The 71,123-nt window shown below is 43.7% G+C and overlaps 4 protein-coding genes and 1 long non-coding RNA gene across 10 annotated transcripts in view; 4 read left to right on the forward strand and 1 right to left on the reverse strand.

Annotated features, from left to right (window-relative positions):
* Positions 1-3,817: 3,817 nt before the first annotated feature.
* On the forward strand, positions 3,818-9,962 carry LOC139558743 (zinc finger protein 706-like). 3 transcript variants are annotated; one of them, XM_071374139.1, is made up of 4 exons: positions 3,818-3,970; positions 5,677-5,818; positions 8,634-8,761; positions 8,899-9,962. In XM_071374139.1, exons 2-3 carry the CDS (start codon positions 5,684-5,686, stop codon positions 8,727-8,729), a joined length of 231 nt encoding a protein of 76 aa, XP_071230240.1. In that variant the 5' UTR covers positions 3,818-3,970; positions 5,677-5,683; the 3' UTR covers positions 8,730-8,761; positions 8,899-9,962. The 3 variants fall into 3 exon arrangements, 2 of the variants coding, with proteins under 2 accessions (XP_071230240.1, XP_071230241.1); XR_011671633.1 differs by having other exon boundaries at positions 3,880-3,970; positions 8,634-8,799; XM_071374140.1 differs by having other exon boundaries at positions 3,958-4,025.
* A 3,597-nt stretch (positions 9,963-13,559) lies between these two features.
* Positions 13,560-25,301, reverse strand: LOC139559371 (uncharacterized). The gene is made up of 2 exons (XR_011671749.1): positions 25,195-25,301; positions 13,560-13,998 (listed from the first exon to the last, which is right to left on the reverse strand). It is a non-coding gene; the product is annotated as an uncharacterized lncRNA (long non-coding RNA).
* A 6,821-nt stretch (positions 25,302-32,122) lies between these two features.
* On the forward strand, positions 32,123-39,518 carry LOC139558744 (adenylate kinase 2, mitochondrial-like). 4 transcript variants are annotated; one of them, XM_071374142.1, is made up of 9 exons: positions 32,219-32,275; positions 33,053-33,231; positions 35,926-36,051; positions 36,244-36,354; positions 36,632-36,726; positions 37,085-37,157; positions 37,839-38,043; positions 38,790-38,873; positions 39,309-39,518. In XM_071374142.1, exons 2-9 carry the CDS (start codon positions 33,133-33,135, stop codon positions 39,314-39,316), a joined length of 801 nt encoding a protein of 266 aa, XP_071230243.1. In that variant the 5' UTR covers positions 32,219-32,275; positions 33,053-33,132; the 3' UTR covers positions 39,317-39,518. The 4 variants fall into 4 exon arrangements, with proteins under 4 accessions (XP_071230246.1, XP_071230243.1, XP_071230245.1 ...); XM_071374145.1 differs by lacking the exon at positions 38,790-38,873 and having other exon boundaries at positions 32,123-32,275; XM_071374144.1 differs by lacking the exons at positions 32,219-32,275; positions 38,790-38,873 and having other exon boundaries at positions 32,926-33,231.
* An 11,343-nt stretch (positions 39,519-50,861) lies between these two features.
* Positions 50,862-62,816, forward strand: LOC139558745 (E3 ubiquitin-protein ligase RNF19B-like). The gene is made up of 8 exons (XM_071374146.1): positions 50,862-52,196; positions 56,915-57,114; positions 57,518-57,662; positions 58,506-58,668; positions 59,412-59,667; positions 59,858-60,047; positions 60,311-60,445; positions 60,800-62,816. Exons 1-8 carry the CDS (start codon positions 51,502-51,504, stop codon positions 61,227-61,229), a joined length of 2,214 nt encoding a protein of 737 aa, XP_071230247.1. The 5' UTR covers positions 50,862-51,501; the 3' UTR covers positions 61,230-62,816.
* Positions 62,817-69,156: 6,340 nt separating this feature from the next.
* The window catches only part of LOC139559024 (NADH dehydrogenase [ubiquinone] iron-sulfur protein 5-like), a 7,376-nt gene continuing 5,409 nt past the window's right edge, over positions 69,157-71,123 (forward strand). The window contains exon 1 of the mRNA XM_071374651.1: positions 69,157-69,287. The gene's annotated coding sequence lies outside the window, so the exon portion shown is untranslated. The remainder of the gene's footprint in view (positions 69,288-71,123) is intronic.

A 71,123-nucleotide genomic window follows, 5' to 3' on the forward strand; every position in this document is an offset into this window, starting at 1 on the left:
GAAGATGGTAACTCTTTAAACAACCTCTTCCGTGGTGCCTCAAATTCCTGATGAGTTAGTTGTTACATGATTCATTTAATCGGGTAACAATTAAACATAGTTAGTGAATTGATTTGCAATTTACGGCTGCGTGGTCCCATGGTGTTTATACTTGCATACTACTGTTTGTACAGATGAACATGGTACCTTCAGGCACTTGGAAATTGCTCCCAATGATGAACCAGATTTGTGGAGGTCCACAATTTATTTCTGAGGTCTTGGCTGATTTCTTTGGATTTTCCCATGATGTCAAGCAAAGATGTACTGAGTTTGAAGGTAGGCCTTGAAATACATCCACAGGTACACCTCCAATTGACTCAAATGATGTCAATTCGCCTATCAGAAGCTTCTAAAGCCATGACATCATTTTCTGGAATTTTCCAAGCTGTTTAAAGGCACAGTCAACTTAGTTTATGTAAACCTCTGACCCACTGGAATTGTGATACAGTGAATTATAAGTGAAATAATCTGTCTGTAATCAATTGTTGGAAAAATGACTTGTGTCATGGACAAAGTAGATGTCCTAACCGACTTGCCAAAACTATAGTTTGTTAACAAGAAATTTGTGGAGTGGTTGAAAAACTAGTTTTAATGACTCCAACCTAAGTGTATGTAAACTTCCAACTTCAACTGTATATCTATTACATCGATTAACAGTCATCTTATTAATCATAACCTCTTATCATATCATCATTCTGAACAGGTGAGCTCCCAAGTGGCGCAGCGGTCTAACGCACTGCATCTCAGTGCAAGAGGCGTCACTACAGTACCTTATTCAAATCCAGGCTGCATCACATCCGGCCGTGATTGGGAGTCCCATAGGGTGGCGCCCAATTGACCCAGCATCCTCTGGGTTTGGCCGGGGTAGGCTGTCATTGTAAATCGGAATTTTGTCTTAACTGACTTGCCTAGTTAAATAAAAGGTTGTAACCTACTTGGATCTGCAAAAACCCCAGCCTTACTCATGATTCAGTACTACACAAATTGGTTTAATTATTTATTTACTAGCTAACTAAATAATCACAAGATAACATACACACTTAATACATGAGACAAAGGTCCCTAGCAGACTTTAAAATATGGTGGCTTTCTACACCACGACATGGAAAAGGAGCGAGAGAAAAAAACACTTATCGTCAATACATTTCAGAACTATTCTCACATTAATCATATAGTTTGCACACGAACCGCCGCCCATTTGGAATAAGAAATCGTGAATGTATTTACGTATGGGTGCCTTTGTTCGTTGTGTAGTCCTGAACAGAACTACAGAGTTCACTCTGTTCCATTCTTATTTGAAGATAAGCCAGCCAGCCGTGCCGATGGTTCCAGTGGGATGATGAGAGTATTGTACTACGGTGATTTGAAAAGAGTAGTAGGATGGTTTGAAGAGTTTGAGATATTCGATTCAGGACAGCTAATCAGCTGTAACAGTGATTGTCTGAGAGATGAATTCCTCGCCTACACCTCGTGTTGATTATTAAGGGTTCAGGATTTAGACCACTTTACACGCACAGCTGCAACCTGGCAATGTTTTGGTCTGAAATGTTAATTCTTAGCCAGTCCTTTTAAGCACTCTGGTCAAAAAGGACGGGTCCTTTAGGCTGACACGCTCTTCTGACCTCACTCAGGGCATGGCTACTTAATGTGCAAAGGATATGATTGGAAGTTATCTCTTATGACTCCTAAAATCACATTCCTATCTTAACAAAAATAATGTCATATTTGTTCATATCATATGCACAATGTATTGGATGGAAACTTGACACATAAAGGGGATATACTTTCCAAGTTACAGTATTTCGTCCATACAGTTTTTAATGAGATCACAAAATTAAAAACAATATGACATTTGTTTTCCATAGCTCCCCACTGACCATTCCCTACATTCTTATGTTAGAAATATTGTTCCAGTATTCACTTTTTTGAACGTGTTAGAGTTTCGACAGGAAACAAAGTACATTCCTTTCACCAAAGCTGGAGGGGATATGAGAGAGTCTTCTTCTACCTTAATTTACGATAGGGTGTGGAGGTGTCAAAACCCCCACACCAGTTCCCTCCTCCCCTCTGCGGGTGAGAGGAGGTCTGGTTATTGTCAACCATTGCCAAGCTGACCAATTGTGAGCCTCACAGGACAGTCATGGACAGTCAGGACAGTCATGACATGATCAATGATGTTTACTCTCGTGTACGGCCGGATATTGGAAGGTCGTTATTTGCAGATGATGGGGACTTATGGAAGAGGGGAGGAAATGTGCCATACATAGTCAGGAAGGTACAGGAAGCAATTGACGAGGTAGAGCGGTGGGCATTAATGTGGGGATTCAGGTTCTCTGTAGAGAAAACTCAGACAGTGTTCTTTACCAGGAGGAAGGTGGTAGATGAGGTATGCTTGAGGGTATATGGGAGAAACTTGGAGAGGGTGAGGGCCTTCAGGTTGCTTGGGGTATACTTTGACACTAGACTGACCTGGGCAGAACACATTGAGAGAGTGGTGGGAAAGTGTTAGAAGGTGCTAAATGTGATGCGCTGTCTGACAAGGAAGGAGTGGGGGGCTGGGCGTTCCTCATTGAGGACCATGTATGTTGCATTGATCCGATCTGAAGTAGACTATGGCAGCATAGCGTATGGTTCGGCAGCCCTGGCCTCATTGGAAAGGCTAGATGTCATACAGGGGCAAAAATATGTAGTGGGCCGTTTCGGAACTCCCCAGTGGCTGCACTACAGGTGGAGATGGGGGATAGGCCATTGCAGATAAGGAGACAGCAGCTGGCAATGAATTAATGGGTTAACCTACAGGGAAATGTGGTGTCTCATCCTGCGAAAGGGATTTTACAGGCATGCTGGGAACATGAGTGAAGACAGAACACAAGCTTTGGGTGGTTGGGTAATTCCCAGGCGAAGGAGATGGGACTGTATGGGAGGGAGTTTAGTCCAAAGGTAGCTATCCCTGTGAATCCACCATGGCTACTCCCACCTCCAGTAGTTGATCTAGAAGTGTTGGAGAGACTACAGAAACGTATTACAGATCATATGGATGTGTACACGGCGGAGCTGACGGCAATGCTGTTGGCTTGCAGTTGGTGGAGAAAGTCAAGCCAGACATAGTAGTTATTTGCTCTGATTCATGTGCGGTGTTGATGAGTATCCAGTCCTTTAGCTCACAGAGCAGAGAAGACATGCTTAATGAGGTGCTACAAACCCATGGCAGGATTAGACAAATGGGTATACAGATAAGATGTACTTGTGTCCCAGCCTATGTGGGGGTGGAGGGGAACAAGGCAGTTGATGTACTGGCTAAACAAGCACTTAGTAGTGGAGATGTTGATGTGGTAGTTTTAATGCGCAAGGCAGAGGCAAAAATACTGATTTGGACAGTGATGGTGCAGAGATGACAGGAGCAGTGGAATAGAGATACTAAGGGAAGGCATTTCTTTCAAGTACAGAGGAAATTCGGCGAGGGGAGATTGGCAGGAAAGGACAGAAGAAAGGAGGCTATTTTTACAGGATTAGAGTGTGACATAGCGGATTGAATAATACCTTAAATGTAATCGGAAAGCATACAACAGGAAAGTGTGATTATTGCCAGGAAACAGAGACCGTGGAGCATGTATTGCTACAGTGTGGGCTTTATCAGAGGGAAAGAGAGAGGCTGAGATCTAGTATGAGGGAGAAGGGGGTATAGGAAATGTGTTTAAAGAGTATATTGACAAGAACGTCATTAGAAATAGTCTCAAATAGTTTGTTAGATTTTTAAAAGCAACGGGGCTGGCAGGTAGGATTTAGTTTCTCCCTGTCTCTGGTCCGCACTCCAGTACAGTAGGTGGCGGTAATGCACCATAACGTTGGATGCCAACCAGCGATAAACCTCACCGAAGAAGAAGAACAAGAAGAAGAAGAAGAAGAAGAAGAAGGGCGAAGCAACGCGAAGGTATTTTTTTCAAAAATTAACATTTTGTTTATTAGATTGAAGAGCACATATATCGGTTTGTACAACTAATAGCCAAATAAACACTTGGGTAACGTTTGTTTTGGTTTAGCTATTCAGTTCTGCAATGTCAGCTAAATAGCTAGCTGGCTATGCCACACGTGAAATAGTTGGCTAGCTAACTGATAGGTTAACGTTAGCCATTGTTGTTAGAACTGGCTAACCATGTTGTATTTTGTTTCAGTTCGCGCCGCAGACGTGTTGGTCTTAGCTATTATCATTAAACTACGCCAACTGTTACTAATTAATTGGCTAGCTTACTAGATAGATGCTGGCTTTGATTGCTAGTTAGCTAGCTCTCTGCCAACCGAACTAAAGTTGGCTAGCTAGCTACAATGCAAGAGCGAAGTATCAAGACGGGGTATAGTCATTAGTGTACACCGTAGCAAACAGTTGCAAAACGTTTCGCAACGTAAACGAGTTTTTATTGGACACAGGTCAGTTCTTCATATTGAATACATCCCAGCTAGCCACTGTACTGGAATGTTCTGTTGTGGTTCTTGTTTTATGCTCATCACATTCTTACCAGAATAGACGATAATAAACCTAGTTTAAAATCTCTTATAAAGTTGGATTTGTAGCATAAACTGGGAATTTTATGTTTTTGATTATGATTGTCTGTTTCATATGTGCAAAGTCGTTAAAACGATGTCAACTTTAACAACATATTTTAGCCATTAAATAGTATAGCATGCCTACATCTTAAATCAATAAATCAAATGTATTTATAAAGCCCTTCTTACATCAGCTGATGTCACAAAGTGCTGTACAGAAACCCAGCCTAAAACCACAAACAGCAAGCAATGCAGATGTAGAAGCACGGTGGCTAGGAAAAACTCCCTAGAAAGGCCAGAACCTAGGAGAAAACCTAGAGCGGAACCAGGGTATGAGGGGTGGCCAGTCCTCTTCTGGCTGTGCCGGGTGGAGATTATAACAGAACATGGCCAAGATGTTCAAATGTTCATAAATGACCAGCAGGGTCAAATAATAGTAATCACAGTGGTTGTAGAGGGTGCAACAGGTCAGCACCTCAGGAGTAAATGTCAGTCGGCTTTTCATAGCCGATCATTGAGAGTATCTTTACCGCTCCTGCTGTCTCTAGAGAGTTGAAAACAGCAGGTCTGGGACAAGGTAGCATATCCGGTGACCAGGTCAGGGCTCCATAGCCGCAGGCAGAACAGTTGAAACTGGAGCAGCAGGTGGACTGGGGACAGCAAGGAGTCATCAGGCCAGGTAGTCCTGAGGTATGGTCCTAGGGCTCAGGTTGTCCGAGAGAGAGAAAAGCATACTTAAATTCACACAGGACACCGGATAAGACAGGAGAAATACTCCAGATATAACAGACTGACCCTAGCCCCCAAACACATAAACTATTGCAGCATAAATACTGGAGGCTGAGACGGAATGGGTCAGGAGAGCTATACATCTTATAGCCAATCTGTTACATAAACTATTGTTTACCAAATACTAGCTAGCTATATAATCTAACAGAATCTCTTGTTTAGTTGTCAGCTGGCTAGTGTCTTGTGTAGCTGAATTCACTTGTACGTTCTCTAAATAGATGGCTAGACTTCTGACGGAGACTGAGATACTAGTATCAACAGATAAATACAAATGGGTAGCATTTTTTATACGTCTGTTTCTCTCAGGTAGGCCATGGCTCGCGGTCAACAGAAGATTCAATCCCAGCAAAAGAACGCCAAGGCGGCAGCTGCTAAGAAGAAGGGAGCGGCAGCAGACCAGAAGACTGCAGCCAAGGCAGCACTGGTCCACACCTGCCCCGTCTGTCGGGTGAGTGTTAGTGGTTGGTACTGTATGTGCCTTTAGAAGGCAGGCCAAACTCATTTTGGTGATTCCTGGTATATCATCAAAATAAACTGCAGCATGTTTTTGTAATCATTCAGCCGTTTTTACCTGATTAAGTACATAACCATTAGAAATTAATGTTGAACGTTCAATAAAATAGTCCTAAAACTTCAGTTGAAAATGATGGTGGTGCTGCTTTCTGTTGACAATGTGTCCAAATCAATAACCAATATGCAGAAACAGTTTGTTATATTGAAGACCTAAACATAAAATGTACTATCTGCTCATACATGTGCAACAATAATAATCATAGTACTTTTGTATTAACGGCACACACACCAAAAACCCTGTTTTGACAAGTGACAAATAACTGATATCAATTAGGGGGGAAATCAGGTTGTATGCGCTCTTGAAACCCACAATAAATTTTAAAAAACATGTTAAACTGGAGGTTTTTTACATCACTGGTTAGAGAACAACTTGCAGAAGACGGTCAGATAGGTTTTTGGAGTGATTCATTTTGCTTTGGGGTCGACCAAGACAGGAAGACAAATGCAACACTTATTTGTGAATCACTCATATCGATATCACATTGAAATCAATTGTGCGAGAGGGGGAGATGAGGTTGCACGTCCTGTTAAAACTAACGCAGCTCAAAAACCAAACGGAATCTGGGAATAATGTGTACATCACTGGTTAGAGGACAGTTTGTAGTGGACAGCTAGCTAGGCCTACGTTTAGAAGTGTTGCATTTTGATTCAAGTGCAACACTTTTTTTGTTAATCACTTCCATCAATGTCACGCTGAAATCAATAGAACGGGGGTGTAGCGCTGTTTGAAGTAACACTATTCACACTTGGAATAAACTATACACGGTTGGTTAGGTCAACTTGTAGCGGGTTTACATCTATATCTTGGAATGTCAGGTGTTGATTTCAGGAGGGAACAGACCACTTTTTTGTTAGTTATCTTTAACTTAAACGAATCACGACGCGACATAGGATGTCTACAGTGATAACGGTTAGCTGCTATTTAAGTGACAGTTTGACTGTCATATCCATGTATTGGTGTGTGGCCATCGACTTTTATAGAGAGACAGCGTTTAATTTTCTGTGCCAATTCATTAACTTTTGTGGCATTTCTAAGTCCTGCATAACCCAGCGCGTGTGACAAAATCATCGGTACAAAACCGAAGATATTGATCTGTTTTAAGCAATCAATCATATGTCATCTTGAAAATTATACACTTTTATACTAGCATCAACAATCTGAGGTGAAATGGATGTGTAATTACACCACATTTTCTGGGGGGAAAATGCAAGCTTGTGTAAGTAAATTATTAACACAAACTGACCACATTAGGGAAATTAGCAGAATATACCATTTACTATGGCAAAATATTTCAACATGTCCATTTAAGATGATAGTATACACTATATATACAAAAGTATGTGGACACCCCGTCAAATTAGTGGATTCGGCTATTTCAGCCACACCCGTTGCTGACAGGTGTATGAAATCGAGCACAGAGCCATGTAATCTCCATAGACAGACATTGGCTGAAGAATGGCCTTACTGAAGAGCTCAGTGACTTTCAACGTGGCACCACCTTTTCAACAAGTCAGTTAGTCAAATTTCTGCCCTGCTATAGCTGCCCCGGTCAACTATAAGTGCTGTTATTGTGAATTGTAAACGTTTATGAGCAACAGCGGCTCAGCCGTGAAGTGGTAGGCCACACAAGCTCACAGAACTGTTTATCGGGTGCTTTATGAAATGGGTTTGCATGGCCGAGTCGCCGCATACAAGCCTAAGATCACCATTCACAATTCCAAGTCTCGGCTGGAGGGGTGTGAAGCTCGTCGCCATGGTACTCTGGAGTAGTGGAAATGCGTTCTCTGGAGTGATGAATCACGCTTCAAAATCTGGCAGTCTGACGGACAAATCTGGTTTTGCCCGATGCCAGGAGAACTCTACCTGCCCCAATGCATAGCGCCAACTGTAAAGTTTGGTGGAGGAGGAATAATGGTCTGGGGCTGTTTCATGGTTCGGGCTAGGCCCCTTCATTTCAGTGAAGGGAAATCTTAACGCTACAGCATACAATGTGCGTCCAACTTTGTGGCAACAGTTTGAAGGCTTTTTCCTGTTTCAGCATGCACCCATGCGCAAAACGAGGTCCATACAGAAATGGTTTGTTGAGATCGGTGTGGAAGAACTTGACTGGCCTGCACAGAGCTCTGACCTCAACTACATCGAACACCTTTGGGATGAATTGGAACGCCGACTGCGAGCCTGGCCTATTGCTGAAATTCAGTCCCCGAACTCACTAATACTGAATGGAAGCAAGTCCCCACAGCAAGCCTTCCCAAAAGAGTGGAGGCTATTATAGCAGCTATTATAGCAGCAAAGGGGGAACCAACGCCATAGGCCCATGATTTTGGAATGAGATGTTTGACGAGCAGCTGTCCACATACTTTTGGTCATGTAGTTTGTTGCCCACTGGCAAACTATTGCAACAATGACATCTCTTTCTCACTCATTTAACTATTTAGAGTAAAATAATGCTCTCAACCACAATTTAACCGGGCGCTCTAGACTAGAGCCTCCATAGTCTGTACAGCAGCCTGAACGTTTGACATCTCTACCTTTTTTAGGTTTCTCTTTGTGTCTAGTCCATTGTACTGGCCTGTGTGATGTGTAGTACTTTGATGCATTTTATTGCTTTGTTTATTGTTTGTCACCTGAAAATTCGGTCTCAGCCAACAATTGTTGATGTCCTCCGTCCCTTACCTGACCCTTACAGACGCAGGTGCCGGACCCGAAGACGTTCAAGCAGCACTTTGAGAGCAAGCATCCCAAATCCCCAATGCCCCCAGAGCTGGATGATGTTGAGGCTTAAAAGACCAACACACACAATGGACCTACAGCTGGGTTAAGATGCTCTCATCATTCAGACTCCCAGTATACATGTTAGAAGCAAACTCTTGCCCTATGCTAAAGTTTTATTTTGTATGACTCAATATTGTGGATATGTTGTCACTCATCGCCTTTCATGTTGTGATTCACAGACACAGGATGACCACGATTGGAGCGCTGCAACTGGAACTAAATGGCGTCAAAGAGACAAAACACTGAGACCCCTGGACATGGGTGGGGGAATATGTGTGACAATGACCTAAAATGGGGGCAGAGGCACACCAGCACCCCATCTTATATGTCCAACCACCCCTCAACTTCAAGCACCCACCCATTGAAGCACCCATCTTAATTATATGAGCCCACTCTACCTACTTTCCTTTTCCCTATGCTGCTTCCTTCATTCATTCCTGATTCAATACACGTCTAAAAGTGTCATGGTGTTACTGTTTTTCCAACTTTTTCTCATTTGTGTACCGCTGTCTTACTTTTACCCCCAACTCTTTTCTATACCTCCTCTATACTCTTGTGCAAATCATTTCTGCTTTCTTTGAGAATGGTGTCATAGTGGAAAAGATGTGTTAATTGCCCAAGACTGAGCCTTGTTCTGCCTGTAAAAGGCCCTGGTCGACACAGTGCCAAAATCCCTTTTGATAGTCGCCGGGTCCACGTTGTAACAATTTTATTTTGCATTTGACCATTTCCAAGAACTGTAGCAATATATATGAAAGCATTCCTCTGCCTATTTGATCCATTCAGAAGGAAAGCAGTGAATATGTTTTGTGTGTGAGAGAATATGTATGCCTTGTAATGCTAGCAGAAAATGTGTTACTTCCAAATGCAAGTTAAACGCCATTCCGTCTATACTGATACCAGACTAATGCATACTTATAAGTATTTTCAAATGTATTTCCAATATACTGAAATGCTATGTAGCTGAACAGGAGTGACACTGTCAAGGATTGGAGTTTCTGGAGGTCTGTGTTCACTGGCATTTCCTCTCACTTCTGCATCAAATCAACCTCTACAATATATATTCTACTTATTTTATTACAAAAATAGCAGTACACAGTCCTCCATAAATATATTGACAATGACACATTCCTGTGTATTGGATCCTCTGTACATAGAAAAACTGCAAAAAAAATAGAATGACATTTGCCATTGCTACTAACTTGTACTGGTTAAAAGTATGATTAAAGAAATGCAAAGAAAATGTGTAGTAATTTTTGTCACGCACTTATAGTCCATATATTTAGTGTTTTAATTGAACCATGTGTAGTACATCTAAAAGAGACAATGAGAAATTCATGGTTCAACAAGACAACATAGCCATCAAAAGGGTAGAAATGTAGCATTGTACTTATGTCACAGTACTTTACAGCTTTGATTGGATACATAGAATATACACTGCTCAAAGAAATAAAGGGAACACTAAAATAACACATCCTAGATCTGAATGAATGAAATATTCTTATTAAATACTTTTTTCTTTATATAGTTGAATGTGCTGACAACAAAATCACACAAATTATCAATGGAAATCAAATGTATCAACCCATGGAGGTCTGGATTTGGAGTCACACTCAAAATTAAAGTGGAAAACCACACTACAGGCTGATCCAACTTTGATGTAATGTCCTTAAAACAAGTCAAAATGAGGCTCAGTAGTGTGTGTGGCCTCCACGTGCCTGTATGACCTCCCTACAACACCTGGGCATGCTCCTGATGAGGTGGCGGATGGTCTCCTGAGGGATCTCCTCCCAGACCTGGACTAAAGCATCCGCCAACTCCTGGACAGTCTGTGGTGCAACGTGGCATTGGTGGATGCAGCGAGACATGATGTCCCAGATGTGCTCAATTGGATTCAGGTCTGGGGAACGGGCGGGCCAGTCCATAGCATCAATGCCTTCCTCTTGCAGGAACTGCTGACACACTCCAGCCACATGAGGTCTAGCATTGTCTTGCATTAGGAGGAACCCAGGGCCAACCGCACCAGCATATGGTCTCACAAGGGGTCTGAGGATCTCATCTCGGTACCTAATGGCAGTCAGGCTACCTCTGGCGAGCACATGGAGGGCTGTGCGGCCCCCAAAAGAAATGCCACCCCACACCATGACTGACCCACCGCCAAACCGGTCATGCTGGAGGATGTTGCAGGCAGCAGAACGTTCTCCACGGCGTCTCCAGACTCTGTCAAATCTGTCACATGTGCTCATGTGCTCAGTGTGAACCTGCTTTCATCTGTGAAGAGCACAGGGCGCCAGTGGCGAATTTGCCAATCGTGGTGTTCTCTGGCAAATGCCAAACGTCCTGCACGGTGTTGGGCTGTAAGCACAACCCCCACCTGTGGACGTCGGGCCCTCATACCACCCTCTTGGAGTCTGTTTCTGACCGTTTGAGCAGACACATGCACATTTGTGGCCTGCTGGAGGTCATTTTGCAGGGCTCTGGCAGTGCTCCTCCCGCTCCTCCTTGCACAAAGGCGGAGGTAGCGGTCCTGCTGCTGGGTTGTTGCCCTCCTACGGCCTCCTCCACGTCTCCTGATGTACTGGCCTGTCTCCTGGTAGCGCCTCCATGCTCTGGACACTACGCTGACAGACACAGCAAACCTTCTTGGCACAGCTCGCATTGATGTGCCATCCTGGATGAGCTGCACTACCTGAGTCACTTGTGTGGGTTGTAGACTCCGTCTCATGCTACCACTAGAGTGAAAGCACCGCCAGCATTCAAAAGTGACCAAAACATCAGCCAGGAAGCATAGGAACTGAGAAGTGGTCTATGGTCACCACCTGCAGAACCACTCCTTTATTGGGGGTGTCTTGCTAATTGCCTATAATTTCCACCTGTTGTCTATTCCATTTGCACAACAGCATGTGAAATTTATTGTCAATCAGTGTTGCTTCCTAAGTGGACAGTTTGATTTCACAGAAGTGTGATTGACTTGGAGTTACATTGTGTTTAAGTGTTCCCTTTATTTTTTTGAGCAGTGTATGACAACGGGTGATGTAATTATCTGAATTACTGTAGATTTGAATAGTTTAATAGTGAAGTATGGTTATCCTTCTTTATGAAAGAGGCAATGGGTGTTATTCATATACCATTCTCATACTCAAAATCAATGTTTTATACTGAACAAATATATAAATATAACATGGAATGTGTTGGTCCCATGTTTCATGAGCTGACGTAAAATATTCCAGGAATGTTTCATAAGCACAAAAAGTTAATTTCTCAAATTTTGTGCATAATTCGTTTACATCCATGTTAGTGAGCATTTCTTCTTTGCCAAGATTATCCATCCACCTGACAGGTGTGGCATTTCAATAAACTGATTAAACAGCATGATCAGTAGACAAGTGCACCTTGTGCTGGGGACAATAACAGGCCACCTTAAAATGTGCAGTTTTGCCACACAACACACTCAGTTTTTTCTCAAATGTTGATGGAGCATGCTGACTGCTGGAATGTCCACCAGAGCTGTTGCTAGAGTATTAATTTCAGAGAATTTGGTAGTTTGTCCAACCGCAGACCAAGTTTAACCGACAGCCCAGGACCTCCACATCCGGCTTCTTCACATGCAGGATTGTCTGAGATCAGACACCCCGATAGCTGATGAAACTGGGATTGCACAACTGAAGAATTTGTAAGAAGAAACCGTCACAGGGAAGCCCATCTGCGTGCTCGTCGTACTCACCAGGGTCTTGACCTGACTTCAGTGGACAAATGCTCACCTTTGATTGCCACTGGCACGCTGAAGAAGTGTGCTCTTCACGGATGAATCCTGCGTCGCTGATGTCAACGTTGTGAACAGAGTACCCCATGGTGGCGGTGGGGTTATGGTATGGGGAAATAAACTACGGACAACGAACACAATTGCATTTTATCGATGGCAATTTGAATGCACAGAGATACCGCTATGAGATCCTGAGGCCCATTGCTGTGCAAGTAATCCACTGCCATCACCTCATATTTCAGGATGATAATGCGTGGTCCCAAGGATCTGTACACAATTCCTGGAAGCTGAAAATATCAACATTTTTCCATGTCCTGCATACTCACAAGCATGTTTGGGATGCTCTGGATCGACGTGCACGACAGCATGTTCCAGTTCCCGCCAAAATCCAGCAACTTTTTTAAAAAATCAAAAAGGAGTGGGACAACATTCCACAAGCGTCAATCAACAGCCTGATCAACTCTATGCTAAGGTGATGTGGGCTCCCGAGTGGTGCAGCAGTCGAAGGTACTGTATCTCTCATGCAAGAGGCATCACTGGTTCAAATTCAAGCCGCATTATTATTATTATTATTTGACCCTGCTGGTCATCTATGAACATTTGAACATCTTGGCCATGTTCTGTTATAATCTCCACCCGGTACAGCCAGAAGAGGACTGGTCACCCCTCATACCCTGGTTCCTCTCTAGGTTTCGGCCTTTCTAGAGTTTTTCCTAGCCACCGTGTTTCTACACCTGCATTGCTTGATGTTTGGGGTTTTAGGCTGGTTTCTGTACAGCACTTTGTGACATTAGCTGAAGTAAGAAGGGCTTTATAAATAAGTTTGATTGATTGCATCACATCCGGCCGTGATTGGGAGTCCCATAGGGCGGGGCATAATTGGCCCAGCGTCGTCCGGGTTTGGCCGGGGTAGGCCGTCATTGTAAATAAGAATTTGTTCTTAACTGACTTCCCTAGTTAAATAAAGGTTAAATTAAAATATATATATTAAATTAAATGTGTCCCACTGCATGAGGCAAATGGTGGTCACACCAGATACTGACTGGTTTTCTGATCCACGCTCCTATCTTCATTTAAAAAGGTATCTGTGACCAACAGATGCACATCTGTATTCCCAGTCATGTGAAATCCATAGATTAGGGCCTAAAGAACATATTTTAATTGACTGATTTCAGTAAAATCGTTGAAATTGTTGCATGTTGCGTTTATATTTTTGTTCAGTGTAAATACATACTATTTATCCGCATATTTCCAGATTATTGCTATCAACTGCTGGTTGCAAGGTATATCACCCTGTTTGTATCTTTTGGAACAATGGTAGTGAAGTTTATTAAAATGATGTAGAATAGATGGGCCACCACAGATGTCACAGGCATCCACAGGTCTTGACCACCATGTTGCGATGCTTCTTTAGGATCACATTGTTGTTGTCGTCGTAGAAGAGTACAGAGATGGGACTGAGCTTGGTGGGTGCGCAGCACGCTTTTGGAACCTCATCTGGCTTCAAAAGGTGAACCTGCCATGAAAAAAGGTCAGACTGACTTATTCGTACATACACTTTGATATAATCAATGATAATATCCTGTTTATAAAAGAGATATGGATTATTATTATGCAGATGCTTCAGTGCTCTCCTACCTCAGTGGGTTGTGGCTTCGCCCCCCTTGTCTGAATGTGGTCAATATGTTTTAACCCCGGGTTGTCTGTGCTCCACAAGACTTTATAGCACAATGAGGCAAAGCCTAGACTTTCAGAAGTTCAACAACAACAACAACTTCCATGAAAACAAGCTAAAACATTTCAATGGGCCATTGACCTAGCTAGTGACTTTAAAAAAACATTTGGTATTTTTGTTTAATATTATACACACACAACATAGGAAAGACTCTGGTGACAAAATAGGGTCAATAGAATTAGAATGATTACCAGGAATTGTATAGGATTCCAACGGTAACCATATAGTTCCAAACTCATTTCTATGGCAACACAGCTGTCAATTTTGTAAACAACAATTTTTAAATATATGTGTTGCCATGAGACATCTAACCGTTAGAACATATCGGCATTCTATTGAACGTTTTCTGTGCGAAAACAAGAACAACTTCAATTTGCTGTTCAACAACAACAAACTTGACTGATTTGTGAGACCTGAGATTGAAACAACTGGAAAACTGGAAAATGCCTGGGTGCTTTTCAAGATTGACGGAGAGAGTGCGAGGACGTCGGCAGCCTTCTGCGGTGACAGGTTGTTTAAATTCATTTGTGGGTTGTTTTTGTTGTCTTTTTCCGTTTTGCAGAGTTCGCGATCGTCGGGAGGTGGACAGCGACAGGGACTTGGAAGAGGGTATGTGGAGTTTTAAACTTCTTATTTTACCACATTCAACATTGACAATGTAATTTGTGAAATGTTGTGTATTTCTGTAATCCTGACTTGCAAGCTAACCTTAACTTTAGTAATTGTTGCTAAGCGATGCACTTTTGCTAGTAGTACTAGCTAGCGTGCTACGTTTTACGTCCTAATAATTGTTTGTTTGTATTCCTCTTCCTCATTTTAGAATCAACTGTACTGGATGAGGTCCAGTTGGATGTGCCACTGCTGCCAGTTATCCTTCATGTCCAGGATGCTGCCATCATCCTTGAGGATGTGCCGACTATCCTTGAGGTACACTTTTCAGAAAGTTTTTGGTTTTATGTTTGAAAAGTATCCCACATATTCATTCTTAAAATCTTTGTTGTCTGCTTTAGGAGGCCACTGGTAATTGGCAGCTGATACCGATTAGGTTCAGCCCCCTGTACTGTGGGCCTGTTGTGATCAGGGTAAGAGAAGCACACAGAGTCACATCACCGTTACAATGTTTGCTGTTTCTAACCTGAATGTATTGTAATGTCCCCCCCCTCTTGTGCAGAACAATGCCGGTCCGGTGGCTAAAGCTTGGAGAACTTTCCAGTTCATCAGCCCCATTATCACCTACATGCGTGGGGGATCCCAGGTATGTGTCTTTGTAACTACCTAGTCCTAATCTACATTGTCAGAGTCATGTGATCTTGATGGAAACGTGTTACAGCGATGGCTGATGTTGTTTTGTTGATGTTACTTGTTGTTTCTCTCCACAGCAGGTGGTGGTGAGGATGCACCATGTGAGTAGGGTTCGAGGCCTGGAGACTCAACTGGTGTGGGCCATCTCCAAGGAGACCGCCAGGCTTAGTCCAGAGGGCATCCCCTACTGTGTCACCAAGGTGCAGTCCGTCACTTGGATCCAGGTAAGATGTAAATACTACTGAAATAGTATTAGATTTTTCTTCACTTATTCCATTTGACCTTAACATGTCGTCTCTCTCTGTCAGTATGTGGCTGGCAGGGCGACCCAGTATGCATCTCACCTCCGCCACGAGACGTCTGTGGACGTGACGCTTGGCTGCTACCAGGTAAATAAAGGTTTTCCTATGTATATAGAATACCAATTACTGTGCATTTTTCCATTAGATATGCTCTGTTTTCTAATAAGGTGTGTGTGTGGTAAACAGGTGTGTTGTGTGTGTTTTTGGAGCAGCAGACTGATGTCTCGGTGGTGTACGCCACTCTCCACATGGGGCTGGACGGGCTGCTCTCCTCCTCGGCGTGGTCGGAGGCTGCCTCCGTCTCTACGCCCACCAATCAGCAGTTCACTGAGCCAGAGCCTGAGGGCCACAACTGCTATGAGGTCAGATGTTAGACACACAGCTACACATTCTATTGACTAGTAGCATTAAGATCCTTCCATTGACCCATTGTTTGTCATGTCATTGCATTGGTCACTGATGTTGAATGTTTGTTCTGTTGTTGTAGGGCTGGGAGGAGGACCTGCTGCCTGAGGAGAGGGAGGTTCCTCTGCTAAAGTGAGTTCCTCTAAATGTCTGTGTAGTCTGGGCTTGTCAGATGCTGAAGGATAGTGGTCACCAGGCTGTTATCCCCATTGACTCTAATGGTTGACATGCTCCATTCCCTCCCTCCCACAGCCTCTACCTTACCACCAAGAGAGTGGAGGACATCGCCCTGAGGCTCGTCTCCCTGCGCCAGGCCTTCACTGTGAGTGGACCCACTTTTTTCTTTTTTCTCTCTGTATCTTCTTGTTCTCTCTGTCTCTTAGAGGAAGATGGGTGTCTCACCCTAACTATTCCCTCTTCTTTAGACACTGCTTGGTTCCACCTTGAGCAGGAACTATCTGTTTGTGGCGGGAAAGGTCCTAATTTTTTATTTATTTTTTTATTTCACCTTTATTTAACCAGGTAGGCTAGTTGAGAACAAGTTCTCATTTGCAACTGCGACCTGGCCAAGATAAAGCATAGCAGTGTGAACAGACAACACAGAGTTACACATGGAGTAAACAATAAACAAGTCAATAACATGGTAGAAAAAAAGAGAATCTATATACAATGTGTGCAAAAGGCATGAGGTAGGCAATAAATCGAATAATTACAATTTAGCAGATTAACACTGGAGTGATAAATCATCAGATGATCATGTGCAAGAAGAGATACTGGTGTGCAAAAGAGCAGAAAAGTAAATAAATAAAAGCAGTATGGGGGGTGAGGTAGGTAAATTGGGTGGGTAGTTTACAGATGGACTATGTACAGCTGCAGCGATCGGTTAGCTGCTCGGATAGCAGATTTTTAAAGTTGTTGAGGGAGATAAAAGTCTCCAACTTCAGAGATTTTTGCAATTCGTTCCAGTCGCAGGCAGCAGAGAACTGGAAGGAAAGGCGTCCAAATGAGGTTTTAGCTTTAGGGATGATCAGTGAGATACACCTGCTGGAGCGCGTGCTGCGGGTGGGTGTAGCCATCGTGACCAGTGAACTGAGATAAGGCGGCACTTTACCTAGCATAGCCTTGTAGATGACCTGGAGCCAGTGGGTCTGACGACGAACATGTAGCGAGGGCCAGCCGACTAGGGCATACAGGTCGCAGTGGTGGGTCGTATAAGGTGCTTTAGTAACAAAACGAATGGCACTGTGATAAACTGCATCCAGTTTGCTGAGTAGAGTGTTGGAAGCTATTTTGTAGATGACATCGCCGAAGTCGAGGATCGGTAGGATAGTCAGTTTTACTAGGGTAAGTTTGGCGGCGTGAGTGAAGGAGGCTTTGTTGCGGAATAGAAAGCCGATTCTTGATTTGATTTTGGATTGGAGATGTTTGATATGAGTCTGGAAGGAGAGTTTGCAGTCTAGCCAGACACCTAGGTACTTATAGATGTCCACATATTCTAGGTCGGAACCGTCCAGGGTGGTGATGCTAGTCGGGCGTGCGGGTGCAGGCAGCGAACGGTTGAAAAGCATGCATTTGGTTTTACTAGCGTTTAAGAGCAGTTGGAGGCCACGGAAGGAGTGTTGTATGGCATTGAAGCTCGTTTGGAGGTTAGATAGCACAGTGTCCAAGGAAGGGCCGGAAGTATATAGAATGGTGTCGTCTGCGTAGAGGTGGATCAGGGAATCGCCCGCAGCAAGAGCAACATCATTGATGTATACAGAGAAAAGAGTCGGCCCGAGAATTGAACCCTGTGGTACCCCCATAGAGACTGCCAGAGGACCGGACAACATGCCCTCCGATTTGACACACTGAACTCTGTCTGCAAAGTAGTTGGTGAACCAGGCAAGGCAGTCATTAGAAAAACCGAGGCTACTGAGTCTGCCGATAAGAATATGGTGATTGACAGAGTCGAAAGCCTTGGCCAGGTCGATGAAGACGGCTGCACAGTAATGTCTTTTATCGATGGCGGTTATGATATCGTTTAGTACCTTGAGCGTGGCTGAGGTGCACCCGTGACCGGCTCGGAAACCGGATTGCACAGCGGAGAAGGTACGGTGGGATTCGAGATGGTCAGTGATCTGTTTGTTGACTTGGCTTTCGAAGACCTTAGATAGGCAGGGCAGGATGGATATAGGTCTGTAACAGTTTGGGTCCAGGGTGTCTCCCCCTTTGAAGAGGGGGATGACCGCGGCAGCTTTCCAATCCTTGGGGATCTCAGATGATACGAAGGAGAGGTTGAACAGGCTGGTAATAGGGGGTGCGACAATGGCGGCGGACAGTTTCAGAAATAGGGGGTCCAGATTGTCAAGCCCAGCTGATTTGTATGGGTCCAGGTTTTCCAGCTCTTTCAGAACATCTGCTATCTGGATTTGGGTAAAGGAGAAGCTGGGGAGGCTTGGGCGAGTAGCAGCGGGGGGGGGGCGGGGCTGTTGGCCAAGGTTGGAGTCGCCAGGAGGAAGGCATGGCCAGCCATTGAGAAATGCTTGTTGAAGTCTTCGATTATCACGGATTTATCGGTGGTGACCGTGTTACCTAGCCTCAGTGCAGTGGGCAGCTGGGAGGAGGTGCTCTTGTTCTCCATGGACTTTACAGTATCCCAGAACTTTTTGGAGTTAGAGCTACAGGATGCGAATTTCTGCTTTCCCGAAAAGCTGGCCTTTGCTTTCCTGACTGACTGCGTGTATTGGTTCCTGACTTCCCTGAACAGTTGCATATCGCGGGGGCTCTTCGATGCTATTGCAGTTCGCCACAGGATGTTTTTGTGCTGGTCGAGGGCAGTCAGGTCTGGAGTGAACCAAGGGCTATATCTGTTCTTGGTTCTGCATTTTTTGAACGGAGCATGCTTGTCTAATATGGTGAGGAAGTAACATTTAAAGAATGACCAGGCATCCTCAACTGACGGGATGAGGTCAATATCCTTCCAGGGTACCCGGGCCAGGTCGATTAGAAAGGCCTGCTCGCAGAAGTGTTTTAGGGAGCGTTTGACAGTGATGAGGGGTGGTCGTTTGACCGCGGACCCGTGGCGGATACAGGCAATGAGGCAGTGATCGCTGAGATCTTGATTGAAGACAGCAGAGGTGTATTTGGAGGGCAGGTTGGTCAGGATAATGTCTATTAGGGTGCCCATGTTTACGGATTTAGGGTTGTACCTGGTGGGTTCCTTGATGATTTGTGTGAGATTGAGGGCATCAAGCTTGGATTGTAGGACTGCCGGGGTGTTAAGCATATCCCAGTTTAGGTCACCTAACAGAACAAACTCTGAAGCTAGATGGGGAGCGATCAATTCACAGATGGTGTCCAGGGCACAGCTGGGAGCTGAGGGGGGTCGGTAGCAGGCGGCAACAGTGAGAGACTTATTTCTGGAGAGATACATTTTTAAAATTAGAAGTTCGAACTGTTTGGGCATAGACCTGGAAAGTATGACAGAACTTTGCAGGCTATCTCTGCAGTAGATTGCAACTCCTCCCCCTTTGGCAGTTCTATCTTGACGGAAAGTGTTATAGTTGGGTATGGAAATCTCAGAATTTTTGGTGGCCTTCCTAAGCCAGGATTCGGACACGGCAAGGACATCAGGATTGGCAGAGTGTGCTAAAGCGGTGAGTAAGGCAAACTTAGGGAGGAGGCTTCTGATGTTGACATGCATGAGGCCAAGGCTTTTTCGATCACAGAAGTCAACAAATGAGGGTGACTGGGGACATGCAGGGCCTGGGTTTACCTCCACATCACCCGAGGAACAGAGGAGTAGTAGGATGAGGGTGCGGCTAAAGGCTATCAAAACTGGTCGCCTAGAGCGTTGGGGACAAAGAATAAAAGGAGCAGATTTATGGGCGTGGTAGAATAGATTCTGGGCATAATGTGCAGACAGGGGTATTGTTACGTTCCCCAGTTTTCTGTGTTGTGGTATGTATTTGAGTGTGTGTTTCAGGAGATAGCTTCCTGAGTTCTTCATGGCTAATTGATAATTGGAGAGCTGACCACGCCCCCTCGTCAAGAAGCAGCTGACACTAATTACCTTTGCCACCTGAGGAATATAAAAGCCAGTGTTCTGTTCAGGAAAAGAGATCATAACTGGGAGATCATTGCTGAGAGAGGAGGCTGAGGGTGATATACTGTATTGGTTGTTCTCAGAGGGAGATGATTAGTGTGACCTGTATTGGTTGATTGGTTATGTCTTGTGTGTCAATAGGACGCAGTGTTTTGATTATTGAAATTGTTTGGATTGTTCTGTTTCATTTGTTCCCAGGGGGGAAGGAGAAGGCACTTTGGGAGTGCTTAGGCAAGAGGCCCGCGGGCATACATATACCCGTAGTATATTCATTGTCTAGGCACACTAGGTAAGACCTGGGTGGACCACCCCCTGTATTTTGGTTAGGGCACCAGGTGGTGCTAAGATAGGTAAGTAGTGGGTAGGCAGGTTAGATGGGGAAGTTTTGATATTTACTTTCTTTGCTTTGGTTCCGTCCAGCCCCTTTTCCCCATATTACCGTAAGGAAATAAATCCTAGTAACGGTAAAATCTGCCTTTGTCGTCCTTACTCACGCCTACAGTCCATACCTCTTACACTTCACAGGGAGTTGAGTTGCAGCAGGGAGTTGCGTTCCCTCTTCTCAGAGGCGTGCGTAACATAACCTTCCCCCCTGGGAACAAAGGCAGGGGACTGCGAAATTATGTTACGCACGCCTCTGAGAAGAGGGAACGCAACTCCCTGCTGCAACTCAACCCCCTGTGAAGTGTAAGAGGTATGGACTGTAGGCGTGAGTAAGGACGACAAAGGCAGATTTTACCGTTACTAGGATTTATTTCCTTACGGTAATATGGGGAAAAGGGGCTGGACGGAAGCAAAGAAAGTAAATATCAAAACTTCCCCCTTTCCTATCTAACCTGCCTACCCACTACTTACCTATCTTAGCACCACCTGGTGCCCTAACCAAAATACAGGGGGTGGTCCGCCCAGGTCTTACCTAGTGTGCCTAGACAATGAATATACTACGGGTATATGTATGCCCGCAGGCCTCTTGCCTAAGCACTCCCAAAGTGCCTTCTCCTTCCCCCCTGGGAACAAATGAAACAGAACAATCCAAACAATTTCAATAATCAAAACACTGCGTCCTATTGACACACAAAAGACATAACCAATCAACCAATACAGGTCACACTAATCATCTCCCTCTGAGAACAACCAATACAGTATATCACCCTCAGCCTCCTCTCTCAGCAATGATCTCCCAGTTATGATCTTTTTTCCTGAACAGAACACTGGCTTTTATATTCCTCAGGTGGCAAAGGTAATTAGTGTCAGCTGCTTCTTGACGAGGGGGCGTGGTCAGCTCTCCAATTATCAATTAGCCATGGAGAACTCAGGAAGCTATCTCCTGAAACACACACTCAAATACATACCACAACACAGAAAACTGGGGAACGTAACAGGTATGGAGGGGCGCGGGTACAGCGGAGGCAAGCCCAGGCACTGGGTGATGATAAGAGAGGTTGTATCTCTGGACATGCTGGTCTCAATGGGTGAGGTCACCGCATGTGTGGGGGGTGGGACAAAGGGGGTATCAGAGGTACGGAGAGTGGAACTACAGGGTCCATTGCAAACCAAAACAATGATAATGAAAACTAGCCTGAACAACAGTATGCAAGGCATATTGATATTTGAGAGAGACATACAATAAGGCATAAAGTGATTGCAGGTCTTGATTGGGAGAGCTAGCTAAAACAACAGGTAAGATAACAGCAGCAATAACAGGGTGCTAGTCTAACACAGCAACAACAGGTAAAAATGGCGACGCCTAGGCAGAGAGGGTCGGATTAACTACACACAGATCCTGAGTTAAAGCACAGAGCCGACAGATAAAACACAAATAAACAGAATGGAGTACCGTGAATTAATGGACAGTCAAGCATGCATCAGCTATGTAGCCAAGTGATCATAGTGTCCAGGGGGCAGCCGTAGATGGAGCAGGGAGGCCTCCACTAAGCTAGCACGCGGCGTTTAAAGTTAGTAGCCCGGGGGGTGGTCTGCTCAGACGGAGGGGGTCTGCTCAGACGTGGTCGTGTCGACAGAGAATCCAGAGAATCCAAGCCGAATGGCGAAAGAGAGGTTGTGAATTGTAGAATTGTGTTTGCTAACTGGTGCTAGCTTCGTGGCAGTGGCGCTAACTGCGCTAGCGGCAAGCTAGCTGTGAGGATCAGAAGTAGTGGCTCAGGGATTACGGCAGGAATCCGGCGTTGTTGTCGAGAGACAGTCCGATGCTGGTAAATTGGTGAGTAATATCCAGGCTAATAACAGGGCTGGTGTCTGTGCAGAAGGTAAAAGCTACTAGCAGCGGCAAAAAAATGGCTAAATTAGCTTGTAGCTGATTTAGACCAGTTGTGATGGATTGGCAGGGCTCTGTGTCGGCAAAAAAAAGGTCCAGTCCAATTGGCAAAAGAGGTATTGTAGCCCAAGAATTCGCTGGTAGACCTCTTCGGCTAGCCGGCAGATGGGCCTAGCTCGAGGCTAGCTCAAGGCTAACTGGTGCTTGCTTCGGGACAGAGGTGTTAGCCAGTAGTAGCCACTCGGTTGCAGCTAGCTAGCTGTGATAATACGGTGTAATTGTCCAGAGCTTGCGTCAGGAATCCGGTGATGTGGTAGAGAAAAAGCAGTCCTATATGCTCTGGGTTGATATCGCGCTTGCAGACTGGCAGGTATTGGCCCGGTATTGAAGCTGGCTGTGTCCGAGTTAAGGGCGAAGACCGCAGCAGTGGCTAACTGACTACTAGTTATCTGGCTAGCTTCTGATTGGGGTTACGGTTCTAAAGTATAAAAAAAAATAGCAGGTCCGTACCACATTGGGTGAGGCGGAATGTAGGAATGTATATTCAGTTCCTAGATGGAAAGTGAAATTAAAATATATACGAAATGTATACGAAAAATACGAATACTATTTACACGGGACAGACAGGACAAAGACACATCCGACTGCTACGCCATCTTGGGCGCACTGGTTCAGGCCCACCACATGGTAACTCACTAACTCATTATTCATTCAAGGGTAAGAGAGCGTCCTCAGTGGGAAATGTGTTCTGTTCACTAACATCAATGCTCTTTGCTTTGTGATAGGACGAGGCCGAATTCATCCGTGCCTATAAGGACTTTGTGGACTACCTGAGTGACCCCTCCAAGAAGATTGACATTGAGAGGGAGCTGGCTGAGGCAAAGGTGAGTTCATTAACTCTTTCATGTCTCACTTTGAGTTCTTCCACATGCATGTATTTCATACATCACAGTATCTGATCTTTTTGAAATCATTCCTGTTTTCTTGTCCTAGATCCATCATGTTAACCTGATAGATGTCCTCTTTGAACTGGTGATGTTTGGGATGATGACAGCTCAGAAGTCCCTGATGGTGGTAAGTAGCATCTCACTGGTAGATGTTTCGATGTCTCTCTCTTGGCAATTTCACTTCAATTTCTCTTCTCCTCCTCTGTTTCCTTTAGCACCCTGGTGGGTTCATGGAGCGTCTGTACGCTCTCCTGTACTCCTTCCTGCCTGCTGCTGCCAGCATTGAGCCAAAGGCTGAGAGATACCTGCTGCTGCTCAATGTAAGAGTCAAGAGTTTACTTCCTTATTCCTAGTTTACTTTTTCCTGATTAACAGGGTTTCAATGACGTTTTACAGGGAGTAACTCTCATTGTCTCTTTCCTCTTGATAAGCTAGTAACTCAGAGCCATTATCTATGTGTTGTGTGGTGTTCTCTTCAGGGTGGGCTGATGGCTCTGCTAGATGACATGTTTGGGCAGCAGCTGGCCTGGTACTTTAACCCAGTGTCTCTAGTCACTGAGCTCTCCAGACTCCTGGAGTACCACCTGGAGAACCTCATGGCCAGCATGTAGTCCTACTGCAGAGATCTGAAAGGCCACACTCTCTCTCTCTCTGTCTGTCCATCTTTCTCTCTCTCTCTCTCGCTCTCTCTCTCTCTCAGGATTTGAGGACTTGAAATGCTTCGTTGAACCGTGATTAGTTAACACCCATTAAATTAATGTATTCTCTTGTTTTCTCTCCCCACAGGATTCTTGTGACGCTTTGCCACCTAACAGCGATCTAGACACTAATGCACTACATTACTTTGCACTGAATTTTACATTTTTAAATAAAATAACTAGTAGTTCAAAAGCATTTGTCTCTGTCTTTTCATTTACTTGATTATTTAATCACTATTTCCTCTTCCTCGAGTTATGAGGCTAATATTACATGAACAATTATGCTTTATTCTTTGCATATGGAAATAAACAACAAAGTTTAGTTGATTTACAGGTACTACAGGCCCACACTTTATGGCATTGTATTGTGAAGTGTGATACTGTACTGACTCTACAAGCTGTTGAAAGTGTTCCACAGGGATGCTGGCCCATGTTGACTCCAATGCTTCCCACAGTTGTGTCAAATTCGTTCAATGTCCTTTTGGTGGTGGACCATTCTTGATACACCTACTACCATACCCTGTTCAAAGTCACTTAAATACCCTGTTCAAAGGCACTTAAATCTTTTGTCTTGCCCATTCACCCTCTGAATGGCACACATACACAATCCATGTCTCAATTGTCTCAATGCTTAAACATCATTCTTTAACCTGTCTCCTCCCCTTCATCTACACTAGTTGAAGTGGGTTTAATAAGTGACATCAATAAAGGATCATAGTTTTACCTGGTCAGTCTGTCATTTAAAGAGCAGGCATATAGTATAAAGTCGACCATTTCAGTCTTGAATGTAACTTCTCACTATCTGTACTCTACTTTAAGAGTCTGCCATTGTAGACTCAGTTAACTTGGGTATTTTACTTTCAATTTGCCATATTTCCCAATACTGTCTGAGCCAATTACCGTCTTTCCCACTGAAACCAATGTTATCGTTCATGTGAGAGAGGGTGTAGTAGTGCATACTGACCACTAGTTGGATCATAGCGTGGTTGGTGGCGTTCATGCAGGACCCCAGAGGGTATAGGCATTCTCCATCACAGTAGAAGGCAGAGTAACCCGTAGGAGCCAGGACCCAGTCCTAATGGAGAGAATACCATAGAAATAGAATGACTAGAACAGACTATATTTCTATCAGAAATACATACACCACATTGCACGTACTACACAAATGCCTTGCTTCCCTAAAAACACTAATTGTGTGTTACAGCAAATAAGGTGATACAATGTTAGCTCATGATATTATCTATTCAGTAGAATGAGTAGTTAAGGGAGACAGAAGCTTACCTTCCAGCCTAGGTCACTAAAGTTCACATATAATTCATGTCTCTTACAAGCCTGACGCCCACTGTTGACGTGGCTGTGATCTGAAAGGGACCAAACAATATGTTTTGAGACAGGACAGACTGTAAAGCACACTTTGGATGCATTGGATTTACAATAAAGACACAATTAAATGTAAACACAACTTAATTAATTTAGTAATTTGGATGAACTATGCCTTTAAACGTTGCATTAAACAAGCTTCACAACAAGACCTAAAACCAGTGTTGTCCACTGACCTTGTAGGACCTCACCATGTGTACTGGGCAGGGGCAGGTCATATTTGGGCTCCCTCTTGCGTGGGATGGATTTCAGGGCGCGTGGGGGGCGACAGGGGACCTGGCTGGCTCTGAAGAAGGGCAGTTTGCAGTGGGGGCCCCTTCGACCCACCAAGCCTACCCACCCAGCTAACAAGGACTGATAGAGAGAAAACAGTGTGTGTGTGTGTGTGTGTTTGAGATATAATTGTGAGGTTAACCAAAAATAACAAAACTCCATTTCTATGTATTTACTAAACAATTACATATACTATGACATTAGTGCTACTGCGCAGGTACTGGTGTTGTATTCTGAGTTAACTTGCCTCTTTATTCAAAGGCATAATAATCAAGACATTTTATAATAATAATCATTTTGTGGGAAATAACCTCCCCATCTGCAGAGCATTTCCTGACCCTGACCATAGTATTATCTCTATGAGGCTCACCCTCCTCTGTCTCCACATAGAGATGAATGCCCAGGTTGCTGCGGGGGTGCAGGACGTGACAAATAAACTTGAAACAGGGGAATGTTTATTGGTCGCTCTTGAAGTAAAGGGGAATTCAGATGTGAGGAATACATTTGACTAGTTGTAGAAAAAACTGGAGATCAATAAAAATAAGGTAAGGAGCAAGCGCTGCGTGGATATTAAGTGTGCCAAGCAGGTGCTGTATAGATTACAATATCATTTCTCTGACCTTTTGGAACAATGTAAACACTAAATACATTCTAAGCGTATCAGAATGCAATTTCCAAAATGGAAGGCTTATTTATTGTTGAAGCTAATTATTCAAGGCTAGCTTTATTTTCTTTTAAAAATAAAATGCTTGATTACATTTCAAATGATGAATGACTCATATGCTGTGTGATGACATGAACGAATGAAAGATTGATTGATACAGTAGCCTATATACAGTGGCAAGAAAAAGTATGGGAACCCTTTAGAATGACCTGGATTTCTGCATAAATGGTAAGACAATTTGATCTGATTTTCATCTAAGCCACAACAGTTGACAAACACAGTGTGCTTAAACTAATAACACACAAATTGTATTTTTCTTGTCTATATTGAATACATCATTTAAACATTCACAGTGTAGGTTGGAAAATGTGAACCCCAAGGCTAATGACTTCTCCAAAAGCTAATCGGAGTCAAGAGTCAGCTGACCTGGAGTCCAATCAATGAGACAAGATTGGAGATGCTGGTTAGAGCTGCCTTGCCCTATAAAAAAACACTCACAAAATTTGAGCTCGCTATTCACAAGAATCCTTGCCTGATGTGAACCATGCCTCGAACAAAAGAGATCTCAGAAGACCAATAAAAAAATGGTTGACTTGCATAAAGCTGGAAAGGGTTACAAAAGTATCTCTAAAAGCCTTGATGTTCATCAGTCCACGGGAAGACAAATGGAGAAAGTTCAGCACTGCTGCTACTCTCCATAGGAGTGGCCGTATGGGAAAGATGACTGCAAGAGCACAGCGCAGAATACTCAATGCGGTTATGAAGAATCCTAGAGTGTCAGCTAAAGACTTACAGAAATCTCTGGAACATGTTAACATCTCTGTTGACGACTCTACGATATGTAAAACACTAAACACGAATTTTGTTCATGGGAGGACACCACGGAAAAAGCCACTGCTGTCCAAAAAAAACATTGCTGCACATCTGAAGTTTGCAAAAGTGCACCTGGATGTTCCACAGCGCTACTGGCAAAATACTCTGGACAGATGAAACTACAGTTGAGTTGTTTGCAAAGAACACACAACACTATGTGTGGAGAAAAAAAGGCAAAGCACACCAACATCAAAAACCTATCCCAACTGTAAAGTATCATGGTTAGGGGCTGCTTTGCTGCATCAGGACCTAGACAGCTTGCTATCGCCGACGGAAAAACAAATTCCCAAGTTTAACAAGAGATTTTGCAGGAGAATGTTCGGCCAATCTGTCCACCAATTGAAGCTCAACAGAAGTTGCGTGATGCAACAGGACAACGACCCAAAACACAGAAGTAAATCAACAACAGAATGGCTTTAGAAGAAAATGCGCCTTCTGGAGTGGCCCAGACCTCAACCTGATTGAGATGCTGTGGCAGGACCTCAAGAGAGCGGTTCACACCAGACATCCCAACAATATTGCTGAACTGAAACAGTTTTGTAAAGAGGAATGGTCCAAAATTCTTCCTGACCGTTGTGCAGATCTGATCCGCAACTCAACTTGGTTGAGGTTATGGCTGCCAAAGCAGGGTCAACCAGTTATGAAATCCAAGGGTTCGCATACTTTTTCCACCCTGCAGTGTTAATGTTTACATGGTGTGTTCAATAAAGACATGAAAATGTATAATTATTTGTGTGTTATTAGTTAAAACAGATCCGATCAAATTTTATGACCAATTTATGCAGAAATACAGGAAATTCCAAAGTGTTCACATACTTTTTCTTGCCACTGTAGTTGATCACAAACTCAAGGAAGGCAAGAAGCCAGCAAATTCCTGTCCACTTTCCGAAGGTATTCACAATATTCTAATAATACAGGGGGTTAGGAAAGAAAACACTTGGCCTGGGGTCGTCCAGTGGTCTTGTGCTGTGGTGGAATGTCTCACCATTATGTTTGCACCAATCCAATGCTTTTAAATGCATGCAGTGAAATGATGCAGGGTATCAGAACATAGCTTATTTCTTTCCCCACTTTCCCCAAAATCAATTTGTCCCCTCAATCACTCTTGCCACTTGCTTGCTTTCGGCAAGGCTATTTTCTTGCCTGTCGAAATTCTCCCCCCTCCCCTCCTATGTTGGGACTGCAAGGCCTGGCACACTTCAGAATACCCATCCCTCAATCCCCCGTCCCATCGTGCTTTTCCCTCTAATGGCATTTCCTACTTTTTTTTTTTTTACACTTTTTCTGTTTTAGTTTTTTTAAATGTAGGTACAGTAGTAATAATAAAATAATAACAATAAATAAAAAATGTGTACTCCGGGCAAAAAAGAAAGTTCAAATACATAAGTCAACATGAGTGCATATCCATAATCACAGTAAACTGTTATAATAGAAAAAAAAGAAAAAAATTATAATAATATAATAGGCAAAACTATGACTGAATGTGCCTCTATGAAGAATCCCCTCCCCAATAGGTCCATTCGCCCTCAATAGGACACCCCCAGAACCACCATCCCCATCAACCTCCCCCCACCCCTCAACCACAAAACACAATAATCATAACAATAATAGAAATTAAAATAAATATATACATACACACATGTACAGTACATAAACATATTCACAGGAAACTCAACTTCTCTTATCTCTTTTCCTACATCAGATATGCAGGTGACATTTCCACATGGATGACAGCACATAATCAGCAAGACGGAGATGCTCTTCATCCGAGGGAATGCCTGCCCATTCTCAGATGTCAGATAATCCCAGATGATCATTCCAGCCCTTGTCAGCTCCAGATTTGACTACTTCAACTCACACCCTGCTGGAATCCCTGCATTCTCAGATTCCCCTCTGTTATTAATCTCTATATTGTAATCAATAGTGTTTCAAAATGCTGTACTTTTATTAACATATATGTTCAGATCATTCCTGAGAGAGAAGGGGGGTAATATCTCCAGACGGGTGTGTGGTGCCCTTCCGCACCCATGCCAACAAGATGTTACTTCTTGTGGGGTCTATGCCTTGAAAGTAAGTATGAGAGTTTCAGTAATGTACAATTAACCTACTAAAAGTATACTGACTAAAAGGAAAAACAGAACTGTCAAATTATATTATAGCTGTGTCGTTGTATACGTGCAAATTAGAATCTTAAGTTTAACAATTTTGTTGGTGAAAACTGAAATGTCCATCAAATTTTTCCCCCAGTTTGCTGAATGTGTTCTGAAAGTATAAGGGCACAAGGTGAGACCCAGATCCAGATGGTTTGAGTCCCAACAAAAACAGGTCAGAGTCCAGGAGGTACAGAGTGGCAGGCAGGCAGGCTCAAGGTCAGGCAGGCAGGTTCAGAGTCCAGACAGGCAAGGGTCACAACCGGAAGGACTAGCAAAAACCACCAGTCCTGTATGAAAATCCTCCAATGGTGGGATGGTTATGTCTGTGCTGCCTGTCAGTACTAGGTTAGGCTTGAGTTCCAGGCAACGGTATCACCTGAAACTTTCCATAAAAAGTGGACTAAATGTTCAGTCGAGCTGTTACAGCTTTCCAATATCTGTTTGTTATTGGTCTTTTTATATTTTATTTGTAATTATATCTTATGCAAAGATTGACATTTGTATTTCTTATTTAATTTTAAAGTTTGTGGTTTAATATTTATTTTCTAAAACATTTCAAAATGTTTCTAAAATAAAAGTTTGTTTCTTCATACTCTAATTTAGCTTTCTGTTGCAAACACTACTGGTCAACATAAGCTACCAAAATTATTCTGAAGTGTGCCAGGCCTATACTGTTCCCTGGCCTTGCAGTCCAAAGAACGAAGGGGGTGGGGGAGAATTTCGCAGGCAAGAAAATAGCCTTGCCGAAATCCCCACTTCTAATTTCCTTAATTTTGTGGCCAGAGTCAAGTACTTTCTGAGGCACACATCAGTCAAATACTTTCTATAGAACAAACCTTACGTCAGGATAGGCAGCCGAAATTAATCATTAATGTGTGTTGTGTTAGAGGGAGTAAAATGCAGGCAAACATTAAACATTTCAGAACAACTGCTAGTCTAATAAGACATTGGTGAGATGACGAATTTTGACAAAGATGGATTTATAAACTAATTCAAACCGAAAACTGCAGACATTACTATTGCCCCTAGTGCAGCCTAACGAGATCAGAACTCTAAACTAGCAAGCAAGTCGCAGCAATGAAGAATTGAATTGGCAGGGGGGAGCTGTTCGGTACAACACCGGAAGAGTAATCTTTTCTGGAATGGTCTACCTATCCATGTGAGAGACGCAGACTCGGTCTCGACCTTTAAGTCTTTATTGAAGTGTAATTGAGTGTCGTCTGGCCTGGCCGGTTCCCCTCTCTCCACTGGGATTCTCTGCCTCTAACCCTATTACGCCCATTTAAAATTAGATAGATATTGATGCAGATAGAATAAGCTTTTTGTTGAACATACTGAAGTATGTCTATAAAAATAAAATATTTTGTGACATTTTAGTTTAGAACATAGCACCATCTTTTCCTTCAGTACTTGGTTGCTTTTTTGAGCTTCACATCAGCGTAGACTACTCCTTCAGACATACTTTGTAAGCCATTGTAAGTCTTTCAGTGGGTCGCGATGGTTACTGATCCTAAAAACTCATACTAGACACTTGAGGGACAGAGTTCTGCAATGACAAAGACTTCTCTTTTCTCTGTTAGTGGCATTCATTCAACTAACAAATTAGCTATCACTATTTACCTTTATTTAACTAGGCAAGTCAGTTATGAACAAAAAAATCTTATTTTCAATGACAGCTTAGGAACAGTGGGTTAAACTGCCTTGTTCAGGGGCAGAACGACAGATTTGTACCTTGTCGGCTCAGGGATTCGATCTTGCAACCTTTCGGTTACTAGTGTAACAGTAAACCGTCCCCTCGACACGGGCGCGAACCAGGGACCCTCTGCACACATCAACAACGGCCGCCCACGAAGCATCGTTACCCATCGCTCCACAAAGGCCGCAGCCCTTGCAGAGCAAGGGGAAACCCTACTTCAAGTCTCAGAGCAAGTGACGTAACCGATTGAAACGCTATTAGCGCGTACCCGCTAACTAGCTAGCCATTTCACATCCGTTACACTAGTCCAACGCTCTAACCACTAGGCTACCTGCCACCCCATTAATTATTAAGCCTATTCGTATCGTTGGTCATCGTTTACATTCACACAGCTCTTTCTCTTATAGACATGTAGCTGAGGTATCTGATTAGTTTGATGAATAGTATGTTTCTCTTTTTTGCTTCTAAAAGCATCTTTAATTTAGAGAAAGACTGTGGTTTTGATAGAAGTTTGTTGGTTTTCTTGTTAGTTGGAAAATTATTATTTGAACAACCTTTAATCAGGGGTTTGCCTACAAAAACAACCATTTACAGTTGAAATCGGAAGTTTACATATACTTAGGTTGGAGTCATTAAAACTCGTTTTTCAACCACTCCACAAATTTCTTGTTAAAAAACTATAGTTTTGGCAAGTCTGTTAGGACATCTACTTTGTGCATGACACAAGTAATTTTTCCAACAATTGTTTACAGACAGATTATTTCACTTAATTCACTATCACAATTCCAGCGGGTCAGAAGTTTCATACACTAAATTGACTGTGCTTTAAACAGCTTGGAAAATTCCAGAAAATGATGTTATGGCTTTAGAAGCTTCTGATAGGCTAATTGACATCATTTGAGTCAAAAGATCAAAATCAAAAGAAACCAGCCAAGACCTCAGAAAAAAAAATGTAAACCTCGACAAGTCTGGTTCATCCTTGGGAGCAATTTCAAAACACCTGAAGGTACCACATTCATCTGTACAAACAATAGTACGCAGTATAAACACCATGGGACCACGAAATGTCAGGAATTGTGAAAAACTGAGTTGAAATGTATTTGGCTAAGGTGTATGTAAACTTCCGACTTCAACTGTATATCTAACAAATGCCTATATTTAGACACAAATAACAATGTTAATAATGATACTTATTATTATTTATTTAACTTGTATGGCGCTTTTCTTTACAAAAAAAACTATCTCAAAGCGTATAAAATCTAAACAAACTAACAACAAATGTAGATTGATTGGAGATTGAATGTCTCAATTAGGATTCGAATGAAAGGCTGGGAGTTGAGCTGTTTGGATTGAAAAGGCATTGTAGCTTCAGCAGGGGAGGCATCGATTGGTAGAGCCAAAAAAAAGCGACCACATCTTGGCAGTGGTTAAAGAACAGTCCCTGGGCCTCCTCTGCCACCTCTACACACAGCATGCAGTACTAGTTGTAATTATTCCCGACAGATGAAACAGTAATATTACTTATTAAATAATAATAAACAATTAATATTAATATTAATAATAGAGATGTATCTAACAGTCTAACTAATAACAATGTTCATTTACATTTCTATGGTCCCTCACCAAATAAAATCCGTAATTGCGTTTGCAAAACCCGGATGTTATAACAAGAAATGTGCTTACTATTTCAGCAAATCAGCGTGTAGGTCGCTTGAATGAACGATCTAATGACCAATGAGAGGGAAGTATTTTCTAATAAGGGGCGGGCTTTAATCCTAAACAGCAAGAAATAAGTCGCTGACACTTCCTTTCGTGATCGAGTTGGTAGATCACGAAAGTGTCACAAGGACGGTGAAAGTGAACATGGCCCCCAGCATGCAATTGAACGATGCAGTATCCGACGTAAAAAAGGGAATTCGGGCAATCCTTCTCGGACCCCCTGGTGCTGGGAAAGGAACACAGGTGAGTGAGTTATGCTAACTTAGTATGGAAGTGCAGGAATGGGACACCGCATGGCCGACACTGCCACCTAACTGTATAACGTTACACCTTGTCCTGAAGTTCATTCTGAATTGGCTTGCATAGATGGCTAGCTTTCCCAAGTTTCCTGTAATGAATTGGGTTTCTAGATCAGACGGATATGGAAGTATAATGCAAGTTGTAGCTAGCTAACTAGTTATGAACATTTGTTAAGTTGAATGTAGCCATTTCCCTTCGAACTAACGTTATCTGGTGCTGACCAGTTTGATTTGTGATCTTGCAACACTTTGGCACAAAGTCAATGTGGTACGCGTCTCTGGAGTCGCATGCCAATGTATTGTATGAAGGGCACTTTGAACTATGACTTTCAATGTCCCATTAGGTGACTGTATGCTAATCATACTCTCCAGCTGGCCAGAGCCAACTACTTTCATTTGATCTAACCAGGTTCAATGAACGTGTAGACTCTTGACTTCCCTGTCAATAAGCTCAGTGTAATTTTTATTTCGTTTCTGGGAGTCTCTGGTCCGGGAGAACAATAGGTTGTGCAGGGTTTTGTTTGAAATGTGTTTGGGCTGGAACAAAAGCTGGCACACCTGCAGCTTCCCAGGAGCGAAGTTGGGGACGTCTGTACTTCCTTGCTGTAGTGGCTGGATAGCTGCACAACATTGCCTTATAAAACACTCACATTTTGTTGCACAGGCTGGTAAAAGTACTGTAGGATTTTCAGACCCCTATTTTGTTGTTACAGCCTGAGTTTTTAAAAGTGATTAAATGGAGATTTTTTGGGGGTCACTGGCCTACGCACAACATCTTATGGCAGGGTTCCCCCAACTGGGGGTTGGCCTGTGGGTGGTTTTATTTGACATTCTTAAAAAATGATTAATTGAGAAGCTGGAATGTCTTGATTCTAAGTATTCAACCCCTTTGTTATGGCAAGCCTAAATAAGTTCAGGAGTAAAAATGTGCTTAATAAGTTGCATGGACTGTGTGCAATAATAGTGTTTAACATGCTTTCTAAATGCCTACCTCATCTCTGTACCCAACACATACAGTCGAGCAGTGAACTTCAAACACAGATTCAACCACAAAGACCAGGGAGGTTTTCCAATGCCTCGCAAAGAAGGGCACCAATTGATAGCTGGGTAACAATAAAATAAAAAATAAAAAAACAGACATTGAATATCCTGTTGAGCATGGTGAAGTTATTAATTACACTTTGGATGCACCCAGTCACTACAAAGATACAGGCGTCCTTCCTAACTCAGTTGCCGGAAAGGAAGGAAGTCGCTCAGGGATTTCACCATGAGACCAATGGTGACTTTAAAACAGAGTTTAATGGCTGTGATAGAAAACCGAGGATTGATCAACAGTGTAGTTACTCCACAATACTAACCTAATTGACAGTGAAAATAAAAATTCTGAAACAACATGGTGCTAAAGTAAAACTGCAAAAAATGTGGCAAAGCAATTCACTTTTAGTCCTGAATAGACAGTGTTATGTTTGGGTCAAATACAACACATTAGAGTACCACTCTCTATATTTTCAAGCATAGCGGTGGCTGCATCATGTTATGAGTATGCTTGTTATCATTAAGGCTTGGAGTTTTTCAGGATAAAGTTAAAGGAATGGAGCTAAGCACAGGGAGAATCCTAGAGGAAAACCAGGTTGTCTGCTTTCCAGCAGATACTGGGATATGAATGTTCATTTCCTAAAACGAGGCCAAATATACACTGGATTTGTTTACCAAGAAGACGGTGAATGTTGCTGAGTTACGGTTTTGTCTTAAATCTGCTTGAAAATCTATGGCAAGACTTGATAATGGTTGTCTAGCAATGATCAATAACCAACTTGAGAGCTTGAAGAATGTTGACCAGCATAATGAGCAAATATTGTACAATCCAGGTGTGCAAAGCTCTTAGACTTAACCAGAAAGACTCACAGCTGTAATTGCTGCCAAAGGGGATTCTAACATGTGTTGACTCAGTGGTATGAGTAGTTATGTCATTTAGATACTTCAGTTCCATAAATTTGCTAACATTTCTAAAAACATGTTGTCATTATGGGGTATTGTGTGTAGATGGGTGAGATTAAAAATATATATATTAATCCATTTTGAATTCAGGCTGTAACACAACAAAATGTGGAATAAGTCAACGGCTATGAATAATTTGACGGCACTGTACTTGTTGTCTGGCTTGGAAGATCTTAAGTATTTACTTTGTCCCTTGGGGGTTTGGTCTTTAGCTCTCAGTTGTGGCGCAACTTGAACATCACTCTGAAATGTAAAAACAAAATGGCCACATGATTGTGTCCTTGAAACAACTGTACTGCATGTGCTATGGCGTTTTAATTATTCAACCCACTTTTTAGTTTTTCCAGAAGTGTCCCATGCCCTCCCCACATACATCTAGACATTAGTCTCATGTCATGGGTGGAGGCTATGTTGCAGCTGGAGGGATGTTGCTATCAACTATTAAGATTCAGCACGACTTGAATGCCTTGACGGGCTCCCACCTGTTGTAATAGTTTGACATGTTGGAGGGTGGAAATGCGTTGCTGTACTTTTCTCTTCAGAGTTGTCAAGTTACACTTTTGAGACATGGCTACATAAATGCTACCCTTGTTGCCTTTGTAACATTAGGCCCAATGCCAATAATCCCCCTCCCTCCCAGGCACCTCGGTTGGCAGAGCAGTACTGCGTGTGTCATCTGGCCACGGGGGACATGCTGAGGGCCATGGTGGCGTCTGGCTCTGAGCTCGGCAAGAGGCTCAAGGAGACCATGGATGCCGGGAAACTGGTAAGATGCGCGTGTTCATATGTTAATTCTGAAAGTGTCTCTGTGCTCATTTTAATAGGAATGAATCTGTTTTGTTTCACTGGTTCTGTAGCTTAGTGGTAATCTGAGACCGGTTTACTTGGACCTCTGTCCCAATTGTGTGTTCGCGTGCCTTTTTTGTCTCACTGCTCATCACTGTCAACTTACTCATAGGTCAGTGACGAGATGGTGGTAGAACTCATAGAAAAGAACCTGGACACGCCTCCCTGTAAGAAGGGGTTCCTATTGGACGGATTCCCACGCACAGTGACACAAGCAGAGATGGTGAGGATTGGTTGGTGCCTGACTCCGTTTTTGCTGTCATTACCCAGAGCAAAAGTGTCTCTTGCTGTTAATCAAGCATATGAAGTGATGTAGTGGGTAAACCGATTGCCGGTCGCGGTGAAAAAAGGATTGCTTCCTACACTTTCAATGCATTTTTCTGCAAAAGGTGGGTTAAAATGAAAATGATGTGTAAACTGCGTTTACCCTCGACTACATCACTGAGCATATGAACCTGTTTCTTCCCTGCTCTTATGTTTCATGAGTCCCTCTCTCCTAGCTGGATGACTTGCTGGAGAAGCGCACCGAGAAGCTGGACTCTGTGATTGAGTTCTCCGTCGACGACTCCCTACTGGTGCGCAGGATCTGTGGCAGGTGGGACCAAATATTGTATAGCGGGAGAAGAGAGGGGGAGACGTGCTGCGGTGACCTGTGGTTTGATCCAGTTATTATAGACCATTTGTTGGCGGAATTGTTATGAAACAGAGCAATGCCTCCCTCATCCACAACAGTGATCTGTAATGAGGACACGGCTTCATACAGAGGAAATAATGTGCCAATAGTCCAATCCAAATGTTGCCATTCGCATGTCGAAAGGGGTTCTTTGTGAGGCCATTATGGGATGTGGTGTAAAATGTTGAAGTGGGCCAAAGGCAGTGTGGTTGGACTCGATGGAAGATGGAAGTGGTGTTCAACCACGTGGCCCACTAACCTTCTCTTCCCCCCCCCCAAGACTAATTCACCAGCCTAGCGGTCGCTCCTACCATGACGAGTTCAACCCACCCAAAGAGCCCATGAAGGATGACGTAAGTACCTTGACGAACATCCCCCTTTCTGAGTCTGGAAACCCTACTTCTATTGTAGAACCCAGAGGAAGCTGGTTTTATAATCCTCTAATCACAGGTTTTCAAATGTGTTTCTGGGTCAATTTGCGCTTCAAAAAGTGTGTGCGCCCTCAGTGTTTGTGCAAATATGCACTTTTAACAAGCGTGTTCTTATAGAAGTGTGTCTGTCATATGAAGAATGTAGTGGCTCATTTGCAAACACACTCTTTCACAAGTGTCGTGACACACAATCCCTTGGCTAGGAGTTGTTCCGTGCAGGTGGCTTTGAGCTCTTGTTTCAGATGCTCAGCACAGAAATGGCTTCCAACACACAAATCAAAAGGGTTGTAGTGTGTGTGTGGTACCCAGAGATGTAGATCGGTGCTACTGGCTTGGAAATCTATTTGACACCGCTCAAGGCTTCTGTGTTCAGCATAGATCCGAAAGGACTGGATAGGAAGTAATTAATATGGTAGAAGATGCACTTGACCATCTGGAGCGCTAGAGGGAGCCATCACCATATTTCTTAAACCTATCAAATTCGTATAGATCTGTGGACTCTGAAAGTGTAGGGAGGAAGGGAGAAATAAACAACGGGAGAGAAACCAAAATGGCACTTTTCAGTCATATGAACCCTAATGTCTTCTCTCTGTCCCCCATCAGGTGACAGGGCAGCCGTTGATGCGCCGCAGCGACGACAACGCGTCGACGCTGCGCTCGCGCCTGGAGGCCTACCACCGGGAGACGGTGCCCTTAGTCAAGTACTACAGCGCCCGCGGCCTGCACGAGGCCGTTGACGCCGCCCAGTCCCCCGACGTCGTCTTCGCCTCCATCCTCGCCGCCTTCTCCTCGGCTACAGCCGCCCCCTGTAAAGACCTGGTGCTCTTCGTCTAAGCTCCCTTCCACTTCAGTCGCTTCTTCACTCTCAGGACTCTGGTCCGTGCTCCTTTCGTCTAGCTTTCCAACTCTCCTCCTCGGGACTAATCTGTGCTCCGTTTTCTTCTCCCTCTTCGTCTCTCTACTTTCTGTTGGGCTGTACTTGTATTTGAATGCGCTCCTCTACTGGGACTCTCCCTGGAAACTACAGAGAATAGCTGATTTTTATAATGGCGTGTATAAAGATAAGTGTAACGTCCCCCTTGGGTCAGGTATACATATTGGTGAACATGTAGCTTCATTGTGATGGTCCCTGTACTTGGATTAAATTGAGCAAGGTGTCGGGAATATGGACGTGATTTACAAATGTATTCCAGTTAATGTAATGCATCTTAATGTAACGTGTCCTCATTAGTTTTAAAAATGAATGACAGGGATAGATGATGCGACTGTCAGTCTACTCAGAAATGAATGATCTACTGACTTTTGTACTTTGACACTTGGTGGGCATTGATCTTCTTTGCTTAGTGAAACTGAAAGAATGCCGTTCCCCCCCCCCTAGAGCATAGCCACAAACAAAAAGTACCTGTCATACCGATGTATATTTAGTTCCTGTTAACAAACACTATTTTTATGTTCCTATTGATACGATTTCCATCCTGCTCTATAAATAGGCTACCTGTTGACTCATTTGTCCTCTCCTTTCTAGAGATTTTTGTCCCTTGTCTCTCTCTGTAGTCAACTGTGATCTCTGCATTTGGTTGAAACATCTGCATGCCGATTGTGACTGGTCTTCTTTTGAATGTGAATGCATGTTTTCAGGTTAGTCAGAAAACAATAGTAGTTGTGTAAAGCTATATTGGCCAGTAGGCTTGCTGTGGGGATTTTCCTAGCTTGACTACTTAATATTAAGTATCAAACAATGACTATTGAAATCTGCTTTAGTTCCTGTAGTCAAGTTTGATACTGGCAAATGATTGTTAATGTGCTGCTAAGTCACGTTGTAGTGCAGTGTTAATTTAGACTCCTGTAAAGCCTAACGGCTGACTCTTTATGATAGTTAATTGCACTAGATGGACAGGATTGTTAAATTTTACACATACAAGGGCCTTTCTATGTCCAATGGAGCAACTTGTCTGTACATGTTCTTCCTCTTGCAGCTTTGAATGACCCAAGACTCAGTAATTTGTTAGAATTTCTGTGTGATTGTCTCAAATGTTTAAATTCACCCGATACTCTTATTTTTTTTTCTTTCAGCTGTTTGATCCCTGCTTCTCCAATCCTGGCAATGGAAACAAGCGGGAGGGGAAGGAGGAACTGTTGTACTGTAGCACTTAATTTTGAAATGTTTCTGGAGGATGAGTGAGCATAATGCAGTGCAATCTACCAGTAATAAGTGAAGCCATCTTGGAATTGACTTTGATTATGTTTCCCTTCTAATAAAAAGATGCTTTTCTACAACCATGACATGTTGTAGCCTCCCTTTGTGCTGCATACTACTAATATATTATTGCCTTACTTGGTACTAATATAACTCAACTGCCTGAATGTGAATTGAGTCATGGTTTATGTTGCATATTCTACATAACTGGGTGGATGTCTTTATGGAACATAACAGTTTGCGTTAGCCTGCATAGTGATTTGGCTAACGTTCATACTTGGCAAAGGTGTACACGGGCTAGAAGTTTTTCCATCAGGTTACCTGGTAAGGAAAATCTCATAGTATTATAGACACTGAACGATGTAATTTGAGGAACTGGATCCAAGTACGTTGCGCTAGCAATCATATCTGGAAAGTTGGAGGAAATTCAGTAGGCTACATTTCCCATATCTAATCGACTGTGCGAAGAAGTATCTTTATGATTTTGATTTCTGGGAACTCAACACAAATAATGTTCAGCAAGTTCCAGGCCATGTCATTCCACAGAACCAAAATATTGACGTTTCCCTGGTTATTTCCAAGCGCTAAATTCATTTTGAGCTTTCGATGGTGACATCACGGACGGGTGGGGTTTCCTTGTTCTCGGTTTGTGGCGTCACGGACTGGGGCTTTCCTCCATGAGAAAGCAAAGGAGGCTGCGGAGATTCTTCTGTTGCTCTCCTAAAACGGGACAGGGCGCGAGCTGCATTTCATAACCTATACATACTCCATTTGATATTTTAGGAACAGTGTGTCAGGTCCCGTATAGGAAGCTGAGCTGAAATAGCCTAGACAACGAAGATTTCAACACTCCCAAAGCAAGCGATCACAACCCATCGCCATTGACGAATGAACATTCACAGCGGATCTCAGAAAACGGTTTCGTACCACCCCTTGAGGTAAGACTAGTCTGCCTTATTGGGCCTTGACACAAATTGCAACATGTTGAAGATATTCCGATTTTTGTGGCTTGGAATGTCATGTTGCTTACTTGGTAGGCTACATTATGGGAAGTAACATATCTTCACTCTAACGGAAGTGTTACTGTTCGTTACATGGTCAGTTTATATGAACAGCCAATTGTATATATCCCATATTGTTGTGCATGTTCTGACTGGTGCTCAGTCTTGAGTAATAAACAATTACACAGTGAGTCATGGCTGGTGATAGTGTACTATAGTACATACTTAAGCGTTTGGGTTTGTTTATGTCCACTGAACAAAAATATAAACGCTACATGTAAAGTGTATGTTTCATGAGATGAAATTAAAGATCACAGAAATGTTCCATATGCACAAAAAGCGTATTTCTCTAAAATGTTGTGCCCAAATTTGTTTACAGCCCTGTTAGTGATCATTTCTCCTTTGCCAAGATAATCCATCCACTGACAGGTGTGGCATTTCAAAAAGCTGATTAAAAAGCATGATCATTACACAGGTGCACCTTGTGCTGGGGACAATAACAGGCCACTCTAAAATGTGCAGTTTTCTCACACAACACAATGGCACAGATGTCTCAAGTTTTGAGGGAGTGTGCAATTGACATGCTGACTGCAGGACTGTCCACCAGAGCCACCTCCAATGTTGTTTTAGAGAATTTGGCAATACGTCCAACCGGCCTCACAACCACAGACCGCGTGTAACCACGCCAGCCCAGGACCTCCACATCCGGCTTCTACACCTGCGGGATCGTCTGAGACCAGCCACTCAGTATTTCTGTATGTAATAAACCCCTTTTGTGGGGCAAAACTCATTCTGATTGGCTGGGCTTGGCTCCCCATTTGGTGGGACCAAGCCAAGCCATGTGCAATCCATAGATTAGGGCCTAATGAACTTATTTAAATTGACTGATTTCCTTATATGAACTGTAACTCACTAAAATCGTTGAAATTGTTGCATTTATATTTTTGTTCAGTATACATGCATGTTTGTACAGTAGTGTCAGGTGAACTACTGCTTAGCTCCTCTGAACATTCTTTGACATCTCTATTTCAAAGCGCCTGTTGTGTCAGATGCCCTCTCATTCTCAATTTTCTCCTCTCTCACCTCCTCACTCTTTCACTCATTCATTCCTGGTACCACCACTCCCGTTTGTCCCAAAAGCATTATTGAGGACAGGATATTAATACATTATATATACAAAACTATGTTGACACTCCTTCAAATGAGTGGATTTGGCTATTCCAGCCACTCCTGTTGCTGACAGGTGTATCAAATCGAGCACACGGCCATGCAATCTCCATAGACAAACATTGGCAGTGGAACGGCCTACTGAAGAGCTTAGTGACTTTTAAGGTGGCACCATCATAGGATGCCACCTTTCCAACAAGTCAGTTTGTAAAATTTCTGCCCTGCTAGAGCCGCCCCGGTCAACTGTAAGTGCTGTTATTGTGAAGTGTAAACGTCTAGGAGCAAAAACGGCTCAGCCGCGAAGAGGTAGGCCACACAAGCTCACAGAACGAGACCGCCGAGTGCTGAAGCACGTAGAAAATGTCTGTCGGTTGCAACACTCACTACCGAGTTCCAAACTGCCTCTTGAAGCAACGTCAGCACAATAACTGTTCGTCAGGAGCTTCATGAAATGGCCGGACAGCCTCACACAAGCCTAAGATCACCATGCTCAATGCCAAGCATCGGCTGGAGTGGTGTAAAGCTCACCACCATTGGAAATGCGTTCTCTGGATTGACGAATCACGCTTCAACATATGGCAGTCCGACGGACAAATCTGGATTTTTGGCTAATGCCAGGAGAACGCTACCTGCCCCAATGCATAGTGCCAACTGTACAGTTTGGTGGAGGAGGAATAATGGTCTGGAGCTGTTTTTCATGGTTCGGGCTAGGCCCCTTTGTTCCAGTAAAGGGAAATCTTAATGCTACAGCATACAATGACATTCTAGACAATTCTGTGCTTCCAACTTTGTGGCAACAGTTTGGGGAAGGCCCTTTCCTGTTTCAGCATGACAATGCCCCCGTGCACAAAGCAAGGTCCATACAGAAAGGGTTTGTCGAGATCGGTGTGGAAGAACTTGACAGGCCTGCACAGAGCCCTGACCTCAACCCCATCGAACACCTTTGGGATGAATTGGAACGATGACTGCGAGCCAGGCCTAATCGCTCAACATCAGTGCCCGACCTCACTAATGCTCTTGTGGCTGAATGGAAGCAAGTCCCCGCAGCAATGTTCCAACATCTAGTGGAAAGCCTTCCCAGAAGAGTGGAGGCTGTTATGACAGCAAAGGGGCGACCAACTCCATATTAATGCCCATGATTTTGGAATGAGATGTTTGACGAGCAGGTGTCCACATACTTTTGGCCATGTAGTGTATCATTCCGTTGAGCGAGAAAAGAGGTGACGACATGCAACCCTGAAAGCATGATATCCAGCTCTAGTTACCATCTGTCCTCAAGAACTAATAGAAAAGCAACACTCACTTCCCCACAACTACAGTTGAAGTCGGGAAGTTTACATACACCTTAGCCAAATACATTTCAACTCAGTTTTTCACAATTCCTGACAATTAATCCTAGTAAAAATTCCCTGTCTTAGATCAGTTAGGATCATCACTTTATTTTAATTTTGTGAAATAATAATAGTAGAGAGAATGATTTATTTCAGCTTTTATTTCTTTCATCACATTCCCAGTGGGTCAGAAGTTTACATACACTCAATTAGTATTTGGTAGCATTGCCTTTAAATTGTTTAACTTGGGTCAAATGTTTCGGGTAGCCTTCCACAAGCTTCCCATAATAATTTGGGTGAATTTTGGCCCATTCCTCCTGACAGAGCTGGTGTAACTGAGTCAGGTTTGTAGGCCTCCTTGCTCGTCTTTTGCTGTTGTTCTGGGATTGATTTGCACTTTTTGCACCAAAGTACGTTCGTCTCTAGGAGACAGAACGCGTCTCCTTCCTGAGCGGTATGACGGCTGCGTGGTCCCATGGTGTTTATACTTGCATACTATTGTTTGTACAGATGAACGTGGTACCTTCAGGTGTTTGGAAATTGCTCCCAAGGATGAACCAGACTTGTGTAGGTCTACAGTTTTTTTCTGAGGTCTTAGCTGATTTCTTTTGACTTAACAATGATGTCAAGCAAAGAGGCACTGAGTTTGAAGCTAGGCCTTGAAATACATCCACAGGTACACCTCCAATTGACTCAAATTATGTCAATTCGCCTATCAGAAGCTTCTAAAGCCATGACATCATTTTCTGGAATTTTCCAATCTGTTTAAAGGCACAGTCAACTTAGTGTATGTAAACTCCTGACCCACTGGAAATGTGATACAGTGAATTATAAGTGAAATAATCTGTCTGTAAACAATTGTTGGAAAAATTACTTGTGTCATGCACAAAGTAGATGTCCTAACCGACTTGCCAAAACTATAGTTTGTTAACAAGAAATTTGTGGAGTGGTGGAAAAAACGAGATTTAATGACTCCAACCTAAGTGTATGTAATCTTCCGACTTCAACTGTATATTCCCATCTGAGGTCCCATATAGTGGAACTATTCTCACAATCATAGTTCGTTAAGGCCCACATGCTTCAGGTTACAGTCCCCTGGAAGTCAGCCTAACAGTCATAGGCCTATGTGACATCTCTGTCTCCTCTCCACTCACATGCACTGTCCTAACTGACATGTCTCTCCGCCTTCTCCTTCATGCCCACTGGTCAGTTGGTAGACCCTGATCTGTGTTGGTGGATTGGAGCTCAGAGAGCTATGGCTGTGGAGCTGGGGCCTGGGCCTGCACTCTGCCACTGTGATGCCTCCAGGCTTCACATGAAACGTTCAGTTTGCCTCCTGAACGCTCCTCTAATTATTATACCTTGTCAGCTCGGGGATTCAATCTAGCAACCTTTCGGTTACTGGCCCTACGCTCTAACCACTAGGCTACCTGCTGCCCCATACATGTAAGACTTAAGTGTGTGTGTGTGTGTGTGTGTTTGACGACGTGTCTGTAATGTGTGTATGACTGGGTGTATAAGTATGTGGGTGCGTGTCATGTGCGTTCGAGTGTTTGGGATGGGGGTATTCCAGGGTATTGCTGTTGCTTCATTTTGTTTGAAAAGGGATGCTTGAATGACTGTCCACTGCAGACAAGCTCATCGCTGCCAGCTCCAGTTCTGAGGTAAATTCAGAGGAATCACAAAGTCTGGTTTCTCTAGGTGCTTCCACAGAATGGCCCACGACTGTCTCTGGCACACAACTCCTCTTCAAAGTCCCACATCTACCATTACTGAAAGTGTGGGAGGGCTCCACAAGGCCTCCAAATGGCCTCCAAACTCTATGAATCAGTAGATAACTAGATAATGGAGCTTTTAGCTGAACAGAAGGACACGTTTCCTTTTTTAACCCAGTTAGCATGTTATATCATCACATCCTGACATGACTCAACTGGCCTGGTGTTTGAACGTGGCAGCGGCAGCGGCCTGCCCTTCTAGCGAGCTACTGAGACATGACGATGCCCTTGTCACAGAGAGAGAGGAATGAGAGGGAGAGCTAGAAAGAACGAGAAGGAACAAGAGGGAGGAGAGGAGAGGTAGAAAGAGGGGTGTATAACTGTGTCGTAGCCGGAGGGGCAGTTCACTCTGTTACCTCCCTCTATATTAGCTCCTGCTAGGAGATTAAGTGAGGAGGACACACTGAGTTGCATCTGTCTCTCTAGCCAGAGGGGCATCTCACTGCCTCACCCTGTCACCACCTTTTTTATTACGCCCTTCTGCTCTAATGAACTTAGAACATTAAACCAGTAAATCTGAGTTCACAGAGACCACTTGCTCTAACCAGGGACACAGGCCTCAGTCCTCAGTTACAGCTCAGGGCTTACAGAGGGTTTAGGCAGTATCACTACAAACCACCTAATTAGCTAGCCAACCACTCTGTCTGTCAGTCTTTGTAAACAAACAACACACCGACATGAATCGGATGGTTTGTGTGTTGGTGAGCTTCAATGACTTAGGCCTACTGGAGTACAGCACTACTGTATCAGTACGATACAACGCACCCTTTGATTGTGTTACTGTTTCACTGAATATCAACCATAGCCCTGAATAATATGAATAAAACTATTTTGTGAGTCATTTCTTTATTTCTCTTCATTTTTATAAAGCATAATCAAAGTAGCCAAAGTGAAACACTTGAAATATAGCACAACCGTATAATAGGAACTTTCCCAGTCTTCCCTTTTACTTTGGTTGGATGTCTCTGGGGAAAAAGAAACCCATGCTTTTATTATCTTCATTTTGCGTCATGTATTTGCAGAGGCTTGTTAAGTGTATCCCCAACACAGCTCTGCTGCAGCAGCATTTCAGCTCTAAGTGACTCAGCGGCTTGTGTGACAACTATCGGGTATTTCGGTAGCACAGCTACACCACCGTTCAAAAGTTTGGGGTCACTTAGAAAGGTCCTTGTTTTTGAAAGAAAACCACATGTTTTGTCCATTATAATAACATCAAATTGATCAGAAATACAGTGTAGACATTGTTAATGTTGTAAATGACTACTGTAGCTGGAAACGGAAGATTTGTTTTATGGAATATCTACATAGGTGTACAGAGGTCCATTATTAGAAACCATCACTCCTGTGTTCCAATGGCATGTTGTGTTAGATAATCCAAGTTTATCATTTTAAAAGGCTAATTGATCATTAGAAAACCCTTTTGCCATAATGTTAGCACAGCTGAAAACTGTTGTGCTGATTAAAGAAGCAATAAAACTGGCCTTTAGACTAGTTGAGTATCTGGGGCATCAGCATTTGTGGGTTCGATTACAGAATCAAAATGTCCAGAAACAAATAACTTTCTTCTGAAACTCGTCAGTCTATTCTTGTTCTGAGAAATGAAGGTTCTTCCATGCGAGAAATTGTTAAGAAACTGAAGATCTCGTACAACACTGTGTACTACTCCCTTCACAGAACAGGGCAAATTGGCACAGAACAGGGCAAACAGTTTTATTGCTTCTTTAATCAGAACAACAGTTTTCAGCTGTGCTAACATTATGGCAAAAGGGTTTTGTAATGATCAATTAGCCATTTAAAATGATAAACTTGGATTATCTAACACAACGTTCCATTGGAACACAGGAGTAATGGTTGCTGATAATGGACCTCTCTACGCCTATGTAGACATTCCACAGAAAAATCTGCCGTTTCCGGCTGTAATAGTCATTTACAACATTAACAATGTCTACACCGTATTTCTGATCAATTTGATGTTATTTTAATGGACCAAAAAATGTGGTTTTCTTTCAAAAACAAGGACCTTTCTAAGTGACCCCAAACTTTTGAACGGTAGTGTATATTACGCCTAAATGACTTACAGTAAGTTTGTGTGTGTGAATGTGTGTAGATGTAGGTTCATAGGGCCCCTGGGAAGGATGTACGATCCTAAAGTGCTCAGACTGTACGGTTTCAGTGTCTTCCGCAGATTGAATTGCTTAGACTAGGCCAAACAAACTGAAAGAACAAACGGGCCTCACTTTATGTCCAAAAAGAGCAATGTCTCTGTTAAGAGGATGAGAGGCTATGCATACAGTTGACTCACAGTGCAGCAGCAAGGATAGCAATATTTGACTTGTCTGAGAGGTTTTTAATGCAGAAGACAAGCTAGAGAGCTGCTCAGAGGCAAAAGAAAACAATTTCATTCGTGTAATCGTTCATCACAGTGAGAGATTGTGTGTCTGTGTGAGCGAGCAGCAGTCGGGTGGGAGGAAAAGTGAGGGACAAAAGAGTGTGCTGATCACAGAATCCAGACCACTGAGTCTTCAGCCTGTTCATGCCCATCTGCCGTGCCTCCTCACTCACACCCCTCTCTCTCTCTATATCACACACAACTTTAGATACTGCGCTGAACAAAACTATAAACTCAACATGCAACAATTTCAAAGATTTTACTGAGTTGCAGTTCATATGGAAATCAGTCAATGTAAATAAATTCATTAGGCCCTAATCTATAGATTTCACATGACAGGGAATATAGATGTGCATCTGTTGGTCACAGGTACCTTAAAAAAAGGTAGGGGAGTGGATCAGAAAACCAGTCAGTATCTGGGGTGCATCATTTGCCTCATGCAGCATGACACATCGCCTTCACATAGAGTTGATCAGGCTGTTGATTGTGGCCTGTGGAATGTTCCACTCTTCAATGGCTGTGCGAAGTTGCTGGATATTGGCGGGAACTGGAACACGCTGTTGTGCATCTCGATCCAGAGCATCCCAAACATGCTCAATGGTTGACATGTCTGCTGAGTATGCAGGCCATGGAAGATCTGGGACATTTTCAACTTCCAGGAATTGTGTACAGATATGGGGTCGTGCATTATAATGCTGAAACGTGAGGTGATGGCGGCGGATGAATGGCGCGACAATAAGCTTCAGGATCTCGTCACGGTATCTATGTGCTTTCAAATGGCCATTTATAAAATGCAATTGTGTTCGTTGTCCGTAGCTTATGCCTGCCCATCCCATAAACCCACTGCCACCATAGGGCATTCTGTTCACAACGTTGACATCAACAAACCGCTCGCCCACATGACGCCATACACGCTGTGTGCCATCTGTTGAAACCGGGATTCACCCGTGAAGTGCACACTTCTCCAGTGTGCCAGTGGTCATCGAAGGTGAGCATTTGCCCGCTGATGACCTTCCCTGAGACGGTTTCTGACAGTTTGTGCAGACATTCTTCGGTTGTACCAAACCCACAATTTCATCAGCTGTCCGGGTGGCTGGTCTCAGACGATCGGTGAAGAAACGAGATGTGGAGGTTCCTGGGCTGGTGTGGTTACACGTACCAATAGTATTTCAATCAATCATGGCTAGCTATATACAGTATCTATGTTAGCCCTTTCCCATATACCCTTCTGTCAACAAGGGCTGAAGTCTAATGTTTTATGAGTCAGTACACATACTGGTTGATCCTCTCTCTGTGTCTGTCTCAGCCTCCTGCACTCAGAGGCTACTACTGGAATCAGAATCATATTTGCCTTGTCATAGACCTGTAGTCCAGAGGCCAGGCATACTGTAGGAGGAGAAAATCAGGCCAGGACTCTGTTATGACTCAGTGTGTGTGTGTTTGTGTGCTTAGAAGGTGGGTGTGCTACCGTAGACAGTGGCACAGATTCTGAATATCAACCCTCATAACTCTCATTCTCTCATCCTTTCCCCTTATCTTAGCATAACATTATCTGCATACAAACACACTCTCACCTATAACACTGTATAAATACAAACATACATTAAGCAGTAGTGTAATTACCAATGTCTACATTATCTATAAATTACAAGAGTACATGTGGTGTGTGTGTGTGTGTGTGTGTGTGTGTGTGTGTGTGTGTGTGTGTGTGTGTGTGTGTGTGTGTGTGTGTGTGTGTGTGTGTGTGTGTGTGTGTGTGTGTGTGTGTGTGTGTGTGTGTGTGTGTGTGTGTGTGTGTCAGTGTGTAAGTAAGTGCCAGACTCACTGAGTGGGTCGCTGTTTGCTCGGCTCATAGTGAGCATCGGCATGGCAACCGCAGTAGCAGCCCAGTGTGAAGTGGAGAGCAGCTCGAGACTCTGTGTGTGTGTGAGAGAGAGAGAGAGAGAGAGAGAGGGTTTCATATTGACGGAGCGAGACAAAAGAGAAGCGCAGATGAGAGAAAGAACGAGAAGGAATGATAGAGGTTAAATAATATAGAAGGTAATTGGACTGATGAATATGTTTGCTTCCCCTTCAAGATACATTATGTCATTATCATTAGTAAGTTCACCAATATAGTATTCTGCTTTACAAAGGGCTGTATCTTATGAGTAAGTGTGAGTCAATGAGCATGTTTTTATCAGTGATTATGCTAGCTGTGCGTGTGCATAGTGTACAGTGCATTCGGAAAGTATTCAGACCCCTTGACTTTTTCCACATTTTGTTACGTTACAGCCTTATTCTAAAATTGATTAAATCCTTTTTTCCCCCTCATCAATCTACACACAATACCCCATAAAAAAAGGCAATATCACATTTACATAAGTATTCAGACTCTTTACTCATTACTTTGTTGAAGCACTTTTGGCAGTGATTACAGCCTCGAGTCTTCCTGGGTATGACGCTACAAGCTTGGCACACCTATATTTGTGGAGTTTCTTCCATTCTTCTCTGCAGATCCTCCCAAGCTCTGTCAGGTTGGATGGGGAGCGTCGCTGCACAGATATTTTCAGGTCTCTCTAGAGATGTTTGATTGGGTTCAAGTCCGGGCTCTGGCTGGGCCTCTCAAGGACATTCACACTTCTCCTGAAGCCACTCCTGCGTTGTCTTGGCTGTGTTCTTAGGGTCATTGTCTTGTTGGAAGGTGAACCTTCGCCCCAGTCTGTGGTCCTGAGCGTCTCTGGAGCAGGTTTTCATCAAGGATCTCACTGTACTTTGCTCCGTTCATCGTTCCCGCTATCCTGACTAGTCTCCAAGTCCCTGTCGCTGAATAACATCCCCACAGCCTGATGCTGCCACCACCATGCTTCACCGTAGGGATGGTGCCTGGTTTTCCTGCAGACGTGATGCTTGGCATTCAGGCTCAATCTTGGTTTGATGAGACCAGTGAATCTTGTTTCTCATGGTCTGAGAGTCTTTAGGTGCCTTTTGGCAAACTCCAAGTAGGCTGTCATGTGCCTTTTAATGAGGAGTGGTGGAGTGCTGCAGAGATGTTTGCCCTTCTGGAAGGTTCTCCCTTCTCCACAGAGGATCTCTGGAGGTCTGTTAGAGTGACCATCTGGTTCTTGGTCACCTCCCTGACCAAGGCCCTTCTCCCCCGATTGCTCAGTTTGGCCGCCAGGCATCCATCTCTAGGAAGAATCTTGGTGGTTCCAAACATCTTCCATTAAAGAATGATGGAGGCCATTGTGTTCTTGGGGACCTTCAATGCTACGGACAATTCCTTCGACCTCATGACTTGGTTTTTGGTCCACTGTGGGACCTTATATAGACAGGTGTGTGTCTTTCCAAATCATGTCCAATCAATTGAGTTTATCACAGGTGGACTCCAATCAAGTTGTAGAAACACCTCTTGGATGACCAATTGAAACAGGATGCACCTGAGCTCAGCCTCATGGCAAAGGGTCTGAATACTTATGTAAATTAGGTATTTCTGTTTTTCATTTTTAATACATTTGCAAAAATGGGGTATTATGGGGTATTGTGTGTTGATTAATGTGGGTAAGGCTATAACGTAACAAAATGTGTAAAAAGTCAAGTGGTCTGAATACTTTCCGAATGCACTGTATTTTTAATTTCTTCTTCCTGGCTATCTGCACCAAGAGTTCATTGTGAAGTCGAAAAAGCGAGAGAGAGAACGAGCAAGGAGGGAGAGGTGTGTCATACTGAGCATGCTCCCTGTGCTCTTTGCACTGCTAACTTCCTGTTATCTTCTTCCTCCTCACAGACGGTTGATTGAGAGTGTAAGAGACACACATGGAAGAGAAGAGGAGAAGAAAAAGAGAGAATAAAGGACTAGAGAAGAAAATCTGACTGGAGCAACCACCAAGAAGGATTTAAGAAAAATGGAATAACCTCCAAGAAGTTGTTCTTTAAATTCTATAACGTTCCTATCATGTTTTTTTTCCTCCTCGTTTGAATCGAGAAACATTTACTGAGAAGGGACATTGACGTTTCTTGTTGTTGTCATTCTCCTCTTTGTGGTTTACAGTAACAGTTTACTGTCAGTTTGGACCCCCATGTTTGTTTGGACGAAAGCACACCTGTTACTTTTCTCACATTCTTGATTTGGAGCAACTGAGCGTGAGAGGTGTGAACACCAGTGGGAGGAAGGGGACTTTGTTTCTTTCACTTTTGTCTTCTTGTTTATAGTTCCATTTGTGGGTTCCATTGTTTCTTGTCAGAGGAAGGGGAAAAAGGGTTTCCAACTGGGTATCAGTGACATTCCATTCTGGTTTCACACAAGGACAAGTGCCCTCGTGTGTGTGTCTGTGTGTGTGTGTGTGAGGAAAGCTTCCTCACAGTGATATAAGACTATAATAAGAGCAGAAAAGGAAAGACGCTGCCGTGTGTCATTTTCTGGGAAAATGGGATCGGAAAAGGACTCGGAATCCCCCCACTCCTCGGTGAGCGGCATTCCCAACCCCAAATGCCGGGCACCGGGAAAACGCCAAGGACGCATCTCCTTCCACAGCCTTTTCCACAGCAAACGGGGTTCCCGGAGCGCCAATGCAGGGGCGGCCACACCTTTATCCCAGCTCCACAACCAAAACAATCAACAACAGCAACTCACCCCCCTTGTCCCCCCCGTAGTCCCTTCTACCCCCACACCTAACCCAGCCCCCACCACCACCACCACCACGGACGCCCCCCAGGACCCAGCCAACTACCCCACCTCCACCCCAGCAGAGCCCCTCTCTTCCAGTCGGCTCTCCCTGGGTCCGCCCCAGTCCTCCAGCTCCACAACCACCAGCGCCTCTCCTCCAGCAGACTTCCTGGAGTGCCCCCTGTGCCTGGTACCCCAGCCCCCCGAACAGCTCCCTGAGCTGCTGGGCTGCAGCCATCGCTCCTGCCTGTGCTGCCTGCGCCAGTACCTGCGCATCGAGATCACCGAGAGCCGCGTCCACCTCAGCTGCCCCGAGTGCTCGGAGCGCCTGGCGCCTCATCAGGTGGCGGACATTTTGGATGACGTAGGTCTGCTGGAGAAGTACGAGGAGTTCCTGCTGCGACGCTGCCTGGCCTCCGACCCAGACTGCCGCTGGTGTCCCGCGCCCGACTGCGGGTAAGAGTTAACTTCCGTTGTTGCCTGGCCTTAACCTTAATCGTAACCTGAGTGTGAACCTGAACCTTAACCCTAACTCTATAGAGTCATCACTGTCTAGCCGTGGTAGAAGGGGCAGAAGTACCTTAAAGCACTTTCTGACCACAAATGTGATTTTAACCCCTGAACTTAACCCTTACCTTTACCAAACCCCTACCATTAACCAACACTATAACTTGTTGTTGTTGTTGCAGATTCATGCTTTCAAAGCAGTGCTCTGTCAGTTACCCGAAGTCTGAGGATGTTAGTCGTGAACTGGAATGACCTACTGCATTTTAACAAGCTTTAGAGGTGACAAAAGTGAGAGGAAAGATTTATAGCCTAGAATTCTCTAAGTAGGTTAGAATGTTGCAGGCTATTATGTGGTTACAAGGGGAATGGCAATGCTCGGTGGCTGATCGTGTAATGTGATATGGGGAAATTTCTGATAAACTGGTATGAGCCTATTTTGTGTGTGTGCGACACGCAAGTGTTTATGTTTGTGTGTGTATGTATGTCTGTGTGTATAGGTGACACACGCATGCATGTGTATGTGGGAGGAAAAGCACAGATTATCTGTGCTGGTTATGTTCAAAGGAAACATGCCAGTTTGGTAATGTGAATCCTGTCAGACAGAGGGGAAGGACCAAGACAGTGGGCTGGACTATAGATGACCTACATTCTAAAAAGACCAGAATGACTCACAACACAACTATTCCCTCTCTACAGCCCTACCATGGAAAGTTCTAGTGTGGTTTGGGCTAACTAGAGTGGAGCTTTTCAAAGGGGTACTGTGTGTGTGTGTGTGTGTGTGTGTGTGTGTGCGTGTGTGCGTCCGTGCGTGTCATAATGGTACTACATTGTCGTAGGTAAGGAATATGTGGCCTTGGTTACAGTAAAGTGGCCTGGATTGTCTCTGGCTGTGGAGTCTCTGGGACCTCTGTCTAAATCGCTATTTCTCTCTTTCTTTATTTTGTCTTTCACTTTCTTTCTCTCTTTTAAATGTATTATTATTTTTATCGTAGTCACAAACCCCGGACTCCTTAACTCTGTCTCACTTGAATGATCACACACACACACAAACACTCGCACACACCAGGGTTTGGCTCAATTTAGAATTTCGGAATTGACTCCCATTCCGGCTGTAATACAACAAAATATGGAATAAGTCAAGGGTATGAATACTTTCTGAAGACACTGTAGAATAGATTAGGCATTTTAAGTTCACTGAATTTAATTACATTTCCTTTCGAATTGGAGTTCTGTATCCTGTTTAGTTCTTCAATTCAAATGTAATAATTTTATTGGAATTTACGAGGCATTCTCAATACCATTCTGGATTGAGCCCAACCCTGACACACACACACACACACACACACACACACACACACACACACACACACACACACACACACACACACACACACACACACACACACACACACACACACACACACACACACACACACACACACACACACACACACACACACTCTATTATTCCTGTGAAGGTTTTAACTCTTGACCTTCATTGTTCTTTGGTCTCATTGGTCAGTTCCCTCTCCATTCCCCAATCAGACCTCACTGATTGACAGGGGGAGACAACCAATCAGAGCAGCGATAGGTCTATGGTCGCTCTGCTGGCTGTCAGTTGCTATGGTGACTAGTGATGCGGCATAGAGGTAGCCAGTGTTGCCAGGGGTAACGGAGAGGTTGGGATTTATTTGAAGTGATCATTACTACCCACCACTGCGACCTGTATGCTCTCGTTAGCTGGCCCTCGCTACATATTCGTCGCCAAACTCACTGGCTCCAGGTCATCAATAAGTCTTTGCTAGGTAAAGCCCTGCCTAATCTCAGCTCACTGGTCACTGTAGCAACACTCACCCATAGCACGCGCTCCAGCAGGTATATTTCGCTGGTCATCCCCAAAGCCACACCTCCTTTGGCCACCTTTCCTTCCAGTTCTCTGCTGCCAATGACTGGAACGAATTGCAAAAATCACTGAAGCTGGAGACTTATATCTCCCTCACTAACTTTAAGCATCAGCTGTCAGAGCAGCTTACCGATCACTGCACCTGTTCACAGCCCATCTGTTATTAGCCCACCCAACTACCTCATCCCCATATTGTTATTTTTTTGCTCTTTTGCACCCAAGTATCTCAACTTGCACATCATCATCTGCACATCTATCACTCCAGTGTTAATGCTAAATTGTAATTATTTCACCACTATGGTCTATTTATTGCCTTACCTCCCTAATCTTACTTCATTTGCACACACGGTATAAAGATTTTTCTATTGTGTTATTGACTGTACGTTTGTTTATCCCATGTGTAACTCTGCGTTGTTGTTTTTGTCACACTGCTTTGCTTTATCTTGGCCAGGTCGCAGTTGTAAATGAGAACTTGTTCTCAACTGGCCTACCTGGTTAAATAAAGTGGAAATAAAATAAAAAAATGACACACTCACAGGACTGTGTGTGTGTACAGAGCCACAGACAGTGTATTACATTTGTACTGTAATGATAGCCTAGTTGAAAACAAAGCAGTGTCTCACCATTTAAAAGCAATGACAACTTGCGCTATTCTTAGACGTGGCTGTCAGAGTGCATTTGCTCCAAACCTGCAGCTTGTCGGCATCGGACTCCTCAGATTCCCACCGCTCAAAGCCGTGATGTCTGTCATGATCGTGCTCCAACGCAGCCGAACCGACCAATCAAATCACTTTTTATTGGTCACATACACATATTTAGCAGATGTAGCAAAATGCAGCGTTGACATGGAATGTTCCAACAGGGAAAAGGCTTCCTTGGCAACTTGTGTCTCTGCTCTGTTGCAACAAGTCACTGAGCTCAGGCTTGAAGACATGTTGCCAGTTTGAACAAACAAACAAAGTAATTGGGAAAGACACCAGCGCAAACTGAATTTATTGTGCTGCTAAGAACTGTGTTAAAGGGGTAAAACCATAGTGGTGTAAACATTTCCCCTAGTTTGAGGTTTTGAAAGAGACAGAATAGGATTTCAAACAGTTTTGTTATTTGACATCTGGTTTGCCTGTGTAGCGGAACACTGGAGGCCTTGAAGAGAGGGGTGTCTTAGGTCAGTTAGGATCACCACTTTATTTTAAGAATGTGAAATGTCAGAATAATAGTAGAGAGAATGATTTATTTAAGCTTTTATTTCTTTCATCACATTCCCAGTGGGTCAGAAGTTTACATACACTCAATTAGTATTTAGTAGCATTGCCTTTAAATTGTTGAACTTGGGTCAAACGTTTCGGGTAGCCTTCCACAAGCTTCCCACAATAAGTTTGGTGAATTTTGGCCCATTCCTCCTGACAGAGCTGGTGTAACTGAGTCAGGTTTGTAGGCCTCCTTGCTCGTCTTTTGCTGTTGTTCTGGGATTGATTTGCACTTTTCGCACCAAAGTACATTAATCTCTAGGAGACAGAACGCGTCTCCTTCCTGAGCGCTGTGACGGCTGCGTGGTCACATGGTGTTTATACTTGCGTACTATTGTTTGTACAGATGAACGTGGTACCTTCAGGTGTTTGGAAATTGCTCCCAAGGATGAACCAGACTTGTGTAGGTCTACAGTTCTTTTTTCTGAGGTCTTGGCTGATTTCTTTTGATTTTCCCATGATGTCAAGCAAAGAGGCACTGAGTTTGAAGGTAGGCCTTGAAATACATCCACAAGTACACCTCCAATTGACTCAAATGACATCATTTTCTGGAATTTTCCAAGCTGGTTAAAGGCACAGTCAACTTCGTGTATGTAAACTTCTGACCCACTGGAATTGTGATACAGTGAAATAATCTGTCTGTAAACAATTGTTGAAAAAATTACTTGTCATGCACTAAGTAGATGTCCTCACCGACTTGCCAAAACTATAGTTTGTTAACAAGAAATTTGTGGAGTGGTTGAAAAACTAGTTTTAAGGACTCCAACCTAAGTGTATGTAAACTTCCGACTTCAACTGTACATTCAAAGCAATAGTTGTGTGATGGGTCGTATGTCACTTTCAGCATTGTTTTCTGATGAGAAAGATATTCACTTTCTAATTAAATTCAGTTTTGCTCAGTCTCAGTCTTTGAGCACTGTCACTTACAAATAGTGTTATATGAGATGAAATACCATTTCATCTTTACATACAGTACTTGATGATCTTGTTACATCCAAGATAAGATAAGAACCCTGCCTCCCCTCTTATGGTGATGTGACAGCCTATTTACTGTGTTGAGAAATGTGCGTGTGTGGTGTCATGTAACTCTGCAATTATGATAATATGCTATGAAGATTAGCTCTTGGTCTTTCTCCCCTCGTGCCCTTCATTGAGGCTACTCCAGACAGCCTGAAATCATATTATGCCTATTTCTCCTTCCTCTCGTGTCCTTTTTTCTAACTCTCTCTCTCCACGGCTCAGTTAATTGTGAACATTTGTCCGGCTACAGTGTATTTCAATTGAACCTTAACCGCTTGATAGGTTCTTTAACTCACAATTTCCTCCAAGGCTGTTGTGTCCCCTCCACTGACTCAGTATCTCTCTCTGTCTCTCTGTCTCCCTCCTCTCTCTCTCTCTCTCTCTCTCTCTCTCTCTTTCTCTCGCCAGTAATGTCTTTTTCACTTTGCCATTGATTTCGCATGTGCCTATAAAGGTTTTCTGAAAATCAAACATCTTCCTCTTTCTCCCTCTGACAGGTTCGCTGTGATCGCTTCGGGCTGTGCCAGCTGCCCCAGGCTGGTGTGTTGTAGAGACGGCTGCTTGGCTGAGTTCTGTTACCACTGCAAGCAGGCGTGGCACCCCAACCAGACCTGTGACTCGGCCCGCCAGCAGAGGGCACTCTCCTTGCACATGTACAGCAACCACTCACCCAGCTACACGCAGGAGCACGGGCACGGTACTTTGATTGCTCTTCATGCTGTTATTATTATGTCCGTATATTAGTCTCCCTCTTCTCATAAAGCAATTTTGAGACCTCCTTTCATGTTCCAAATGTCTCGGTGGACAGAACAGTAAGTCGGTATGAATGAACCCTTATCACAACCTCATGTCTCTCATGTCTCAGCCCGTCTCTTACTCTAGCTGTTGGCAGTCAAAAATAACTATATCGGCACACAATGTCTCCAAACCAATCCTCCTCTGTCTCTGGTAAAAGTAGAAGTACCTTTTAGGCACAGATCTAGAATCAGCTTACCCTCCCCATATCCTAACGGCAACCCATAAAACTGACCTCAGATCAACGTCGTCTTGAATCCTACTCCCACTAATCAACCTACCCACTCGCTCTCTCTTGTCTGTAGCTGACGACATCAAGCCCTGCCCACGGTGTGGCGCCTACATAATCAAGATGAACGACGGCAGCTGTAACCACATGACCTGTGCCGTGTGTGGCTGTGAGTTCTGCTGGCTCTGCATGAAGGAGATCTCTGACCTGCACTACCTCAGGTAACTCTCAAGACTATGGCAGTTCACGTCAACACAGATTTATGTATTGGACTAGTAGATGACTTTCCATGTGCCAAAAATCCATATAGGTCTACCCACCGGATGCATCCGGTTTTCAGCGATACAGATAATTCAACCTGGCGTCCTTTTCCACCGAAAACCGGATGTGGGAACTCCGCTCAGCCTGCATGATGACATCCACCCAATTTTAAAGCATGATTGTCATTACCGGGGTTAGACTGGTGCTTTAAAAAAATTCCTTCAGAATTGATTTTAAATAAGAAATACCTACACATTTTATGGAATGAATTAAGATAAAACCAAATACTGACACAAAACATAACTGAAATAAAGGCTTTATTGTTTTGATAAGAAGACACCAAATATATTCCTACATTAAAATGACAAAACATTTCCACAGATTCCGTCTAACACGTCTTACGTCATGTGAGCAATACTGTAAAAGTGGATAACAGGCAGTGATGCGCGTCTCACTCCTGTGTGACAATTAGCAGAGGGCTCTGAATTCATAATGACACAACCTTCCATCACCTCCACTCCTCTGTTGCTGTGGTGATTGTTTTTCCTGAACATGGACCCAGAACTAATCAGTCTTCTGCTACCCCCCTTGCTCTTCACCATATTTCTCCCCCTTTCTTTTTATATCTGTTTCCCCTTCATTACAATTGTTTCTTTATTTTCTCAATTCACAATCTCCTCCCCCCTCTCGCGCTCTCTCTCTTTTCTACACATTCCATTCTTTCTCCTTTTTCTTACGTTCTCTCCCCCCCTTCTCTCCCTCCATATCCCTTCATCAATCCCTCTCTTTCTTCTGCCTCTCAGTCCATCAGGGTGTACGTTCTGGGGGAAGAAGCCGTGGACTCGTAAGAAGAAGATCCTGTGGCAGCTGAGCACTCTGATCGGAGCCCCGGTGGGCATCACCCTGATCGCTGGTATCGCTGTGCCTGCCATGGTTATTGGCATCCCCGTCTATGTGGGGCGCAAGGTAGGCAAAAACACTGGCAGATGGGCAACCCCTCACTGAAAATCCCCCCTTCATTTTGCCTACACTGAGTCATTTAGCAGAGGATCTTATTTGGAGTGGCTTACTGAGACATTAAAAGGAAAATAATGCAAATATTTACTTTTCATGATATTTAACAGAAAAGCTATTAATTGTAGAAATGAAATGTGGCAGTGCTGGACTTAGAAATAGAGTTAGTTTCAATATGATGTTCACTTTTGTGGTGGCACTTTCATTTCCTGCGTGTATTTCAGCAATCGAGAAATACAATTCCTGAAATAGATATGGTTTCAAACCATAAGCTCTTCTTTAGTTTCTTCGGAAACGGCATCATTTTGAAACAATTTCGTCATGATAGAATTGCAGAATGACCTATTTTAAAGGATATCTCTTTACCGCATCCTGGTGGCAATACAGTATAACTGCGAGCTTGAACTTAAGCCCATTTGAATGCTGTAAAATAGCCCACCCAGCTGTAGAAATACCTTTCAGAGTATTACCAGTTGTACTCAGCCAACTGCCTCACCCAATCACAACCAGAGATATAAAGCCGTAATAGGTCTAGGTAAAGTAGCTCTGAAATCCCCTCACACAACCTATGACCTACTTCACCCAAGTGCTTTATAATATTAATCAAACCTAAACCACAATACAGACGTTTCAGCTGCAATAGCCTTTATTGCTGTTCACCTTCACTACTATCTATCTTTTCTATTTTGTGATAGATTCACGCTCATTATGCGGGGAAGAAGACCAATCGCCACAGGAGGAACCTGGCCATCACGGGAGGAGTGGCCCTGTCAATCATCACAGCTCCTGTGATCGCGGCCGTCAGTGTGGGTATTGGCGTGCCCATCATGTTGGCGTACGTATATGGAGTCGTGCCCATCTCTCTGTGCCGCGGAGGAGGCTGTGGCGTCAGCCGAGGAAAGGGGCGTGGCATGCGGATAGATTTTGACAAGGACGACGGCCCAATCACAGGTGAGCAAGACTTAAAGAGCTATAATTTTTGCCTTAATAGACCTAATACTGTAAAATACAACAACGACACGAACCTACATGCATGTCTCTCTTTTATGTTACAAACATAATTGAACTGCAAGTTAATTTAGACAGGAAATATATATCATCATCAGTCATGAAATAAAAATATTAAATAATTGTCCCCCAGTGGCTGATGCGTGGCGGGCCCTCAAGTCTCCCAGCCTGGGTGAGAGCAGCCTGGAGGGGGCAGCCAGCGGCCTTAGCACCGCCTCCCCCAGTGAGGGCCTCTCTGTGGCCCCCGGGGTCCTGGGAGACAACCCCCACTTCAACACTCTGGCCGGGGGCGCACTTGGAGCCAGGACTGGCAAATACAACAGGTATGGAGGGGAGCCCAGCAGGGAAGAGAACCTGTTCTGTACTTCTTATGGAGGCGAATGTTGTGCATTGTAAGCAGAGACACAGTATAAATAGGAGCCAAGTAAGCCTTAAACGAACTAAGTACAGTTTTTGTTGTCCGTTTAAGAATTAGACCCGCTGCTGTGAATGTTTTTGGTGAGTAAATGTAATGTGGCATATGTTGAACGCTGTAATAACTGTTGTTGGTATAACCATGTAATAATCATGTTTTGTGTTGTTCCAGGTTGGAGCTCCAGGGAGGGGAGCTGGGGAAGGACGGTGCCCACAGAGAGACAGGTAGTCTAGGAGCGGGTAGTGACTGTGCCAGCACCCGGGGCATGGCAGGCTCCATTATCTCCTCCTACACACTCCCTGACAGGTGAGTGTCACAATATCCCTCTCTCTTACATACACACACGATTTAGAAAAAATCTACTCGTCCTCCTTGATTTGCCATCAAGTCTCAATCTGTTTCTGTCGGTCTCATGTTGTTGTTGTCTCTGATGCAACAGCTCCATTTCCTCGAATCTCTCTTGCGTCTGACTTGTCTTTAGTCTGTGTGGTATGCAGGCAGCACTTAGTGGTTCAAAAATATTTATTTTAGCCATTGATTTAGTTACCGACAGATCGTTTCAAATCAATTTTGAGTTAAACTTATAATGGTAGGCAAGGTGACACTGGATACAGCAGATGATATGGTGACTAGTAAATCTAAACGTCTTTGTTCTCCTAGGGACTGTACTAACCTGGAGATCCAGGTGGACATCGAGACCAAACCCAGCCACCTCTGCCTGACCAGTGAGGATGACTTAAACACGCCCCCTGCTGCTATGGCAGCATGCCCCGGCTCAGGGGGGGAGGAGCCTCAGGACTGCAGCTCCAGAAGGGGCGGGGGTCTGTTTGGCTCAGCACTAGGCCTGTCGCCAGGGGCATCACTCAGGGAGGGGCTTCGCGATGTCACTCTGGCCCAGCCCGAGAGCATCCGTAGCGACCTGGAGATGTCCGACACCCAATCGGACGACATCGCCGAGCTGACGTCAGACGACTGTGACTCGCCTCATCCCAAGAGCTGCCGGCCTCCTCAACCCCAGGCCACCTGCAGACCCCTTCACACCTCCGACAGACTGCACTGTCCCCCGGATAATGTCATCCTCTATGTTTAAGAGTCCAACTGATGGAGAGCTCTCAGAGATTCCACAACCCCCACCCAAAATGTTTTTTCGCTTGTCGGTAATTCTTTTGCTGCTTTTTTGTTAACAAAACATCTTACCTGCAAACAACACCCGTCTACATGTGTCTGTCTGTCTTTCTCTCAACATCTCGATCTCCTTACAGAGAATTGGCAGGGTTCTACCTCTGAGATTTCTGTTTACTTCTTGGTGCAAAAATGCCTTGGCTACGAGCAACAACAAAAAAAGCTAAACAAGAGGTACACATTTTCCACAAGAAATACTGCAAAAAAAAGAGGAAACAAGGTGAAAGGTCACCAAGCACACTAACGAGTGAAGGATTGTGGGGAATGGGGTTTGTACTATGGAAGAGGATGTTTTTTGGGATGTTTGAGTGTGGCATTTGTAACTGGACTTTGTTGGCTTGATTTCCTCCTTTTTTTTGTTCGAACTGAATGATATTGAATGATTTAGAAGTAGTTTTATTTGCTGTGTGCATGAGTCTCCGTGAACTGAGTTTTCTATGGCTGTGTAGGCCTTCAAGTGTAGTATGTACCCGTTACACTGGTGGAGTTTACAGTAGTTTGTTCAGAGGCATGACTTTTAGAGGCGATCTGCACTTGAATCTCACCTGCAAAGAGAAGAACAATGTAGGGTTTACGAGAGTCAATGTCGTGGAAGATAGACAAGTACTTAACCAGCAGACAGTTACACTTGAATGACTGACTGCCTGCCTTACAGACAGTGATGACACTCACTGACGAACACACTGGCTTTCTGACATGCTAGCTGTCTGACCCACTCTAGTTATGCGTGTGCGTTCTACACGAAGACTATAAAGACAAAGACATAATATACATTTTCAGTAGAAAACAATAGTAGAATGAATGGATGGACTTCTTGTGATTGTATTTGTTTGTCCCACTATCGAGTGATTTTATGAATGAGCACTTGTGCACTTTATCGAAATATTCATTTTTTTTGTTGTTGCTATTTGTTGTCAGTTACTGTCTTGAGTTTTCTTCCATTACATACTTGTCAAATCATAGCCAAATGTTGATTATCAGAAACCTTTTTACAGTGGAACAACATTTTGCAGACCCATTTTTATTTCTTCTAGAATAATTTACTAGAGCTTGTTTTTGCTGTTTACCAACCATGTGTTTCAGTTGTTTAAAATATCCCCATTTACTATAGACATCATGAAATCTCTATATGGGAACATTGTTTCATTTCAAATAAGCTTTATGCGGTCAGATCATACTATTGAGCAGTGCTTGGTATGGTCTGTTGATGTTATTCAGTTGTCGCTTATTTCTGCCTATGAGAAACCACATGAATGTACCACGGATTGAAACAGAATCTTCCTAAATATGACAGGAGGATTTACCCTTAAGGACACATATACAGTACATGTGGGTAAAACAGTTATAAATATATGAATAGCAATATAAAAGTGTTGTATATAAATGTGTAGTATATCCTGGCACTGTTTTGGAAGCCCCTTTATGGGGCCAAACACACAGGACTGTGAAAGAGGACTTTGATTTGGAAAATAAACACATTTTTCTGTTGCAACAATATTGTGTTATTATTCTATGTTCTATTGTGTGTGAAATATTGGATTTAGGGCATTGGAACACACACACACACATAAACACATAGAGAGAGAGAGAAAATAGCTTTGCTTAACATACATATCATCAAATCAAGTTTATTTTATATAGCCCTTTGTACATCAGCTAATATCTCGAAGTGCTGTACAGAAACCCAGCCTAAAACCCCAAACAGCAAGCAATGCAGGTGTAGAAGTACGGTGGCTATGGTCATAGTCTGTGTTAGGGACTAGTGAACTACACTGAACAAAAATATAAACGCAACATGTAAAGTGTTGGTCCCATGTTTCATGAGCTGAAATAAAGATCCCAGAAATGTTGTGTGCACAAAAAGCGTTTACATCCCTGTTAGTGAGCATTTCTCTTGTGCCAAAATAGTCCATCTACCTGATAGGTGTGGCATATCAAGAAGATGATTAAACAGCAGGATCATTACACAGGTGCACCTTGTGCTGGGGACAATAAAAGGCCATTCTAAAATGTGATGTTTTGTCACACAAAACAATGCCACAGATGTCTCAAGTTTTGAGGGAGCGTGCAATTGGCATGCTGACTGCAGGAATGTCTACCAAAGTAATTGGCCGAGAATTTAATATTAATTTCTCTACCATAAGCCGCATCCAACGTCGCTTTAGAGAATTTGGCAGTACGTCTAACCGGCCTCACAACCGCAGAACACGTGTAACCACGCCAGCCCAGGTCCTCCACATCCGGCTTTTTCACCTGGGGGATCGTCTGATACCAGCCACCCGGACAGCTATGGGTATGCACAACTGAAGAATTAGTCAGAAACCGTCTTAGGGAAGCTCATCCGAGTGCTCGTCGTCCTCACCAGGGTCTTGACCTGACGAGTTGGCGTCATAACTGACTTCAGTAGGCAAATGCTCACCTTCGATGACCACTGGCACGCTGGAGAAGTGTGCTCCTCACGGATGAATCCCGGTTTCAACTGTACCGTGTATAGCATTGTGTGGCCAAGGGGTTTGCTGATGTCAATGTTGTGAACAGAGTGCCCCGTGGTGACGGTGGGGTTATGGTATGGGCAGGCATAATCTACGGACCATGAACACAATTGCATTTTATCAATGGCAATTTGAATGCACAGAGATACCATGACGAGATCCTGAGGCCCATTGTCGTGCCATCACCTCATGTTTGGGATGCTCTGGATTGACGTGTACGACAGTGTGTTCCATTTTCCACCAATATCCAGCAACTTCGCACACACATTGAAGAGGAGTGGGACAACATTCCACAGGCCACAATTAACTTTATGTGAAGGAGATGCCACGCTGCATAAGACAAATGGTGGTCACACCAACTATACTGACTGGTTTTCTGATCCACACCCCTACTTTCTTTTAAGGTATCTGTGACCAACAGATGCACATCTCTATTCCCAGTCATGTGGGAATACAGAATAATAATAATGAATTTATTTAAATTGACTGTAACTCAGTAAAATCTTAGAAATCGTTGCCTATTGCGTTTATATTTTTGTTCAGTGTACATATACAGTGCCTTCAGAAAGTATTCATACCCCTTGACTTATTCCACATTTTGTTGTGTTACAGCCTGAATTCAAGAATGAATACAAAAAAAAATTGCTCACCCATCTACACACAATACCCAATAATGACTAAGTGAAAACATGTTTTTAGAAATATTTGCAAATTTATTGAGAATGGAATACAGAAATATCTTATTTACATAAGTATTCACACCACTTTGCTATGACACTCCAAATTTAGTTCAGGTGCATCCTGTTTCCATTGATCGTTCTTGAGACGTGTCTACAATTTCATTAGTGTACACCTGTGGTCAATTCAATTGATTGAACATGATTTGGAATGGCACACACCTGTCTATATAAGGTCCCACAGTTGACAGTGCATGTCAGAGCAAAAACCAAGTCATGAGGTCAAAGGAATTGTCCTTAGAGCTCTGAAACAGGATTGTGTTGAGGCACAGATCTGGGGAAGGATACAAAAAAATGTCTGCAGCATTCTCCTCCTTGTGCTGCTGCCATGTTGTTGTGTTGCTGCCATGTTATGTTGTTGTCTTAGGTCTCTTTATGTAGTGTTGTCTCTTGTCGTGATGTGTGTTTTGTCCTATATTTGTTTAATCCCCAGTCCCCGCAGAAGGCCTTTTGCTTTCTGGTGGGTCGTCATTGTAAATAAGAATTTGTTCTCAACTTACTTGCCTTTTTAAATAAAAAAACGGTGTTGGCAGCATCATGGTGTGGGGATGTTTTTCAGCGGCAGGGACTGGGAGACTAGTCAGGATCGAGGCAAAGATGAACGGAGCACACAGCTAAGACAACGCAGGAGTGGCTTCGGAACATGTCTTTGAATGTCCTTGAGTGGCCCAGCCAGAGCACGGACTTGAACCCGATCAAACATCTCTGGAGAGACCTGAAAATAGGTGTGCAGCGGCGCTCCCCATCCAACCTGACAGACCTTGAGAGGATCTGCAGAGAAGAATGGAAGAAACTCCCTAAATACAGGTGTGCCAAGCTTGTAGCGTCATACTCAATAAGACTCGATGCTGTAATCACTGCCAATAGTGCTTCAACAAAGCACTGAGTAAAGGGTCTGAATACTTATGTAAATGTGATATTAGATATTAGCAACAATTTCTAAAAAGCTGTGTTTGCTTTGTCATTATGGGGTATTGTATGTAAATTGATGTGGTGAAAAAAACAATTGAATACATTTTAGAATAAGGCTGTAACATAACAAAATGTGGAAAAAGTCAAGGGGTCTGAATAGTTTCCAAATGCACTGTATCTGGGGAAGGGTATAAAACAAGTTCTAGAGTGTTTTTAAGTTTCCAAGAGCACATTAGTCGTCATCATTAGGAAATGGAAAAAATATTGAACTACCCAGACTCTGCCTAGAGCTGGCCGTCCGACCAAACTGAGCAACTTTGGTCAGGGAGGTGACCAAGAACCCAATGACCTCTGACAGAACTACAGGGTTCCTTGGTTGAGATGGGAGAACCTGCCAGAAGGACAAGTCTCTACAATATTTCACCAATCTGGACTTTATGGGATAGTTGCCAGACGTAAGCAACTCCTAAGAAAAAGGCACATGACAGCATGCCTGAAGTTTTCAAAAAGGCATGTGAAAGACTGAGATCCTAAGGCAAAAGATTCTGTGGTCTGATGAGATAAAAATGTAACTTTGGCATCGCTCATCACCCGTCTAACACCATCCCCACGATGAAACATGATGGTGGCAGCATCATGCTATGGGAAAGCTTTTCAGTGGCAGGGACGAGTGGTAAGGCTGGAGGGAACAATGAAGGGAGCCAAATAAAGGCAAATCCTTGATGAGAACCTGCTTCAGAGTGCAAACGACCTAAGGCTGGGGCGAAGCTTTACGTTCCAACAGGACAATGACCCAGAGCATGCATACAGTCAAAGCAATGCTGGAATGGCTTCAGAACAACAATGTGAAAGTCCTTGAGTGGCCCAGCCAATGCCCAGACTTGGATCCCATTTAAAATCTGTGGAAAGACTTGAAGATTGCTGTTCACTGCCGCTCCCCATCTAATTTAACAAATCTTGACAAAAATCTGCAAGGATGAATGGGGGGAAAAATCCCCAAATCCAGATGTGCAAAGCTGATACAATATACCCAAGACAACTCAAAGCTGCAATCACCACCAAAGGTGCTTCTACAAAAGTATTGACTCAGGGGTGTGACTACTTACGTAGATTTCTATTTAATTTTCAATAAATGTGCAAAGATTTCTAAAAACATGTTTTCACTCATTATGGGTTGTCTGTGTAGATGGGTGAGAAATCAATTTAATCCACTTCAAATTCAGGTGTAACACTACATGTGGAATAAGTAAAAAAAAAAAAATTGAATAAGTCAAAGGGTATGAGTATTTTCAGAAGGCACTGTAGTTTAACTACGTTTTGCAGTAGCTTCGTGGTAGTAAACTAAATTAAAATGTTCAGTAGTTAACTTTTTTTTGCCCTGTAGTGGTGTAACTAACTACTGGAACTACACAGTTTTGTTTAATAAGCTAAATTACAAATTTTAACATCTGACTCCAGCATGATCTGTTCTTACAATTTTGTAGTCTATAACATTTACATTACATTTAAGTCATTTAGCAGACGCTCTTATCCAGAGCGACTTACAAATTGGTGCATTCACCTTATGATATCCAGTGGAACAACCACTTTACAATAGTGCATCTAACTCTTTTAAGGGGGGGGGGGGGGGTTAGAAGGATTACTTTATCCTATCCTAGGTATTCCTTAAAGAGGTGGGGTTTCAGGTGTCTCCGGAAGGTGGTGATTGACTCCGCTGACCTGGCGTCGTGAGGGAGTTTGTTCCACCATTGGGGTGCCAGAGCAGCGAACAGTTTTGACTGGGCTGAGCGGGAACTGTACTTCCTCAGAGGTAGGGAGGCGAGCAGGCCAGAGGTGGATGAACGCAGTGCCCTTGTTTGGGTGTAGGGCCTGATCAGAGCCTGAAGGTACGGAGGTGCCGTTCCCCTCACAGCTCCGTAGGCAAGCACCATGGTCTTGTAGCGGATGCGAGCTTCAACTGGAAGCCAGTGGAGAGAGCGGAGGAGCGGGGTGACGTGAGAGAACTTGGGAAAGTTGAACACCAGACGGGCTGCGGCGTTCTGGATGAGTTGTAGGGGTTTAATGGCACAGGCAGGGAGCCCAGCCAACAGCGAGTTGCAGTAATCCAGACGGGAGATGACAAGTGCCTGGATTAGGACCTGCGCCGCTTCCTGCGTGAGGCAGGGTCGTACTCTGCGAATGTTGTAGAGCATGAACCTACAGGAACGGGTCACCGCCTTGATGTTAGTTGAGAACGACAGGGTGTTGTCCAGGATCACGCCAAGGTTCTTAGCACTCTGGGAGGAGGACACAATGGAGTTGTCAACCGTGATGGCGAGATCATGGAACGGGCAGTCCTTCCCCGGGAGGAAGAGCAGCTCCGTCTTGCCGAGGTTCAGCTTGAGGTGGTGATCCGTCATCCACACTGATATGTCTGCCAGACATGCAGAGATGCGATTCACCACCTGGTTATCAGAGGGGGGAAAGGAGAAGATTAATTGTGTGTCGTCTGCATAGCAATGATAGGAGAGACCATGTGAGGATATGACAGAGCCAAGTGACTTGGTGTATAGCGAGAATAGGAGAGGGCCTAGAACAGAGCCCTGGGGGACACCAGTGGTGAGAGCACGTGGTGCGGAGACAGATTCTCGCCACGCCACCTGGTAGGAGCGACCTGTCAGGTAGGACGCAATCCAAGCGTGGGCCGCGCCGGAGATGCCCAGCTCGGAGAGGGTGGAGAGGAGGATCTGATGGTTCACAGTATCAAAGGCAGCCGATAGGTCTAGAAGGATGAGAGCAGAGGAGAGAGAGTTAGCTTTAGCAGTGCGGAGCGCCTCCGTGACACAGAGAAGAGCAGTCTCAGTTGAATGACTAGTCTTGAAACCTGACTGATTTGGATCAAGAAGGTCATTCTGAGAGAGATAGCAGGAGAGCTGGCCAAGGACGGCACGTTCAAGAGTTTTGGAGAGAAAAGAAAGAAGGGATACTGGTCTGTAGTTGTTGACATCGGAGGGATCGAGTGTAGGTTTTTTCAGAAGGGGTGCAACTCTCGCTCTCTTGAAGACGGAAGGGACGTAGCCAGCGGTCAAGGATGAGTTGATGAGCGAGGTGAGGTAAGGGAGAAGGTCTCCGGAAATGGTCTGGAGAAGAGAGGAGGGGATAGGGTCAAGCGGGCAGGTTGTTGGGCGGCCGGCCGTCACAAGACGCGAGATTTCATCTGGAGAGAGAGGGGAGAAAGAGGTCAAAGCACAGGGTAGGGCAGTGTGAGCAGAACCAGCGGTGTCGTTTGACTTAGCAAACGAGGATCGGATGTCGTCGACCTTCTTTTCAAAATGGTTGACGAAGTCATCAGCAGAGAGGGAGGAGGGGGGAGGAGGGGGAGGAGGATTCAGGAGGGAGGAGAAGGTGGCAAAGAGCTTCCTAGGGTTAGAGGCAGATGCTTGGAATTTAGAGTGGTAGAAATTGGCTTTAGCAGCAGAGACAGAAGAGGAGAATGTAGAGAGGAGGGAGTGAAAGGATGCCAGGTCCGCAGGGAGGCGAGTTTTCCTCCATTTCCGCTCGGCTGCCCGGAGCCCTGTTCTATAACATATTTGATATACTTTATCACGAAGTAGTCTGGATGTAGTGAACTAATTTTTCAAAATAAATTGGTGGCTTGATAAACGAAACATTTGATTAGCTTCCTCAACAAGGTCCAGTTTGGGTTAAGCTCCCTAGGTTATTTACAGTAGTGTCGTAAATATAGGCTGGGTTTCCAAGCGACCATCTGATTTCAGGCTTAGGCTCACTCTACCGTAAAGTAACGGGGACACACACAGAAGGTTAAAGTGACTTCAACAAAACGCGGTAAATAATGACAGTTATACCATATTTACATACCTTTTGACAATACAGTAGAAACAGTTTAGTGAGTCACCACACACAGCGCGAGTGGCCTGTTAGTCAGTTAACAGTAGCTAACTTTAGTCAGTTGGTCCATTTATCAATAGTTAGCTAGCAAGCAAGCTAAACAATTAGCTAGACAATGAAGTCGAGTGCAATAAGTGCATCCCATGGCTGCTAAATATTGCTAGCTACCAATAGCTAGAACTAACGTTAATAATACTAGCTAGATAATAGGCTTGTATGAATGTCTAATTGTAACGTTGCGATGACTAACGTTAGTTAGCTAAGGTTGGCAAGCTGTAACGTTAACTAGCTACAGTAGCTAGCTATCATGTTTGAAACAACTGTCCTAGGCTAGACATTTCATAGTAATTAACTTGCCCATTCACGTATTATTCTAATGCCAGCGCCTATGGCTGTGTATGTGCCCCCTAATCGAGAGTTAGTAACGTTAGCTAGGTCATTTTACTGAACATGTAACGTTAGCTATTGGACCTGAATTCATATTGATGCCTCCAGTTGTATGAACAATAATTTACAGCTAGAGGGCTCAATGAAAAATGTCAGAGATTTCATCCACCTCTATCACATTGGGTGTACCAGTCTTTATTAGACGAAGACTGTAGCAAACAGTTGCAAACGTTTGAGGTTTCCAGGGTTAGAGTAGAGCAGAAGTTGTCATGCTGAGGCAGTGAAGAAAGTAGAGGAAGATGGGTTAAGGGGGAGGAGTGGTGAGAGTAGTAGAGATATACCAGTACAGAAGGATAGGACAAAAAGTGAAATAAGTTTCAGTAAGATTGGATTTTTAGCATTTATAGCAATGGTTATCAATTGTACTGCAGGGATGGATTGGAAGTCTCAGAAAGTTGAGGTTGTGGTGGCAGCTGCAGAGGTATTTTTGGTGTTCGAGACTTGACAGCAGAAGAGTTAAAAGATGTGGTGATGTCCCATCCTTTCAGGGTGATGGCATGAGGTAGGAATAAATACATTTAATCAGTGGAGTAGGGTGGTGTTATTTTTATTTTATATCATTTTGAAATTAGTGAGTATAGTGTTAGATGGTAGGGTATTTATTTAATACATCTTTATTTTTCAAGTAAAGTATAAGGGAGTTGTACTCCAGTCTAGTAGGTGGCGGAAATGCAACAAATTGGATGCCAACCACCGCTAAACCTCGAAGAAGAAAGTTGCAAAACGTTTTTCAACTAAAAACTTCTGTTGCGTTCACTCACTGTACAATGTAGCGAAAATGGGGCAATTCAAGAGGGTGCTACGAAATGAATGTCACAACGTCGTTTTCTTTGTCTTATGTCATTATAAATGACATAGAATGAATCATTATATTGTTCTCTACAGTATTATAACCTTAATATATTTGTATTTGACAGTGTTGAGGAAATATGAACGTTAATTTGCTGTGACCATTTTGCAATTCCTTCTCATTTGAATTCTCAAAGTATTGCCATACGGGACTGATGCTGTCGCTTGCCTTTCTCTGCCATTTTTCCAACTGTTAACGACGATGACGTAGTAGTGGAGAGTTGACTGTAAAATAATGGATTCCTCGACTCCTTGCAGTGTCAATATTCCTAGCGGAATTGACTCCTAAGATTCTGTATTTTTGAAGGAGACTGATTAGTTGCCGTACTTCTGAGAACACAAACACTCGCATGGGGCTGACCCCATTTAGTCGACTGGTCCATTGTTTGGTCGATAGGCTGTTGGTCGACCGAGATTTCTTTAGTCGAGCAGTAGCAAAAACAATAATAAAAAATATATCGACCGTTTAGACTTTTG

The sequence above is a fragment of the Salvelinus alpinus genome, chromosome 29 (assembly GCF_045679555.1).
Source record: "Salvelinus alpinus chromosome 29, SLU_Salpinus.1, whole genome shotgun sequence".
NCBI classification, from domain to species: domain Eukaryota; kingdom Metazoa; phylum Chordata; class Actinopteri; order Salmoniformes; family Salmonidae; genus Salvelinus; species Salvelinus alpinus.

Excerpts from the sequence above, each read along its gene's own strand:
- LOC139558745 (XM_071374146.1), top strand. The coding sequence starts at position 51,502 with ATGGGATCGGAAAAGGACTCGGAATCCCCCCACTCCTCGGTGAGCGGC. Across the intron at positions 52,197-56,914 it reads TGTCCCGCGCCCGACTGCGG|GTTCGCTGTGATCGCTTCGG; the intron begins GTAAGAGTTAAC and ends TCCCTCTGACAG. Across the intron at positions 59,668-59,857 it reads GGACGACGGCCCAATCACAG|TGGCTGATGCGTGGCGGGCC; the intron begins GTGAGCAAGACT and ends ATTGTCCCCCAG.
- LOC139558743 (XM_071374139.1), top strand. The coding sequence starts at position 5,684 with ATGGCTCGCGGTCAACAGAAGATTCAATCCCAGCAAAAGAACGCCAAG. Across the intron at positions 5,819-8,633 it reads ACACCTGCCCCGTCTGTCGG|ACGCAGGTGCCGGACCCGAA; the intron begins GTGAGTGTTAGT and ends TGACCCTTACAG.
- LOC139558744 (XM_071374142.1), top strand. The coding sequence starts at position 33,133 with ATGGCCCCCAGCATGCAATTGAACGATGCAGTATCCGACGTAAAAAAG. Across the intron at positions 33,232-35,925 it reads GTGCTGGGAAAGGAACACAG|GCACCTCGGTTGGCAGAGCA; the intron begins GTGAGTGAGTTA and ends CCTCCCTCCCAG. Across the intron at positions 37,158-37,838 it reads AAGAGCCCATGAAGGATGAC|GTGACAGGGCAGCCGTTGAT; the intron begins GTAAGTACCTTG and ends GTCCCCCATCAG.